At 36.8% G+C, this 72,089-nt stretch overlaps 1 protein-coding gene across 1 annotated transcript; it reads right to left on the bottom strand.

Annotated features, from left to right (window-relative positions):
* Window positions 1-23,162: 23,162 nt before the first annotated feature.
* Window positions 23,163-49,765, bottom strand: LYPLAL1 (lysophospholipase like 1; the record flags this gene model as incomplete). The annotated part of the gene is made up of 5 exons (XM_079697885.1): window positions 23,163-23,381; window positions 24,187-24,302; window positions 33,440-33,609; window positions 45,100-45,199; window positions 49,672-49,765. The coding sequence occupies 5 exons, from the start codon at window positions 49,763-49,765 to the stop codon at window positions 23,163-23,165; spliced, it is 699 nt and encodes a 232-aa protein (XP_079554011.1).
* Window positions 49,766-72,089: the final 22,324 nt, after the last annotated feature.

Here is a 72,089-nt window from a genome sequence, read left to right on the forward strand (position 1 = left end):
CAGGTGAAGATTTGCTCGCTCACCTGCCACTCACCTCCTGCTGTGTGGCCCAGTTCCTAACAGGCCACGAACCAGTACTGGTCTGTAGCCCGGGGGTTGGGGACCCCTTCTTTAAACAACAACTCCTCAATACCCTCTCTCTCATTCCTGGGAAAACCACCTTCCTAATTCCTGTTTCTATGAGTCTGACTAGTCTAGATTCTTCACTTAAGAGGAATCATACAGTATTTACTGTTTGGTGACTGACATTTCCTTAGTATAATGTCCTCAAGGTTCATTCATGTTGTAGCATATATGTCAGAATTTCCTTCCCTTTTAAAGCTGAATAATATTCCATTGTACATATATACCATATTTTATTCATCCATCAAGGGACAATTGGGTTGCTTCACCTTTTTGGGTAATGTGAATAATGCTGCTGTGAACATGAATGTACAAATATCTCTTTGAGAACCTGCTTTCAATTCTTTTGGATATATACCCAGAAGGGAAATTGCTGGATCATAAAGTAATTCTATTTTTCATTTTCTAAGGAACTGTCATACTGTTTTCCATAGCAGCTGCACCATTTTACATTTACACCAAGTGTACACAAAGATTCCAGTTTCTCCACATCCTTGCCAACACTTGCCTTCCTTTTTTTTTCTTTTTTTTTGGTGATAGTAGCCATCCTACTGGCTGTGAGGTGATTGCTCACTGTGGTTTTAATTTGCATTTCTTTAAAGACTAGTGATGTTGAGCATCTTTTCATATACTTTTTGGCCATTTCTATAGCTTCCTTGGAGAAATGTCTACTTAAGTAAGTCCTTTGTCCATTTTTTAATGCTTTTATTATTGTTGTTGAGTTGTAGTTCTTTATATATTCTGGATATTAACCCCTTATCAGATATATAATTTGCAAATATTTTCTCCCATTTCATAGGTTGCCTTTTCACTCTGTTGTGTCCTTCAGTGTACAGAAGTTTTTGATTTTCATATAATCTAGTTCATCTATATTTACTTTTTCTTTTTTTTTTTTTTTCTGGTACACAGGCCTCTCACTGCTGTGGCCTCTCCCGTTGCGGAGCACAGGCTCCAGACGCACAGGCTCAGCGGCCATGGCTCACGGGCCCAGCCGCTCCGCGGTACATGGGATCCTCCTGGGCAGGGGCATGAACCCACGTCCCCTGCATCGGCAGGCGGACTCTCAACCACTGCGCCACCAGGGAAGCCCTATATTTACTTTTTTACCTGTGCTTTTGGTGTCATAGTCAAGAAATCATTGCCAAATGAAATGTCATGGAGCTTTTCTCTATGTTTTCTTCTAAGAATTTTATAGTTTAGCTATTATGTTTAGGTCTTTGATCCATTTTGAGTTAATTTTTGTGTATAATGTAAGATAAGGGTCCAACTTCATGCTATACTGTATTTTGAAAAATTGTGTGTGTGTGTGTGTGTGTGTGTGTGTGAGTGTGCTTAAGTGAACAGTAATCAGGCTATCTGAGCTTGGGCATTACTGTTGAGTTAGCAAAGAATAAAAAATACCACTTTGTTCCAAGTCAGTGTAATAAATATCTCCCTAAAACCTCACAGATTTTAGCTGATATGGGTAATACTTGCTTATATAAAAGAAAAAGTTTTGTTTCTGAAACAAACAATGACAGAGAAGAAATAAAAATTTAGAATTTCAAGAGAAAATTTGTCTCCTGAAAGCTGACAGCCAGTTTCATGGAAATAACTGTGGTAGAAACATACAGAATTTCAATTACGTATATGTGGACAGCTTCTACAGTGTCATGAAAATTCTGTACTAAGTATTCTCTATGTATGTGTTATGGGGAACATCAGAAAAATCTCTATTTCTGAGACAGCTTGGTATTTAGTGAAAATAAGGCAGCTAGTATATGGCACATAGAAATAATTACATATACATATTTATTGGTGATTGTTTGACATAGCCTTTACCCTTATGAGGATATATATGTAGTTGCCCATAGATATTGATGTTCAACAAGTAAGGGAAGCATGCCAAGCTTGTCAAGGAATACCAGATAGTCTGCAAAGAAACTGATGCAGACAAAACATCAGTCTGGTTGTACTTCCCCAGAGAGTGTATTTCCCATCTGTTTAAAAAAATAAAGATCCTTTTTATTTTTATATTTTCTTGCTTTGGTGGTGTTGTTAAGAAAATAAGAAAATAAAGGTTTGAAAATGAACATTTTCCATCAATTACCAGTGACATATGTCCTCTAAAATACCTACATACATACAAATACATGCAAACATATATATATACACATACATGCAATGTATGTAATATATGTAACATATTGCATAAATGTGTTTATTAACATGCATGTTTGTCTGAATATATTTATATATTCAAGTTTCATCTCTTCTTGAAAGAAAACACAAATATTTTTAGTCCAGAGAGAGACTAAATGAAGATGCCATGGGGTTTGATATCTTCATATTCTTGCATTGTTTCAGAGTTAGGACAGTTGCTTACAATCACAGTGTTTGATGTTTTCAATGTTCTCCTCTAATATGTTTCAAACAACCCTTTCTATGTTCTCGTCATCTGGATCTCATCCTCATGCATGCAAGATATTCACCCACGTGGCCTTCCATCTGTACAAAATTGTTAAGGGATCTTAAGGATGATTTACTTAAAATTCCAAGCATTTCAATATACTGGCAAGAGGGACTAATTTAAAAGTAGAATTATATTTCTTTAGAAATGCCTTCTACAAGTTAGCTGTCATTGTTAGTAGTTTTATGAGCTATTTTCAGGGATTTATACAACTAAATTTTGACAAGTAATTTTTTAAAAGGGCCTCTAAAATAACTTCTGAATCAGAACAATGTCCATTTGGGTGAGTGACCAAGTGTGAATCTGGCATAAAGATTGGATTGAGACTTGCCCTGGCATGGTTTCCCCATAGAATTAAGCTTTTCATCCAAAACAGCCTGAGTGAAAACAACTTCGCACCAGCACCCTAAAAAGCTTCTTTGCACCAATTATTGGGGATTTAAAGTGAACAAATGCGTATCTCAGCTGAACATTTAGATAATGTTTCAGGCATTAAAAACCAACTGAGGTAATAGAATAAGGTTAAAGGAGACACAGATGGAGACAGATTATTTCATTTGGGGATTGGAGGTTGTCTGCTAAACTTTAATTGCAATTACACCTAAGATTTTTTAAATGACGTGAGATTCACTTCATACATATTTTGCTTGTATTTTGCTTTTAGACACTATTGAAAACATATGGTCAGGACAATACAATCCTAGTTAAACTAATTTTCTTTTGGCCAATGGATTGACATTGCTAAACCAATCAAATAGCAGCGAGAACCCACTCAGCGGTTATTAAGTGGTCACTTCTTCGGCATCCATTTCCTCTCCTTCCAGCTACTTCTTTCCTAGCAGAATCCAATTTCATTCAGGTATCTGCGCTCCACACAGCGTGTCATGAGAAGGTGATCCTGTCCCCAGCGCTGGGAAATGGACGCTGATTTAAGCAAATCAGGAGAACCCCACTTCTTGCCAGCAACTGGTTTAGAAATGGGCATATGACCCAATCTGGTCAGTAACATGTAAGAGGGAGTCTTCTGGGGACCTGTAGGGAAGTTTTCTCACTCCCAAAAGAGAATCAGAAAAAAAGGTGGTTCTTCTTCTTCCTCTTGATGATGCTACATCTGAATGGAATGCCTGGAACTTCTGAGGCCATCACTCGACCAGAGAGGAGTTGGCCTGAGAGCACAGTCAGCTCTCTTGGGATGGTGGTGCCATGAGATGGAATGAGTCTGTGTCCCTAACAGCCTGGCTGCATGGTGGAGGAGCCTGTGCAACTTCTGGACTTCTTGTTCTGTGAAGTAATACATTTATTTCTTTACTCAGTTTAAAAATATGCTATAGGCTAAATGTTTTTTCTTCCCCCCTCACCCCCATTCCTGGTGCAATCAAACTCATATTTGAAAATCCTAATGCCCTACGTAATGATAATAGGAGGTGGGGTCTGTGGGGGTGATTAGGTCGTGAGGGAGGGGCTCTCATGAATGGGATTAATGACCTTATAAAAGAGACCCTAGAGAGCTCCCTCGCCCTTTCCATCATGTGAGGACATAGTGAGAAGTCGTCACAACCCAGAAGAGGACCTTCACCAGAACCCTGCCATGCTGGCACCTTGATCTTGGACTTCTAGCCTTCAGAACTGTGAGAAATAAATTTCTGTTCTTTATAAGCCACCCAGCCTGTGGTATTTTGTTACAACAGCCCAAATGGACTAAGACAGAGTCTGTGTTTTCTATTTCATGCTGTTCCAAAGCATCCAAACTGATAATATGTCCTTTTAAAATAGACATTAAGCAGTAAGTTATTATTTAGTTAAACATATACTGCTCTCTTCTAAGAAAAGCATATCATGGAGAAAGAGTGATATAATAACATTCCCTCTTTTCTTCTCTAAGGTGTCAAAATCCGAGGATTATTTTTTAATGTCATTCTTTAACCAATTATTTTCATTGCCAAGTCCTATACAATCAAAAAACATTCCTGTGGCAATTTTCCAAAGCCATATTGTACAGCAAAAGTTTCCATTTAAAGTATGAGTTTCTTCCCAAGTGGGACAGACTAAATTTAAGGAAGAGTGGCTGTTCAAAGAGCAGGACTACAAAATTCTCAACATTATAATTGACCAAAATGAACAAAAAGATGCAAAAATAGCATTGCAAATGTTAGTACTTAAAAGTAGGAAGAAGCCCAAATTCATTTCACAAACTCAGAAATATCAGCCAGGAAAAATATAATTTAGGTCAGAGTCAAATATACACCAGAAATGAACAGCCGACTTCTGTTTTTGAAAGAGTAAAGCAGAGTGATAGGAAGTAAGTAAAGGTAATTCTGAAAAGTCTTTTGATCTCCTCTGATCTGGATTTAGATTTCTTCTGATGGAGCACACCACTAGAATGCAAGCTCTTTCAGGGCAGGAATTTCATATCTTAGCATTTACAATAATATCCAGTGAATACTCATTGAATTAATAAATACATATTCTGTCATCTTGGTGGAACTGGGTCCCTGCATTGGAGTGTCAACAAGTTTAGAAAGCACACAAGTGGTTTTCTCTACATATTCACCCAGCAGAAAGACAGAAGAGTTAGTATAAACTTCAAACTATATATATATATATATATATATATATATATATATACATATTGTTAACGAAGTCAGAAAACTTTGGCTAAGTATGACTTTTTTCCTAAGGGATCTGGGGTCATGTAGCATAGTTCTGAAAACTAGTATGGAAGGAGGAGACAGTTGGGAGATTTCTGGGAAAGACTTGTTGCTTGAAAAAAGACAGACAAGTGATGAAGTCTTTCTTGGCTATGCCTTCTCTTCCTTCTTGCACTGAATGCTGCAGTGTGAGGAGGCACCGTTTGGTTCTCTGGCAGCCATTTTGTGACCATAGGATAACAAATGTCAGGAAAAAGGCCAACATGCTGGGGATGACAATGTGAATAAATGGAAAAGTCTGGGTCCTTAATGACAGCATTGGACAGCTATACCAAACCAGAGAGCGCTTCTCCAACTTTTCTTTGTGAGATTTATAACTATTTTTACTGTTTAAGTCATAGTTGATCAGGATTTCTGCAGCTAAAGTCACTCTGTACTGATTACTTTAATTTTTAATACGTTTCAGAAAAGTCAGAAGGTATTCCATTATCATACACTATCTCTCATTCATGTATGAACTCATTCCATATATGCATATATATATGTGTTTATACAACATAAATACATGTAAAGGTATGTCTATTGTATAATTCATATATATGTATACATATAATATAGAATATACATATACATAAATATCATTGTTAATGTGTGTGTATATATATATATATTTATCCCCAGTTCTCTCCACTAAGGGCCTGGGAACAGCAATACCCTAATAGAATGTGTCTATTTAGTGCCCAGATCTTGGTTTCTAAATTTCATGTTTCACTAAATAGGAACCAGGAGTCTGTGGAGAAATGGTTGATTCAGTGGCTTGGGCAAGAAAAGTGCAAGATGCACCTGATACATCTTTGTGAGCTGTAAAATAACACAATGTTCAAAGAATGAAAGGGACCTGTGAAAAGAACATTGAAGCCAACTGAAAAAAGACACTAACTGGCCAATTCTGGGAAAATTTTAGTATTAAAAGGAAATGACAGCAGTATATTACAATCCATTGAATGAAATAGGAAGCCATGAGTTGATTCTGATATAATAAACAGATTAAAATTTTAATGAGGAATATGATACTGCCATAGTCTCAAAGTATGTCCTCACAAAATACCTATTAATTGCCAAAGGGAAAGGAGTAATTTTACAGTGAATAATACTTACGTTACTATCCTTACTGATAAAATGATCAAAATGAACATTTCTAGTACTGGGATATATTGAATCCATGAGCCACTTGATAGGATACAAAGAGGAGTATACACCATCAATTCTATGTTTCTGCACAAGAGGAACTAACCCAAATGTAATTGTGAGGAAACATCAGAATAATTCAGTTTACAAAACTAACTGGCCTAAAAGTTTCAAGAGTATCAAAGTGATAGAAGTCAAGGAAAGAGTGAGGAACGGTTCCAGACCAAAGGCAATTAAACAGACATAACAAATAAATGTGACGTGCGATCTGGTGTGGATTTTTTTGCTATAAAAGATATAATTGAACACTTGGTGAAACTTGAATGAGGGTCTAGTCTAATGAGGATTAAATTGTAGTAATGTATTATTTTGAACTCCTTGATTACTATGGTTGTACTATGGATGTGCAGAATGTCCTTGTCTGTAGAAAATATGCACCAAAATATCCTGGATGATGGGGCATTCTGTTGGCAGCTTACTCTCGAATAGTTCAGGAAAAAAAGTTCTTTGTACAGTACTTGCAATTGACTTTTATATAAATTTTAAATTGTTTTAAAACATACACTGGTCTATCCTACCTTCCTACTTGTTATTAACTAAACCAGAAGACACTAAATTAGTTTTACAAGTTAACTAACACATCATATACAATATTTTAACTTAACAAATTTAAGGGCAGGAGATGAAGCTGAAATAGTAGGTAGGGGCTAGATTGTAAAGGAATTTGCTGTTTAATTTAAAAAAATTAATTTTTTCTGAAGACAGTGGGAAGCCCACCCAGACAGTAAGGTTGTTAGGTAGTAGAGAAGGCCATCCTGGAGAATGAACAGACAAAAGAGACCAGAGGCAGACAGATCCAAAGGTACAATGAGACCAGAACTAAGGCAGAGATGATGGGGATGGTTTAGAGGCGAAAACAGAAAGATGTTTCGCTGATAGAACATCAAAAGGAATTGTTAACTGACATAATGAAAAGATGAGAGATGGAGAAGAGTAGGGTATGACACAAAGACATTGTTATGTGGAGGGAAGGTCATTGAAAACAGACCGCAACAGGAGAAGTAGGTTCTGGAGTGGACAACAAAGCAATAACTCTCCACTTGCTGTGCTGGGCTCTTCACATTTAATCTCATAACAAATCCATTGTACAGGTGAGGGAACAGGAACTTGGAGAGATTAGTTGTTTTGTTTTTTTTTTAACCCAAATCACACTTGGTAAGTGTGAAATTTTTGCAATGTTGTGAATATATGACATGTATCTTGGTTGTCTGACAACCAGGTGGGAAGCTCCAGCAGGAAGTATAAAATGCAGATGTGGAGCAACAAAGAGAGTTTGGGGCCAGAGGTGTAGATAGGAAGCCAGCTTTCTGAAGCCATAAAAGTGGAAGATCACCCAGAGACAGAATAAAGACAAAAATAGAACCAAAAGGAGTCTCCACATTAAGGGACTAACAGTAAAGAAACCATTGAAGGAGATAGATAAATCATAGTCCAGAGATATTAGAAAAACCAGGCTGGAAGAGTTGTTTCCAGAATGAGGGGTTAATCAGCGTGTCACATTCTATAAAGATATCGAGTAAGATAAGGACTGAAGCAGGTTATGGGATTCAGAAATTAGAATTCTGATAGAAATGGTTCATAATCTTTAAAAACTCTTAAATCTGTTCCATTATTTAAAAATTAGGCTGGGCCTACTATTACATTGAGGCAAAGGGAAAGACCACTACATCATTTAGCAAAACAGTACAAATGGAGCCAAAAGGAGCATGAATATAAAATGTCTACAAAGGAAAGGAAATGGCTTTAAATCTAAGTCATTTGAAATTTATGTGAATATTTAGCTATACTTTCTGAACTGCTATGGCAATGTGGCATAGTGAAAAAAGCATCAGAAAGGGAAATTATGTTTTAGCCCTGCTTCTTCAGGACTATGGGTACATCACTGACTGTCTCTGGATCTCAGTTTCCATATGTGTAAAATGATCATCTCTGAATTCCCTCCAGCAGTAAAAATTGTTTGATTATATGGCAGAACTAAGACAATGTTAACCAGATGCCCTAAAGCACACTTGACACTTCACAGGATAATTAAGAAACGTTAAAAAAAAAAAGGATTTCAGCTACTATTTGAAATTGGTATATTTTTCATTTGCCATTTAAAAATCCTGTTTTTAAGTTTAACTAGAGATTTATTGCTCTTGAAGTTAAATTTTTAAAGAGAACCATTTATTTGCCTCTGCCAATTGCATGTCATGAACTTTGGTTTTAACACTTCTCTGTTGTTATATGGTAGAGAAACTGGCTTAATACTTAATGCCTAAGGGAAAGACTTCTGTTTCTCATAGAGACCCGCACCCAAATTTTCAATTGCAATAATTTCATTGGCAAAAGAAAGCATACCAGAAGTGGCCAAAATTAATATGTCAAGTAACTAATATGTCAAGTGTTTCTCTAGTTTCAAGTGGAAAAGCCACCAACTGACTAGAAAAAATTGAGGTGGGAAGAAAGAGAGAAACAGAAAATGAAAACAGAGTGATTTCTTTTTCTAATATTTATTTATTTATATAGGCTGCACTGGGTCTTAGTTGCAGCATGCAGCAACTTTTTTAGTTGTGGCATGCAGGCTTCTTAGTTGCAGCATGCAAACTCTTAGCTGTGGCATGCATGTGGGATCTAGTTTCCCGACCAGGGATTGAACCCAGGTCCCCTGCATTGGGAGCACGTAGTCTCAGCCACTGGACCACCAGGGAAGTCCCCAGAGTGATTTTTAATTAAAGTAATACTCTGCCCTTAAATGTAGGTAGTGAAACACCAAAACAAAACAAAACAAAACAAAACAAGTATGAATTTGTTACAATAACAAAAAATGAAGTAACAAGCTGTTTTGAAATCACCCCTAAAACGAATTTAAAATAGAATGCAAAAGCATCAAACTTTCTCATTTCTTTAAAAAAAAAAGAAAGAAAGAAAGAAAAGAAAGATCCCTGAGGCTCTGCACTAAACTATTGGCAAAAACATAAGTCTCTTATGGGCATTTTGCCCAAAATATGATTTCTTCAAAACAGGATGTCCACTAATCATCATAGACTCATTAATTCTATTCCCAATATAAAAATCACATATGGCTTTTGCAACCAATCCAAGACAAAAAGGCCTAAGTAAAATCACAAAGGTAATGCACATAATAACGTGAGGATAGCATAAAGAAAATGTATTTTAAGATAATACTTTACATTTTTGTAAAAGTCCACTCAATATTTCAAATTAAATTTCACACTCATTTTCTAAAATGCTGAAGTACGAGAAAGGGAAGCATGAAGGCTTTGCAGGATGATGCACAGAATTTGAGGGAAGTCCATGGGAAATGGCAGCAAACACATTAAGAAATTGTATGTCAACTGGGCAATAAATGGTCTTCGAGTGTATTTATTCTTAATGAAAAGAAATTATGTAATGGAGAAGAACAAATCTGACTCCATATTAGATCTGTTTTGTTGCCTGTGCTTAGTCATGTTGGCTCTGCACCTTTTGCAAAACAATCTTGCCTGAAATACACAGGATAGACTATTCTCAGGGCTCTGATCTTTGAGTCCATTCATATAGAGATAAAAAGTTGCAGAACAGAGAATAATATTTGTCTTGTTGCAGGGTTACAGGAACATCCTGACCTGAAAAACACGGACAGCTGCAAGAACAGAGGAATCCTACCCCAAGAAGTCTGCAACAACTAACCATGTCCCTCCCTCACCTTGCCTTTAAAAGTGCTTTGCTGAAACCCTTCAAGAAGCTCGGAGTTTTTTGGGCACGAGCCACCCGTCTCCCTGCATGACCTTGCAAAAACCTTTCTCTGATCCAAACTCCAACCTTTCAGTTTGTTTGGCTGTGTGTCGGGCACACAAACTTGTGTTCAGTAACAATTAGGGGGGCCACTGCAGGCTAAGGAACGGGATCCAGACAACTATCCAATTGGTACCCTATCCATTGCTAACTCTCCTTCAGTGGAAGGACCTCGGTCAACCTCAGCTTCGGGCCCACCCCTTTAGAATAACTGATACTAACATTCATTCTGTATGGGTAGAAGTATCTTTTCTCTTTCAGACAACAGTTACAGAGACACATAACTGCCTTGAGTGTAAAAGGAGCGAAATTCACAATCCCTAAGAGGAGAGACCAGGCAAATCTTTATAAAGTTCTCTGGTTCACCTGGTAGATAGAGAGCATCGTGCAAGGATGCTCCTTAAGGAGGAACAGAACAGCTGGGTTGGCTTATGGCTCAGACCCTCCTGTAGTCTGTTATGCCAACCTTAGATCCATTTGAAGATGGCAGTAAAATGTCTCAGAGCTTTGTCTTATTTTTTTGCAGTGGGTCCTGCCTGCTTTCAGGGAGCTTTGGCCCCCTGGGAAAACTTCCCTGAGACAATTTCCCATGGGAAACCACAGACAGGGCATTGACTGGTACGCAGGCTTTTAGTGTCCTAGGTTTGGTTTACAGTGCTGATGAGGCTGATCCCCTGAAGAATGAGAAACTGACTCCAACAATCTAAATAAATTATTGCATGCTGCGGACATGCCTCCCAAAACTGAAATGTGACTTGCTTACTGCGTGGAGTCACCCTCCCTCTCTGTACCCCTGTGACCCATCCTGTCTCCTTTCACTGACCTCAGCTGGTTTAAGGAGTAAGATGATTAGGGCTAGGTGACATTGCTGTGTTCCCAAAAGGGATGAGAAGCCATAATCTATCAAAGGGGTTAGGGAATGTCGGGAAGAGAAGGGATTCAAACTTTTGTGGCTCTGGTGGATACTGGCACCTGAGTTACCATCCAACTGGGTCCCATTAGTGAGTTTATGCCCAAATTCAACTGCTGGGGTCGGGACAGAGCTCACAGTAAGAAAGGAACGTTAACGTGGCCAGGGAGTGGAGTCCTCTGTGTTAATGCAATGTATTGTTGTTCTGGCTTCCACTGCTGAATGTGTAATTGGTATTTATGTTTTATATGCTTATACTGTAAATGCCCATAAGATCCAAAAGGGATTCTCCTGTTTGGGAAGAGCTGCATGTAGAGAGGTGCTGATGCTTCTGGGGCCCTACATCTTCAATGATCCCTTTGAGCTACAAGTCTCTGTGAGTGATGATGCTGCCAGTTGGAGCTTCTGGCAAAGGGAGGTGGCCTCTACTTGGAGGTCCCCCTTAGGGTTTAGACTCATTGACTCCTTGACAGAGCTACCAGTTTTACTTCTTTTGAAAGCAGCTCTTAGCTCACTGTTGGGCTCTTACTGAAACTGAGTGCCTGACCCCGGGAGCAACTGTGACTCTCTGGCCTGGTATTTCCATTTTGGGATGGATCAATTCAGACTCAATGACTAACAAAGTGAAAAAAGGATCCAGTAATGGAAATGGTACATTCAAGAATGTAGCCACCCTGGCCCCAGAAGCATCTTGGCTCTACATGAAAAAATGGCAGCTATTCCACTCCACCACCTGTAGCAAAGTTGCTCACTCATTGGGGCCCTTGATTCACAGAGGTTCTCCATAATGTCTGGGACTGCTTCACTGATGGTTTGGCTAAGCTGACAGCTGGTGGTGTCCACTGGGCAGCTGCAATTGTTCAGGCTCAGGGCCAACTTATTCAGAACTCAAAGTGGACAGGGTCATTCTGCTCAGTGGGCAAAACCCAAGGTCGTTCTTATAGCTCTGACAAATACGACACCTGATAAATCTCATTATATTTTTACTGACTCTTGGGTTGTTGCCATGGCCTGATTATTTGGACTGTCACTTGGAAAACCACAGACTGTAAGATTCAAGACTATCCCCTTTGGCACTGAAACCAACTGGAATCAAGCTGCTGGTTGAGTCTGCACTGTCAGACTGCCAGTGTTGCTTACTTGAACCATCATCAGACCAGAGTGACACATCAACCATCGTGTTGGGTACAAGGTAAAAGAGCTTCTGTTTTTGATACACAAGCTACCACTGCTGACAAAAGTTGACCCAGTTGTCTGGCAGTGAAGGCAACCACATAGCAGGGGGCATTGCCCATACTTGTTCCTGACACACTGATTACATCTGACCTTTCGCCTCTTCTTGGGGTTATAGGTGGTGCCTCACTACTTATTAACAATTTTTCAGGTTATATGTTGACGTTCCAGTGTGATGTTTACACTGACCACACTACTGTGGGTCATGAAACTCATCTGTGTTATATTTTTGGCTTATATTTCTGGACGATTTTCAGTCTGGCAATGGTGTGCCTTTTGTTGCAAAACAATGGGCTGGTAGTCAGGTATTCGGTAGTCTTTGAACATTCCCTGCAATTCACTGGGATTTGGTATTGTTGAGAATTGGGGGGTTCTTGCCAAAAATTGGCTCAAAAGATGTCTGGCTCTACCTCCTTCACTTTCTTCTGGTCCAGACACCTTGGTAAGGTCAAGGAATACAGCTGTCCTCAGAAAGGGATCATCTCCTCTCAGCTGTTTCCTGGGTAAGGGTCAGAATAAAAGTGTTGGGAGATTATATAAAGTGCTTTTGAAAATTTGTTGTTCCTCCTGACCACTGAGTGTAATGCTTCTTCCTTCCCCTAATGGCAACCCAGGCTGATCTGGTTGGTACACCTTCCGGGAGGTTGCTTAGTCAAAAGCAGGAAGGGGATTTAAACTTACTTCTGGTTTACAAGTATGGATTTAATTGTTTCAATGACATGATCTTGGAGAAACAAGATCATCACTAATTGGCTGAGCGCAGTGTTTGCTGAGTCCCCCTATAGTGGTCCATGTGGCCCAAAGTGGGGGGCATAATGGGTCTCTGTAGGTTTTATAAAAATGCCTTTGCCCTTGTTGTACCCAACCCTTCTGGATGAAAGGTCTGCGCATGAGTAAGGGACAACTAGAAAAAAGATGAAGTTATAGCTACTGGAATAGGACATAAATTATGTGTAAGTGGAGAGATACGAGAGAGCATCTTAGACCCCAGGAACTTATGGGGAAGAGAGGGACATTAATGATTGTTGTCTTTCAGGACCACCCTGGAGCTTTCCTCAAGCTGGAAAACACCCTGGTGAGGTTTCCCACACTGTTACAAAGCACCTTAGATTTAACTGAGTGCCAGGCCTGCCACCTCTCTACAGAGGATTCAAGATTTGATCACCATTCTTCTTAACCTTACTAAGTCTGTGGAAACAGCAAAGGATGGCCTCAGCTCCTGTACCAAACCCTTCCCTCACAAAAGACAAAAACCAACCATCTGTCAGCACGCTCCCCAGATATCTCCTCCATACCCATTCCCATAACTGTCACTTATTCAGTCTGTGGTATGGACAAATGCAACGCAGCTCGTGGTGTGGACAAACAGCACAGGCTGGGGTGACTTCTCCTGGGCATTCTCTGCAAAAACAAGGACTAGACTCAATTGCTGAACTGAACTGGGAGGACTAAGACTTCTCAGCTGGCCAGGAGTCATGCTGGATACACTGTCACCTATGCCTTTGGCTGATGTAGGTCCCATTTGAGGGGGCCTCAGAATTGCAAAGTAGGTATTAACTTGTATCGCTGGAAAACATGGTGACTTTCACGTGTCATAATAGACTTTCAAGTGTTTTAGTTAATATCATAAATAGCTCATGCAGATCTAAGATGACTGGAGATCTCTCCAAAATGAAGCTACCTTGATTATTCGGGAAAGCTTTCTAGAGAGATGACAACCAATTTGTTATTTATGTCAGCCTAAGGGCTGTGACCTTACAATGGGAACCATCCAATTTGAAAAACTGGTAAGAAATTTGCATGTATCTTTAGCTAAAATGATCAGTGATACCCTCTTGTTCCTGGAAGCATTCAGGTCCACCTCAGTTCATGGCCATGGCTGTTGTGGAGGATACCTTGTCCTAGACTGTGTCCTCGCAGGCCAAGGTGGATGGAGTCTGTGCAATTGCTCCTGTAATGCCTGCATTAATGCTTTGGTTCAAGTAGGAAGGTTAATACAGAAACTTAAGGAGAAGGACAGCTGGCCTCCTAAGGCACATCCTTACTAGGCCATGCAATTTGTTCAGCTGGGTGGCACCAGGGCCCTGGGGAGCACAGCTGAGAGCAGGGCTGTAGGTTGACCTCATTCTGGTGCTTGGAGTTCTGTTCATAGTCTTACTGCTGCATGAAACAAATTGAGCTGATTTGGTTGCAGCTAAATGGCAGAATTTAACAAATATGACAGAGATAATACATGCATGGGTCTGCATCTTACCCTCAGTGTAGGAATATGCTGAGGCTACACTCCCTTCAGAAGACTGTACATGTGTATACTCACAGAAACGTATTTCTAAAGGGTAAATTTTAAAGTAGAATCAAAATGTACCTAACAGTACATTTGTTCTCTGTAAATATAATTCTAGCTTTTCATGTATTAAAATTATATACAAAGTCTTGTGAACCAGCGGTCTTTGTGTATCATATAATCTGATTTTTCTTGAAATGTTTACATGGCTTTCTGTTCTCTTATTGTATATCAAGAAATTCTTTATATGATAAAGACGTATTGTTTAAATATGTTCTGGCTAAGTGATATCTGCACTTTTCTTTAACGTATTAAAGGACTTTAAATTCTCAATAGTCAAATTGCCAGTCTGTTTCATATTTTGTTCTCAGTTCATTTTGTTAATTGAAATTCTTAACTTCCTATAAAGAGTACATTTAATTTTCCTACCACTGATGGTGATCTTTCCTATTCAGTCCTTAGTTGAGAAAAACTGCCACCAATAAACATTTACTTCACTTTAAGGATCACAAAACCAATAAAGCTCATTATAAAAATTCAAACAGAAGAAATATATAGTAAAAAGTGAACATCTCCCTTCACTTACATACTAGCTTTATCTCTCCTCTCTTGAAAAATTCCAGTCTCCCCAACATATAAACATATATAATTTACTGTGATACTGATTTATGCTTTCTTCTTGTTGCTATTCTTCCTCTCCCATGTAAGAAAGTATCAAGACTATTTCAACTCTCTTGCCTTAGGAAATGTTTATGTGGGTGAAGTAACAGAACATGAGGAAAATGGCTGAGCTGTTTCCTTAGGAGGACAAAACCTTAAACCCTCGTGTGCCTAGCCTTAGCAATGACTTTTCAGGCTCAAATACTTGGCTTTAAGAGACCACATGCATATGGACAATAGGTGTCTCAAGGTGAGTGAGCACTGGATAATGCAGAGCCTCCCTAAAGATACTACCCTTTGCAAGGGGGCCCAGACTGGCAGGATTTGGAATGAGGTAAAGCAGCAAATGACAACTAAGACTGAATATCCTATCAGCCCAATGGGTAGGGGAGTAGAATTGGATCGAAGATTATCATATAAAATATTTAGATATACCTTTCATGCATAGACCAGTTTGTGGAGAAAGATTTGTAACCATTACACACATACCTCCCTCCATTTCTGGCAAAACTATACAGGTAATACCTTCAATTTCTTTAACTTTAGGTTTTATTAAAGGCTTTTACACATGCTATACAACTTGATCCTCACACAACAATTTCACAAGAGTATACTGTAGCAGAGGCTGAGATTTATCCAAGAATACATAATTATCAAGTGATAGGACAAATATTCACCAAAAAAATCTGGATTCCTTTCTCTTATATTTGGTATGTATATACTCAACACGTATAAGCCTGACACCCTTATCTATGATACGTATATATGTTACTCTTAAGGCAAATTGCAGCCATAAGGGCTTTAAACATGAGTGATACCATGTATATTCAAGCCAGGGCATTTAAAATGTCAAGAAGTTGAAGGTCATTAAAAGCTTAAGATAATTAAAACACTGCACGAACTGAGTCTTCTCTGAGGGGATTTGGACTTTATTAGTTAAAGTCTCAGTCTCTGTCTCTCTTCCTCTCTCCTTCCTACCCTTTCTTTCTCCTTCCCCCCCTCTTCAAATTTACAGTTTATAGCTTCAAATAAAAGGGAATGAAGGGACTTCCACTTATGACCAAGATGGCCAAGATGAAACAGGGACCAGATTTATTTTTGACAGGAAACAACTGAAAAGGTGGGCCACATATACATTTTCAGATATTGGGCACTAGCAGTACAGGAGAGTCATCCCTTAAGAAGGAGAAGCAAATGCAGTGAGCTCTACAAATGCCCAGCTTACTGTGTGAAGAGTTTCAAGGCTACAGCATGCAGACGGAGACCCAGATGTAGCTGAAGGAGGAGACAGAGCTGGGAGTCCAGAAAGTCAAGGAGCTTTGAGTTCATATGACAGAGTATTGGACAGCTGCAAGACTGCCAGAGATCTTCAGAGGGTCCCCCTCAAATCTTCAGCAGAGTACTAACCAACAGATTTGTGTAAGGAAAGTATGAACTACCTAGAAGGAACAGAAGGAATGATCACTGAGGCTCAGAGAGGACTGGGAAAAATTTGAGTTCCCACTAGTCAGAGTGTAAAACCTCACAATCCAGCGAGTATCAGCTAGAGTACTCAAACGTGTGTTGCTTGAATGGTGGGGCAAAGTTAGTCCTGGAGCAAACACTGCTCTAGTACTACTTAAGAAAGCTTAAAAGGAAGTCTGAAAGGATCAAAATACTTCTAAGTACTTTCCAAGTAACTTAACTGCATTCCATGGCAAAGCTCATAAATATTTACAGAAATGCAAACTGATCTAGCACTTAACAATGTAGAATTCACAATGTCTGAAATCCAATAAAAAATCACTAGGCATACAAAGGAAGCAAAAATATTTATCCTTAATAAAAAGAAAAATTAATTGAAACAAAGTCAAAAATGACAGAGATGATAGGCTCAACAAATAAAGATATTAAAACCGCTATTAAAACTATATCCCATATATTCAGGAAGGTGGAGAAAAGACTAAGCATATTAATTATATGAATTCGAGAAATTTAAAAGAAGAACTTCTAGAGATAGGCAATACCTGAGATAAAAAAGATGGGATTAATGACAAATAACTGCAGAAGAGAAGACCAGCGAAATTCATAACAGGAATAGAAACTATCCAAAATAAAATGGAGAGTGAAAACAAATTTAAAAAAAAGAAAAAAATAAGTACCAGTAAGTTGTGAAACAACTTCAAACAGTCTAATATAAGTATAATTGAAATCCTACAAAAAAGGGACAGGAGATAGGCAAACAAATATTTGAAAATGCAATGGCCAAAATGTCTCTAAATTTCATGAAAACTATAAATCCACAGATTAGAAACTCAAGAAATTCCAAGCACAAAGAAACTGGAGAAAACAACACCAAAGCACATCATAATCAAATCGCTTAAAACTAAAAATAGAGAAAATTGTAAAAGCAGCCAGAGGATAAAAGATTAGAACAACAGCAGAAAAAATGCAAACTAGAAGATGACAGCATAAGATCTTTAAAGTAATGAAAGAAAGAAAACCCTGTCAAGTTAGAATTCTATACAGCTCTCAAAAATAAAAACAAAATAGTACTTTTTCAGATAGAAGAATGTTGAAAGAATTTAACAGCAGTAGACATGTCTGTCATAAATGTTAATGTATTTCAGGCAGAAGGAAAATGATACCATATGGAAATCTGAAGCTATATTAAGGAATGAAGAACATTAGAAAAGGAAAGAATATGGGTAAATATAAAAGACTTTAAAAAACTTTAAAAAAATCTCTTTAAAGGATAATTTAGCATTCAGACATAATATAATTAATAAACACGGACTAGATGGATTCTTTCACCTGAAACAACCAGAAAACAAAAACAAAAACAAAACAAACAAACAAAGGCAAAGTACTGGAGATAATGTTTTTCAAAGCAGCATACATCAGGCAATGAAGGACAGTGATCACTGAGAGAAGGAAAGGAAACACGGTGAGCCTTATAATGTCCCTAGCTTACTGCCTTGAGAGAGTTCCCAGACTGCAGAACAGAGAGGAAAAATCCATGCAGAGCCTGGTGGACTCCCTGAGTTGACATGCAGAGCTAAGAGTCTGAGTAGATGATGTTGGCTAGAATTGAGAGGACAGAGTACCAGAGAAGAGTACGTTTCACAGAGACAGAACTCCAGAGCTCTAGAGATGGTCCACCTGGAGTATTCACAGAGTAAACTATCTGGGGCCAGAAAGAACCACCTAAAAAGATTAGCAGGAACTCCCGGGATAAGAAACATGAAAAACTATACCAATATATGTCATAATCAAATTGCTCAATATCAGTGATAAGAGAAACTTTTAAAAACAGCAAGAGTAAAAACACATATCAGATACAGAAGAACATATTATTAACAGGCTAAAGAGAATAATTTTATAGCATTAATAATTATAATAATTAATAATAATAAATTATATTATTAATAATTATACATAATTTTATCCCTTGTGGAAAAAGCATTTGATAAAATTCAACAACCATTCATGATAAAAACTCTTAGAAAACTAGGAATAGAGAGGAGTTTCACTGACTTGATAAAGAACATCTACAAAAAACCCTACAGCTAACATATTTACTGATGAAAGACTGAATGCTTTCCCCCTAAGGCTGGGAACAAGACAAGGATGTCTGCTCTCACTGTTCTCATCCAGCATGGTGCTGGAAGTTCTAGCCAGTGTAATAAGCAACGAAAAGGAAATACAAGGACTTCATTTGGAAAGGAAGAAATAAATTGATTTCAATTTGCAAGTGACATTTTCTTTGTAGGAAATCCCAAGGAATTTACAGAAAACCTCCTAGAATTAGTAACTGAGCTAAACAAGATCATATGATATAAGACACCCACACAAAAAACAACTGTATTTCAATAAGCTAGCAATGTACACAGGGAAACTGTACTTAGTAATACAGTACCATTTATAATTCCTCAAAAAACAAAACACTCAGGTACAAATCTAACAAAACATGTACAGAACTTGTGCATTAAATTCTACAAAAAAATAATGAAAGAAACTACAGGAGACCTAAATAAGTGGAGTAATATATCATTTTCATGAATTGGAAGATTCAATATGGAAAGGATGTCAATTCTTTCTAAACTGTTATACAAATTTAACACAATTCCTTTCAAAATTCCAGCAAGATTTCTTGGGTGGATACAGATAAGTGTATTTTAAAATTTATATGGAAAGGAAAGGAACTAAAATCGCTAATAAAATTTTGAAAAGCAGAATAAATTAGGAAGAATTAACTGTACCTGATTGCAAGAATTATATAACTATAGTAATTAGCGTTATGTGGACAGACACAGAGATCAATGGAACAGAACAGATAAACAAGAAACAGACACACAAGCAACAGACAACTGATTTTCGATAAAGATACAAAAATAATTCAATGGAGGAAGGGTAGTTTTTTCACCAAACAGTGCTGGGCAACTTGGTATCTATAGGCAAAAACATAAAATGAATGTCAACCTAAACCTCACACCTTATACAAAAATTAACTCACAATAGCTGACTAACACCAAAAGCATAATCCATGAAAGAAAAAGTCAGTAAACTGGACTTCATTAAAATTTAGAACTTTTGCATAAAAGAACCTAAGAAGTTGCAAAGACAAGCTACAGGCAGTGAAAAAATATTTGAAAACGATATATCTAACAAAAGACTCACATCTAGAAGATATTAAAAGGAACTTTCAAAACTCAACAGTTAACACAAACAAGAAAGAAAATCCAATTTGATCATGGGCAAAAGACATGAAGAAACATCTACCACGTAGGATACAGAGATGGCAAATAAGCTTATGAAAATAGGCTCAACATCACTAGCCATTAGGGAATGCACATTTTGACCACAATGAGATTTCATTATATACCTATTAGAACAGCTAAAATTAAAAAAAATAGTGATACTACAAAATGCTGATGAGGATGTAGAGAATATTTATCTCTCCTGCCTTGCTGGTAGGAATATAAGATGGCACAGCTACTCTGGAAAAGTCTGGTAGTTTCTTAAACATACACTTATTATACAACCCAGGAATCACTCTCCTGGGTATTTATCCCAGAGAGAAAAAAAATTACGTCTAGACAAAAATCTATACAAGAGTGTTCACAGCAGCTTTATTCGTAATAGCCAAAAAAACTGTGTTTTAATTGGAGAACAGTTTAACAAACTATAATATTGAATACATTCATGCCAGGGCATACTACTCTGCAATAAAAAGAAGTGAACTATTGATGGTTGCAACAATTTGGATGGAGTGAAAAAAGTCAATCTCAAAATGTCACATACTGTATAGTTCTACTTCTATAACATTCTCAAAATGTCCAATTATAGAGATGGAGTACAAATCAGTGGTTGTTATGGGTTAGATGGTGACAGAGGAAGGGATGGATATGACTATAGGCAGCACAATGGGCATCTCTGTGGTGATGGAACAGTTCTGCATATTGATTGTAGTGGTGAATACATGAATCCATGCAGCCATGTGAAAAAATGGCATATAACTATACACACACATTGTACCGATGTCAGTTTCCTGGTTTTGACATTATACTATAGTTACGTAAGATGTAACCACTGGGCGCAGGGTACATGGGACTCCTCTGTACTATCTTTAACACTTCCTGTGAGCTTGTAATTATTTCAAAATTTAAAAAAAATTATAAAAATTATATGCTATAAACCCTACAGTAATCATTAAAATAAAAGTACAAAGTATCATAACTAAGAAGCCAGCAAAAGAACACATAATCCAAGAAAAAAAGGGGGAGTAGAAAGTGAAGAATAAGGGAGCAACGAAGAAGAGATGGAATATAGAGAAAATAAACAGTTAAGATGGTAGCTTGAAATCCAAACATGCCAACAATCACATTAAAATGTTCTAAATAATCAATTAAAAAGCAGGGATGACCATACTGGATAGACAAGGAAGGCCGAACTGTATTCTGCCTGATGGAATTGCTCTTTACAGATAAAGACACAAATAGGTTAAAAGAGAAGTATGGAAAAAGATGCTAGTCTAAAGGGAGCTGGAAGGACTATATCAATATCACACAATGAGTATTTCAGAGCAAAAAAATCTATCAGGGATAGAGATGATCATTTCATAAAGAAGAAGAGGCCAGTTCATCACGGGAACATGACAGTCCTACATGTTTATGCATCTAATAATGGAGCCTCATAGTACATGAAGCAAAAACTGAGGGAATGGCAAAGTGAAACAAATTCAGTTATACTTGGAACTTTCAATATTCCCCTCTCAATAATTTATAAAACAAGCAGGCAGAAAATCAGCAAGGATATAGTAGATTTAAACAAGGATATCAACCAACTTGATCTGACTGATATGTAGAGAACACTCCACCCAACACTAGCATCATACATATTTTTCTAAAGTGCACACAAAACATTTACCAAGATAGACCATATTCTGGGCTATAAAACAAGTCACAATAAATTTAAAAGGTTTCAAGCCATACAAAGTGTGCTCTCTTGACCCACAATGGAATTAACTTAGAAATCAATAGCAAAGATCTCTAGAAAATTCCCAATATACTGAAACAAAATAACACAATTTAAAGTAACCCAAGGGTTAAAGAAGAAATCAAAAGAGAATTTAGAAAGATTTTACCTAAATGAAAACACAAAACGTAAAAAAATCGTGGGATGTTACTAATATAATAGTTGCGGGAAGATTTATAGCACTAAAGGAGTGTATTAGTTGAAGAAAATATAAGAGAAAATCTTAGTGACCTAGAATCTCTTAAGATTGCTTAAATATGACATCAAAAGCACAAAGTATAAATGAAAAATAATGAATAAACTGGACGTCATCAAATTAAAAACTTCTGCTCTTTTGAATTACACTGTAAAGAAAATAAGGCAAGCCACAGACTAAGGAAAAAAAATTGTAAAACATCTGGCTAACAAAGGATTTTTACCCAGCATATATAAAAACAGCTCTTACAATGCAAGCTCTTACAATGCCCTAATAAAAAATGGGCAAAAGATCTGAATAGAGATATCATCAGGGTTTATACAGATCACAAATAAGCATATAAAAATTGCTTAACATCATTAGTTTAGGAAAGTGCAGATTAAAACCACAAAGTGTTACCACTGTGTACCCACTAGAATGGATAAAATTGAAAAGACTGGCCATACTGAGTGCTGACAAGGATCTGAAGAGCAACCGGAACCCTAGGACTGCGGCAGAGCAGCAATCTGGTCTCAAGAAAGGAAGCTCCACTGGGACTAGAAGATCTGGATTCTAGTTTTCACTCTTGAGGCTTTGGGAAAGTTTTCAATCCTTCTATCCCTATTATAAAAATACCAGTAACAACTACTCAAGTCTATTTCATCAAGCTCTTGTGATGATCAGGTGAAGTAATGGGAAACTATTCTATAAATGTGGGGTACTAATGTTATTCTGTCAAAAACTACATGAACATGAATATCTCCAGAAAGGCAATTTAAAGAAAGTGATAACAAAGATAAAATAATATCATGTTAAAACTTTTCCTGGTTTCTCATTGCCTTTATTTAATCTAGTTTAAGTACTTTCTAATATTTCAATATTTACTTACTTACAAGGCCTTCAAATATTTATAAAAATGTATCTGACAAATAATACACAGAGGTTTGCCTAAATTAATGTTAACCATTAATAAGATTATACTACTCTCTATGGTGCTAAGCATTTCAATAACTAATAAGTCAGTAAACTGCTGATATTTTTTAATATTTTAATTATTGTTTATCAAATTAGAATTTGGCGGTAAAAATCACTTTTCATAAAGACATTATTTATATATTAACAAATCAATCTTGACTCATTCAGTCTGGAAGCTTTGTAAGAATCCATGACTTCAGTTTTTCTAGCTCAGCTTTGCTTAACTCATGGTAAACACCTGGAAAACTATGAAACTTTGTGCTCACTCCTAGAGATTTTAACACTGAGTTTGTCTCTTCACCCCAAGAATGAAGAACTAACTCATCTGCGGTACCATGACACTGAAATAATTCAGGAAGGACACCATCACTTTTCTGAAGAGCCTAGAGAAGAGAACATAAAAATGGAGAAGTTTAAGAAATTCATTTAAGAACATTATTCTTAGAAATCAGAGGGGGCAGAAAAACTCCAGTTTAACCAAAGCTTCAACATTTAAAGCGGAAAAGAGGCAGTGGTAGAGCTCTCTCAGGTACATATTGATGGGCCAGGACCAGGAACTTAGCTGGTTGCTGGCACCACTGGAGCTGCAGTTGTACGTGATCTGAATTTACTCCGTAGAGGACTGTCTCAAAAATGGTCAAAGCATTTCCCGAAGAAACCTTGTGTCTTGGGAAGACAAACCTCTTCACATGGAGTGGAAAGAGGGAGGAACACAGAGCTCAGGTACAATCAAGGAAAAAATAGCATTCTTGCTCTCATTTCCATACCTGCTGGTTCTACTTCTGGTAATGAGGCTGCAGCACTATAATATGCCATACTCATAAATTAGGATATTGCTGAAAAATAGGTATCAGCCATGTAACTGATTCTTTGGTTTGATTATGTTCATGACATAATAAGCAAACCTAGTTATAATCATCTATATTTTAATATGTATGCAGGATACATATATAGCATACACATATTTTTTATCCTTTTCTCTTTGACACTTTGCTTAACAATAATCTCTGTACAAGGCACTTCCTAAACATGAATGACCAGATGGAATGTATCAATATAACTAATTTGAATTCCCAGGAATGCTCTGTGAATCAATTGTTATTGTGTAATTATCAATGTTGTTTTAGTTTCAATGTGTGAATGTCTCATTTTTTTTTTTCTGTTTTGTTTTTAAAATCTGGAACTTACCTGGTAAACAGCAGATGTCTTATTCAGAAAACTAGAAAGAGCAAATACTCCTGCCACATCTTGATGATTTCTGTATGCTAAATGCATTGCCATGCACCCTCCCATAGAAAATCCTCCTAAAACAAGCAAAAATTCACTTATCAGAAAAAGCAGAATATATGTAACGATAATTTAGAACAAGATATAGCTATGTCAGTCTTCCATAAATATTTGGAGACCTAAAAGAGATACAATGCTAAAGAGAAATTTAGCCTACTTTAGATCTCATGGAAAAAAACCTGCTATGAGTAAATAACACTGTTCTAATGAGTAAATAACACTGTTCTATCTATGTCAGCACTGGTAAAATAATTTGTTATAAAAGGAGCTAGAATTGAAAAAAGAAACCTTGGTCATCAAGTAAAAATATTATATTTCAAAATGTGAGTCATAGCACAAGTGTTATTTATTTAAACTTCTAGTGTCTACTTACATTTTGTTTATACTTATAGGAATCCTCACACTGCAGCTACAATTAATAACATGCACCTTTCTGTCTTACTTGCCAAGCTATAAGCTCCAAGAGGATTATATTTCTAGAGTTTGCCATATAATAGATGCTCAGTGATCTCTGAATTAGGAAGGATGATCAAAAATTTGGTGAGAAAGATAAAACATCTTTGTATTGTAATATTATTTTGAAAACTGACGTGATAGTATAATTCAAACCTATATGTCCTTTTAAAAAAGAGTTTGGGGAAAAAATATTCATTTGACAAACTTTTATTGTCTTTTATGTGCCAAACACTGTCACTGGAGTGACACTAGTCACCAGAGATATACAGATTAAAATACCTGGACCCTTCTGTTCAAAGGCGAAAACAGACACAACACAGAATATGGAGGTAGGTACCTGACGTGACATAACAGAGAGGATGGCCCAGCTTCAGCTTAGAGACTCGGTGTGATATTCCCCAGCATGACTGAGAGTTAAAAGACATCTCACGATTTAAAAGAAATCCATATGTTACAGATAACAAGGCTGTAGGAACACAGTTTTTATTTTTTGGAGAAATTCAAGAGCTTGAGTTATATTTTTTGCCAAATGTACCTAAGTAACATATTAAATGGGACTAGTATGACTGAGGAATTAAACATTTACTTTAATTTTACCTAGTTAAAATCTGAGCTTAAATACATGTGGCTAGGGGTTATCATATGGGACAATGAAGTTCTAGATAATCTAAGCTGCACCAATGATGGAAAAAAAAGTTTTAAATTTCATAAATGGAGCAAAATGAAATTAATGTTCCATAAAAAAATAATGTGGCTAGAATCATTAAATGTGATCTTTTAATGCGATATTTTTAAAAAAATCATACAAAGATAAAATGTGAATAAAAATAGACCAGTGAGCAAAAACATATTTAAAAATTATTATAAAATCACACCTACTGAGAAAATTTTTACACATTAAATGCACCCACCCCATCACTGCATTTTTATTGACTAGGGTAACTTAATCATTTTATGGGATTTCCGAGCCCCTCGAGGGGGACCAGCCTCACAGCAAGAACAGCAACAAGAACAGCAACACAACTAAGAAAGAAAACACTTTCCCACGTATGAAATGCCATTATGAACAAAGGCATCCTTGAGACATTTAACCTCATGTTCAATTCTCCTAATTTATAATGAAGAAAAATGTACTCGTTGAAAACTCATTATTTTAAGATTCAATCTAAGTTCCTTGTCCATTTATAATCCCGTGAGGTAGCCTGCAATTCCTCACAAGCGATCTTTGACAATACAGTCACCTTTAACGTTGCGGACACTGGTGTGAAAGGGACTTTATGTATTTTTTTCTAATGGAAGAAAATTTAACACAAAAGACTAGTTATTTCAATTCAATTTTCATCTAAGTGTTTAAAATGCAATATAAAATATACTGTTCAATAAGTAAATACCGAAGAGTAAACTCATTGTAGGTAATAGTTATGATGTATATTTATAGTCGCTGGTGAAGCATTAAAATGTCAAGAGTTAACATTTCAACATACATTTAAGATTAACAGGCTGAATAAAACATGTTAAAAAAATAATAACCTAGTTTTTATGAAGTCTTTAAATTAAATAAAACAGTAATAATGTATAAAAACTGTACTGGGAAAACTAAGCTAATCTATCTGAAAACAAAGTCCGGGGGCGAGGGGGTGCGGGGGGGAGGCAGGGAACTTACAATTCAAGTTTACCGTCAATTGAATAGGATTTTAAAAATGGAATAAAATCCACCCTCCAACCAAATTGCAACAAGTTTTCCACTTTATATATAATTATTTTTCAGAATGAACTGTGATAGTCTCAAAAATTTGGGAATATATAAATTATGCCCACCATATTTGTATATTTTCTCTCATATAAAATTGACAGGGTAAACAAAATATTTATCATCTTCTATGGAAAGCTGTTAAAACAGCAGCCCCAAGCCTTAAAAGTTCTGAAAGTTGTTGAAGAAACGTACGTTATTTAAGATATATATATATGTTAAAAGAAAGTAGAAGGATACTATCATTCTCCAGTGTTCCCTCCAAGAGCTTCAAAAGAAACTTATATAATGTCAGGAAAGTCAGCCTGGAAATTGTGGAGCTAGGTTTCATCTTGGTAACTGCAACTATCCCTTCATTTTAATTTTAAATCTTATTATAAAATTAATATATTAATATATGCCCACTGTGTAAAGTATTTCCACCATACAAAAATAAAGAAAATGGGTTATCTAAAATCTCACTACTCACATATAATTTTGACATGTTTTTAAAAATTCATTTTAACAGTTAAACTCACTCTGTATGTACAATTTTATACCTTACTTTCATGTAATACTGATTTGAATGTCTTTAAACAGAATTACAAAATTCCATATTATTTTTTTACTCCTTGAACACATACTAAGTATACTAAGTGTCTTCTAAGTGTATGTATATAGTATATAATGGTTACATAATAGTCAGTTGTATTAATAGACCATTACTCCCTTAACCGCTTTCCTCATGATGGGTATTTAGAGCATCATAATGGGTATGTAGAGCATCCATGTAAATTATTCAGGTGTAATTCCAGAAGCACTTGATTATCCCTGCTTCAAAATTCTGATAATATTATCAGAGAACATGAAAAACTATACCAATAATCTGGTCATTATCATTTGTCAGGTTCTATACATCCTAGATCAAAGTTAAATCTAAATTACGTCAGTTTTCTCTTAACAACAAATTATCACCACCTAGTGGTTAGAAAAAGGAATCTCATTATGGTACAAAGTTCCTGAGTCAATGCATAGGATCTGGGTTCTAGTCCCAACTCTATTTTAGCCAGCAGTCTCTCTGAACTTTAGTTTCTTCTTATCTGAAATGAGAATAATTAATTTCCTACTTTACCTATTACAAGGGTCAAGAAAGATACTGTATATGAAAAAATGTGTATAATTTAAACACATTATAGTGTTAAACTATATTCTTAATAATTTTCTCAGAATACAGAATCTGAATCCAGGTTTTAACAATAGCTATGCTGCCAAATTCAGAAAGTAATTTAAAAGTCACTATTTTATTGCCTGTGTTTCCCCTAATTTTTACCATACCCTCTGTAGAATCATGTGTGGTATTATATAAAAATAAATAAACTTTCTTATACCTGATCTTCTTAATATGCATAGTAAGGATTCACGAATGTCTCCAAGGAACACATTTAAAGCTTTTGCCCAGTTCCTCCTTTCTAACCAAAGTTTATTCTTTCCATTAAGAAAGAAATATATTTCCATTGTTGAAAACAAGAAAACAAAGGATTTTTCTTAGCTAAACTCCCAGTTGACTGCAATGTTCTTAAGTGTAATCTTACTCATCCTTTGTTTCCAAAGTCGTGAAACACTGTAAGTGTTGGTCTTTCATCATTCTACTGGATCTATTGCATTTGCCATCTTCCTATTCCCCCGGACTTCAGACTAGCCAGCCTCCACAGTGTTGTCAGTGTAATCTTTTTAAAATGCTCATCTGATCATGTCATTCTCTGTATATAATTCAATAATCCTAGGAGTTGAAGCGCATATCAAACTAGTAGTTCCCGAGAGATTTTAATGTGCCCCTTGTTTTCTTTCATGAATGTGTTTCCCTATTTGTTTACCAGTCATATTCTCACTCATTCTTTAAAACTCAATTGGAAATTATCTCTTCTAAGAAGCAGTTCCTAGCTCCCCCCAAAATCGACTTGTTCTTTAGAACACTTTACTTCTGTTATCTCCCTCATTATACTGTAAAGCTTTTGATAGTTTTTGGTACTCCAGCACTTAGAAGTTTCATTAACAATTTGGAAATTAAATTTAGTATGAGAAGTTTCATTTTTGACCTAAGCTGTGTAAACTACCTAGAAAAGGTGGTATATCATACTCTATAAAAACATTGTTTTTAAACTAAGTTTAATATAATAAAATATCACTAACCAAAATAAAACTACAGAAAAAGAATGGGCTGCCACCTACTCAAATATAGAGAATAGCTTTGTTTACAAAGCTATATTGGTTAAAATTACAATCTCAGAGAAAAGCGTTCCATGAGGACACAATGTGTGATATTAAATCTGAAATTTTATCACATATTAAACAAAATCAACAAGGATAACAATTTTGTACTATTATCTCTATTTTTTCCTTTTTTTTAAAAAAAATATTTATTTATTTATGTTTGGCTGCACTGGGTCTTCACTGCTGCCTGCGGTCTTTCTCTAGTTGTGGCGAGCGGGGGCTACTCTTCGTTGCGGTGTGCGGGCTTCTCATTGTGGTGGCTTCTCTTGTTGCAGAGCACGGGCTCTAGGTGTGTGGGTAGTTGTGGCTCGTGGGCTCTAGAGCACAGGCTCAGTAGTTGTGGCACACGGGCTTAGTTGCTCCGCGGCATGTGGGATCTTCCCAGACCAGGGCTGGAACCCGTGTCCCCTGCACTGGCAGGCAGATTCTTAACCACTGCTCCACCAGGGAAGTACCTTTCCTTTTTAACCTTCTAATTTTTCTAGTTTTTCCTCTTATAATTAATTTTTTAAAATAACCTATGTTGTTTGTATATGTGTGTCTAGCATCTCAAATGCACTTTGCTTTGACGTCCCATTGGATCCCTCCTTCATTAAAATGTTATAAGTAGCATTTACATCTTACTGAATTTAAAATGTTCTATAATAGACACTTGATGAAAGGATTAAACCAGTAGAAAAATATGAAGCAGTAACTTCTGTTTAAAGAATCTATGAGCAATGAAAAAGAAAGAGGGAAGCACAGCACGTATACTACTGAGGAAAGAAAACAGCTGGTAGGGAAGGAACAATGAGCTCCTGAGTCTCCACAGGGCAGCACTGGTCCAGCACGGCCTTTCTGTTGTCTGGAGAGACCATGCGGAAGGTGGTATAGAGAGTGTTTAATAACAGCAAGAAAATTTCTTCAACATTACCTGCCAGGCACATTTCTAAGTATTTCACATGAATTGACTAATTGAATTATCACACCTCTGTAAGATAAGTACTATTATTATCATCCACACACAGAGGTTAAGGAAACTCATATACTTACAAAATAGTAAATCTAGGATTAGAAACCTTCAGTCTGAGTCCAGAGCCCAAGTTCTTAACCATGTTATACTGCTGTCAGTTGCACTCATGCATTTGCAATTATGATGTTCAGAACTCAGGAAATGCATGTACAAATATCTGAATACATAATGATATTTTGCTTCATGTGCCATGTTTTCAAATAAGTGAGAAGCTCAGTTAGATCAATAGGACAAAAAAAAAAAAAAACAACTACAAGAGAAAATTCCTATAGGACTAGAATGCTATTTCCTCTATGCATCAATAGCTAATCCATGTAAAGAAAAAGGAGGTAGTATAAGTAATGTTTTGTCATAATAAAAGAAGGTCAAGAATCGCATGTATTTTGCCATACTTGTTTAACTCTACAGAAATGTAAGTGAAGATTTATTTTCATTGACTGGTTAAATAACTAACAGTAAAGTAACAAGGACAAACAACGTTGCATCTGCACTTCTGTCATCTCTTTCATATCTCAAGCTAGGAAAGAGGCTTTATAGGAGTTCATAAGCTCATCTCACAAATTCTAAAAAAGCATTTTTTTCTTTCCCAATTTTTTATATTCATAAGTGTATATAACTATCCTATTATATGCATTTTGTAATAAATTTCAAATTTTATAATTTTATAATGTAATAGTTTATAACCTTTCCAAAATGAAATTTTGTTAAAAATTCAGTGGAGCTTTGATAAAACATCGACCACATTACTGATGGCTTTATAAATAAGATCATCTTTTAACAAGGTTCTCTTGGTACTTCAGAAAATAATTAAAACCTTCCATGATATGGTAGAAAGAAACTAAAACAAACTCCAGATGAATCAAATAATTAAATATTTAAAAAATTATAGAAAAGCCAGTAGAACACCTATTTGAATATTTATTCACGTCCTAGAGAAATACCTTCTTAAACTGAGAAATTATTTGGAAAAAAATAGACAATTAAAAATAGCTTTCTTGTGTCAAAACATAAACAGAATTAAAAGGAAAATAACAAATTAAGTGCATATTAATTACCACTTTTGTTTACTTATTTTTAGCAAATATTTTTCAAGACAATATTATTCAGCGAGGTATAATAAGATGGACATTCTAATATAGGTGGGAGAAGTATCAATTGTTACATTTTTTTCATGAAAGGAATCTGACAAGATGTATTAAGAATTTTACAAGCGTTCAGTTAAATGGAAGAACCACGGGCTTTGAAATGAAGTAAACCCAGATTCAAAATTCTTATCAGCTCTCCGACCTTACAACAATCCATAACGTCTTTTCAAAGATGAATAAGATGAAGTAACTGATGGATACAGGGAAGGGCAAGGAGGAGGAATGGGGCAAGAGACAAGCAGACAAGCAATTACAATTCAACGCGATACGTTCTTTAACACATACATTAGAAGTACGATTAGTATATTTTCTACGTTTTTATGTATGAAGATTTTATAATTTTAATTTAAAGCAATTTCTTATAGTACTAATATTGTGTTTTCCCACTGTCATTGCATGACTTCAGGATCTCATTACCCTATAATCATAAATTCAGTAACTGGTTTTCCCATACCCAAATTTTTATCTCTTCACTTACCCCTTCTGCCAGATTAATTTTCCTAAAGCACAGTCCTAACTAACTATATGACTCAAAGACATACTTCAATCATCTCTCCTCAATTACCTATAGAATAAAGGATAAAAGGGAACCAGAAAGTATTTATTGAGAGTGTAAAATGAGCCAACTGTTTTACAAACATCATATCCCAGTAAAATAGTATTTTTATAGTATTATTATTCCCACTTTGCAGATGAGGTAGCAGAAATTCAGTGTAGGCAATTAACTGATGAACCAGCTAGGCAGTGGTGGACTTTAGATTCGACCCATTTTGGTCACTATACCATTATGCTCTTCAGGCTGTTAGTCCAGCTATCAGATCAATAGGCATTTTCCAGTCAGACAACAAACTTTCTGCTAAAGCCATCTAACATCCAGACAGACAAAAACAAGCACTACTTTTTTTTTACTTCTATTTACCATTCATATTACTCTCTATGTTTAGACCTCTACACTATAATAGTTAAAATTTTATTTATTTGCACATCTCAAAATCTCAAATGCTTCTGATACTTTCCTATTAAATTGTTCTCTAATAGCTCCAAATACTTATGACCTCTTTTCATCTGAATTCCTGTGATATTTAACTACTTAAGTCATCAATTTACAGATCAGGTCATGCCACTCATTATAAATGTTTAGCTCTGTGCTAGGCATTGTGATGGGTCCTGAGAAATAAAAATAAATACAGATGATCATTCCCTTTGAAGAGCTGTCAGTTATACTGCTTTAGGGCAATCATCAAGGCTGGCTGGCCTTACAGTTACCATTTTAAGTACCTCATGGGCTCTTCTAGGTTGTAAGCAACTGTGGCATTCCTGTTCTATTTATCGGTGTGTCCTTGAGCATCTAACTTACTGCCAGACACACAGTACTTAGAAACTTAGAAAATATTTGCTAAATCATTGAATGACAGAATCTGTTACACATTCACATAGTTTGAATTCTATCTTGTAACTGTTTCATGATGCCCTAGACTGAATTGGTGCCTCTTCACCATGCTCTTCCCAGTACTCCCATAACGTTCTGTATTTATCTCTATGACACAGATGTTAAACACAGAAACATAGAAATATAGAGTTAAACACTGATGAGGAAACAGAGGCCCAGAAAGGTGATGTCACTGCACTGGAGGGCACACTGCTTTTAACTAACAGAAGTGAATGCTGAAGCCAAGATAGAAAAATGTATTCCATCCATTATATCATATTGCTTCTCAACTCAGTGAATAGCTTAGTACTTCAATAAACACAAAGGAAGTTTATTAATTTGCCCAAATCCTGTCTACACAGGATTTCAATGTACATTTTAATGTTATTTAGAACATGATGAAGATACTTAATTTGCTTTATAATTTCAACATTAAATACAACTCATTATAAATTAAATAGTTATTGGGAAATAACCCTTTAACAAAAATCCATCCTGTATCATTCACATTCTATACAGTTTATCTTATTTTTGTATGTATCATAAAATAGTTTATGCATTTTATGATTGCAGAAAAAGAAAGGGGTGTAAGTAGAATGAAGCTTATATAAAGGCATGCTATATCCTCTTGGGAAGAGAGATTGCTAAAGACATGTTTAACAAAAGTTTATGAATACCTTATTCCTACAATATTAACTCCAAAGAGTATACTTTTCACGAATTTGATGTTATATTTTGACTATGTACTCTCATTTATCTTAATTATGGCGATAGTAGTTTAAACATATAAATTTTAAGCTAATTAAAATAAAATGTTTTAAAAACTGGAATGAATAATCTCTTAATTGAAAATTAAAGTAGAAAGAAAATTTTACCGCCATGGGAGTCTTAAAGTATGTTATTATTAAAAAGAAAATCATTTAAAGTTTCATGAGCTTTTGCTTATAATTCTATTACCCTTAAAATTCTTAATATGTAAAGTTTATCTGAAACTGTGAATAGGTCAAATGATATACAAAGTGCTTCTAAATAATGTTCCAAGTAAAATTCAATGTATAGAATTACACAAAAGTGAAAAAAATATTTAAATTCTAAACATCTAAAGATCTTACCTACTAATATCCTGTTCTTCTTGATACCACTTTTTACTTCACCATCAATCAAATCTGTAAGCACCTGACACATTACATCAATTGATTCAAGGTGTTCTGGGCAGTCATTAGATATTTGAAATCTGTCAAACCATACATTGGAGAATCCTCCTTTCAAAGGAGTATATGGCCTGTTTAAAACCAAAAAAAGAAAAAATTAAAATAGATGTTTTAATTTCTAAAAAATTAGTGTTTTGAATAATTACAATTTCCTCCAAGTTTTAAAAGTTAAATAATTCACATTAAAAATATTCCCATGCTGATTGCCTTAACTGTCCTATACTTACCTTGGTTCTATTAACATTTATTAATGCCAGTTCATCATCTTAGTTTCTCCATCTTTTAAGTTTCATAAATTCTCCAGAAAATCCCCATGAAAAAAGGGTAATTATTTATTGTATGTGCATGTTATTTTTTCCACTCAATTTAAATGATTATTTAAATATTTACAGCTAAATAAATAATGTCTGGCCATGCAAAAAGTCAATGCCTCAAGAGTAGAAAATATGATTTACCAAAATGCTTTTCAAAAGGTGGTTAGTTTGTAGCACATAAGTATGAAGGCTACGTTAGTAATTTAAAGGTTTCTTGATCACATCCAGGTAGATTATCCTTAGGAGTCTTCACAGTATTTTTGTTTTGTTTTGTTTTGTTAATCAAGAGATGGAGCTATTTTATTTTTAAATCTTCTCAGGAACCTTGAAATGAGTTTAATGGGATACAAATAATCTTTGGAAGTGCTTATCATACAGATATTCCACACTGTTTTCTTGGATCTCAAATTGGGTCCCTTGTTGGACTTAAAAACATTTTATATGATAAGATGCCCTGAACTGGGTGTCTTGTTGAACAAGACTGATATTATAAGATGCTTTACATTTAAGTATGAGATGGGGTGGTTACAGTATTAGTGAATCTTGCTCTGGATGCTCTGTTATTTTAAGTATACATGTGTGTATGCACACGTTTGTGTGTATCCCAAGGTATTCCAAATATTCTGTTTTAATCAATTATAATGGGGTCAAGGGGTCCTGTATCAAGTCTTATGTTGGTAAAGGTAAATGAAGAGAATGAAAACACTCTTAGAGCTTCCTGTAGCAAACACAGAAGTTTATGGGGATATATAAGACACACATGGAGAACAACAGTTTTCCAAAGATGAGGAATAGGAAAGTTTAATAAAAGATACAGCTTTGCACTTAGCAAATCTTGCTTTCTCCTCATGTGACTGTGAAAAACAGTTTTATGTTATAAGTAAGAAGACCACAGAAAACACAAACAGTGACAAAAGTATACATTATAATTTGAAAGAAATCTAAACCAGTGATGACCACAGATGCAGGGTTTCTCCTAGACCAACACCTCTACTACTTTGCCCCATCTCAAATTTAGCTATATATTCTCACCCTCCAGAGTCAGTGAAATAAAAGCATAAAATGTACAGCCAGAACAAAAAAATGGAGGGCTGAAAGACACCAGCTGAGATCTGAATGTGCTTCTTTGCATTTTCTTTAGTGAAAAAACCAAGTGGAATCCTGGCAAACCCAAGGAGATAGAACTATTCAATTCTCATTCTCTCAACCACTGTAGCAAAAGGACTCTGCAGTCTGTGCAGATCTGACCATCAGAAACATCCAACTGTTAGGACCAAAGGGTGGCGCTGAAGGGAATAGGAGAACTACACAACTGTTGTTCGGTATTGGTCTTAACACTCTAAAATAAACGGATATCCACTTAAGGAGCCTAAAAGTCAAGAGAAATATTTTGGAAATCTTCTCAGAGAAAGTGAAAGAAATCTGGAAACAAGACAGTTGCTCCGACTCAGATTTAACAAGAACTCATCTTCAGAGAACCTCGTATTTACTAAAATATAATCGTGTTATAAACTTTACTTGGTAACATACTTTCCAAAATTTGAATGTATATTACAAATATCTCTGTAAGTCAGTACATAAAACCCTAACATTTTCTCCTAGTTTATGCACATGCATGAAATCTTGCAAATACAGGCTATTTTGTCTGTGTGTGTATTGTTTTGATGTCTTCCAATTAAGTCCTTTTTATTTTTTTGCTCAACTCTCCATTCCTCCTCTCCTCTCCCACCCCATCGTACATCCTGCCCTTCACACTAGGTAAACTATGTTAATGATCTGGAATGTTTTTCTTTGCACATACATCAAAACATGTTTCTTTACATTATAGTTTTTAGACCATTTGCTTTTCAAAAATGAAATAAGCCTATTTGGTTTTCTTATGTGTGTCATACTTTTCTCCTTTAACAATACCTCATGGAAATCCTTTCATCTGACATAGCTCTTACCCATCCTTTTAAATAGCTATATAATATAATAAAGATGTTCCACAATTTAATCTGCCTTTCACCTACTAATGGGCATTTAATATTTGGTATCCAGGTTTTAGCCACTAAGAACAATTCTGCATCAAACATATTCATGTACATGTTTTTATATACTGGGACTTTTATTCCTATGGAACAGAGTCTGTGAAATAGGACTACTGGATTGAGAGGTATGATTTTTACCTTAATAGATGTTTCAAAGTTGCTTCCACAAAGGCTATAAAAATTCACCTTTCTACAAGAAAGGTCTGAGAACATCCTTTTGCCCAACAGCCCTACCCTAATTACAATAGGTACTAACATACTTTAAAATATTACCATTGAAGGATATCAACTATAGTTTTAAAATCAACTTTACTGAGGTATAGTTTACATATATAAATGCACACATTTTAAATACAAAGTTCAAAGACCTTTGACAATGTATTTCCATTATGATACAGAACATTTCCTTTACTTCAGAAAATTCCATCATGCCCACTTACAAGCAAGTCCCATTCACTTCCGAGGCAACCGCTGACTGATTTCTATCACTATAGATTAGTGCTGTCTTTCCAGAACTCCACATAAAGGAATTACTTATTCATAACGTTGGCTATTTTATTCTATTGGGGTTTTGATTTTTTTTTTATTAGTTTAGAACCACATCTGTGTATTATTGCCATAAATATTTTTCATTTGTATTTCAAGTATTTTTTTCAAATCAATTTCTGTATATTGACATAATGTATTTAAGGTATCTATCTTTTTTTAAAAAGCCAAATAAAAGACTTTAACAATTGATATAATCTGTCCTTTTTTTTGTATTAAACTAAATTTCTGGGTCTTCTTATTTAAGGTATTCTCAATCCATACATTTTTACATATAGAATCCAAGATTTTCTTCTAAGATTTTTTTTTTTTTTTTTTTTTTTTTTTTTGCGGTACGCGGGCTTCTCACTGCTGTGGCCTCTCCCTTTGCGTAGCACAGGCTCCGGACGTGCAGGCTCAGCGGCCATGGCTCACGGGCCTAGCCGCTCCGCGGCATGTGGGATCTTCCCGGACCGGGGCACGAACCTGTGTCCCCTACATCGGCAGGCTGACTCTCAACCACTGCGCCACCAGGGAAGCCCCCTTCTAAGATTTTTGTTTTCATTCTTACATTTAAGTTTTGAATTTTTCTGGAATTTACTTCATACATGAAGTGACCTAAGGGTTCAAATTCATTTTCTCCCAAATGGATAGCCAGTTGTGCCTGCACTACTACAAAAAAACAAAAACTTTTCTCATAAAGGTGAAATTCTACCTTTGCCATATTATAGTTCTGAATTATCTAGTCCGTGTCAACCTAGGTAAATAAGAGAATTAAACACTAATACCTAATACATTTACTATCTATAATGAATGGGCTTCTCTCCAAAGCATCTAGATTAGTACTAGTTCTGTTCTATCCTAGACAAAAATCAAGAAAATGACAAGTCATTTTGTGTGTCCTGTGATTCAGGTGGAAAATTCTGGTTGGGAAAGGCTCTCTTTTGTTCCACTGATCTATTTATCTACTCCTGTGTTAGGATCATATCGACTGTATTTACAGTGGTTTTAGAATATGTTCTGATGTGGAGTCAGGTGGGCCCCCTCTCTCTACCATCATTATCACGTCTTTCAGACTTGTCCTGCCTATTCTCAGATATCTAATCTTCTTTGTCTCTCTAAGAAATTAATCAAATATTTAGTAAATTCTTAAATATTTTCAAATAATTCCCCTTAAAAGTCCTTGTGGGATTTCAGGACTTCCCTGGTGGCGCAGTGGTTAAGAATCTGCCTGCCAATGCAGGGGACATGGGTTCGATCCCTGGTCCGGGAAGATCCCACATGCCGTGGAGCAACTAAGCCCGTGTGCTACAACTACTGAGCCTGCACTCTAGAGGCCATGAGCCACAACTACTGAAGCTCGCATGCCTAGAGCCCGTGCTCTGCAACAAGAGAAGCCACCACAATGAGAAGCCCAAGCACCACAATGAAGAGTAGTCCCCGCTCACCACAATTAAAGAAAGCCTGTGCACAGCAACAAAGACCCAACGCAACCAAAACAAAAAAAAAACAAAAAAAAAAGTCCTTGTGGGATTTAACTAGTATTGCATTATTGCCTGGGAATTAACATTTTATGACATGAATCTGGGAGGTGGGAAGAGTTTTGCAGACTGTGCTCTTCACAGGGTTGGCCACATTCTGGGCCCTACCTAAGGCTTCTCCTGCCTCGTTCCCCAGGCTCTAAGTGGGTACACTGGGTGCAGAGAAGATAAAATCCTGTGCCAGCTCTGTGGGGACCCCCACAGAGCCGAAATTCTCCCTCATTCCTGTAGGCCTTCTGACTTCAGAAGCTGCTTGGCTCAAGAGAGGTAGATAAATTGGAATCAGAACGGGAGAGAAGACAGAAAGCATTCTATCCTCCCACCTCCCAGAGTCCCTTCTCAGGATTAACTTTCTTAAAGTACTCTGAAAATGAAAGCAGGTGCTTTCCATATAGCATTTATGTCACTGTTAGAGAAAAAGAACTCTCAAACTATTGAAATTGTCACTTAAATTACAGTGATCTTCTGAATGAAAACAATATACAACACTCATACTAAAGCCTGAATCAGACTGGTACTTTTTTGACTTGTTTCTACTTCCCTTTTCATTTTCTTCTGTTTCTCTAAGAGTTTATTTGCCTGTCGAAGCACTTAAATAAGGATGATATCATAGGCTAAAATATGAATCATTCTGGGAACTCAGCCATTAATAGAAAAAAAATGACATTCACTTAACTTTTTGTCTTTGACAGTACCCTACTTAATTAGAGATAGATGCTCCATAGAATATAAGTTTTGCTAATATAGTAGCCTTTTGTTCTCTCAGTTCTCTGAGAAAATTAATTCTGTTCAAAGGAGATAATAGGAAAAATGTGATGAGACAAAGAATAATTTTGAACTTTTTTTGTTAATAAAACAATCAAGAATGCATAATTTTCCTAAGATGTTAGAAAAACCTTTCAATAAAGCATGAAAGTAAGATTGTCTTTTAAAGCAGGTAAACAAACTGGCACATATATTATACTCATTCACCTTCTTCCTCAAATAAACCACTTTATTAGCTGGTATAAAACAGCTCAGACATTACCACCATAAATAAATATGTTTAGCAAAGAACATCTGTGTGGCTCTTCAATCAATCAATCAATCAATCAATCAAACCATGATACACTGGTAAAATATTAAACGGGAATGAATGTCCAAGGTCTAAAAATATAAAGAGTTGACATTTCAGCTTGACACCAAATTTTGTTCCCTGTAAGTCATAAAATCGAAAGGTCATCATAACCTTTCAGATAACATCATCGGGTTCCAGGCTTCCTCTCTGTGCTCATTTCACTGCTCTTCCCCCAACATTCACTAGGTTCCAGTCACATTTCCCTCATTTTTCTTCAGGACCACCTCACTACTGATCCAGGGACTTAGCACCTGACATTCCCTCTCCCTGTAATGCTCTTTTCCACAGTGATATCCCCAGTGGCAAGAACAAGTATTTGTTGAACGATGAATGCCAATAATCATTTGTGATTTGGGAATAATTTTTGTCAGCAGAATACCTAACAGGATACCTAAAATTATTTTATTTTGCTCTGAATATCTTTTGAGTTTAATTCTTGTAATATCCATTCTGTGATTTCTAGAAAAAGGTCAAACTTTTCTTTTGTTGATTTTTTTTTAGAAAGAACATGTTTCTAAGAAAATAAGCTTTTACATACTAATAGATATTTAAATGTACCACTTAAAATACTTACCAAAGAAGTATACTATTTCTTCAAAATAGCATTTTTTAATGAGGGTTCCTTGCCAGTGGAGTGTACTTATAGTACAGATCCACTGTTATCAGGAGAGAGATCTCCTAATATCATGCTTCAGGTATGAATCCTAAGTGATGGAGTAAAGATGAACCCATTACTAAACCTAAATCAAGAGTGCCTAACCCTGTTTCAGAATATATGTTTAGTGAAAAATATAAACATGCACTTCATGTGGAAAAACAGTGAATTGAAAAGTAGAGGCACTACTGACTGAATCTTATTACTTTTAGAATTTTTCAAAACACCGAGAAACTATACCATCATATAAATTATTGATGGCTGGGAAGGAGAAAGTAACACTGCCTTTATTCATAGATGATATGATTGTTTACACAAAAATCATAAGGAATCTACTAAATAACTACTAGCAATAAGTGAATTTAGGAAGATAGCAAGATATAAGAACAAGATACAAATATAAAATGTGTTTCTATGTACTTGTAACAATCAAATCAGAGATTTAAATTTAAAAAAAATTCCATTTACAATAACACAAAAAAACATAAAATATTTGTGAAGAAATTTGGCAACAGACCTCTATACTGAAAAGTCTAAACCACTGCAGAGAGAAATGAATAGAGATCTAAATAAACGGTAACACACCATGTGCATGGACTGGAAGACATCAATTTTCTGTAAATAAACCTGCTGTGGATTACATGCAATTCTAATCAAAATCCAAACAGGTGTTTTGTAAAATTGGTAAGTGGATTCTAAAATTTACACACAAATGCAAAGAACCTAGGATGAAAAAGTGTTAAAGAGAACTTACACAATTTGATTTCAAAATTTCCTATAAAGCTATATTAATCAGAAGTTTTATATTGGCATAAAATTCAAAAAATAGACCAATGAAACAGAACAGAGTTCAGGTAAGAATCCATTAAAATATGATCACAAAAACACAAAAGTACTTATAGCAGTGACATACATTATTTTCAAAAACTGGAAATAATCCAAATGTCTATCAACAGTAGAATGGATAAATAAATGTGTGGTATATTCACACATAATATCTACTCAAAAATTTTTATATGAACTACTGATAAGCACATAAACACTATGTTGAGTGAAAGAAGTCAGACACAGAAGGTTAAATTATCCCATTTAGTTGAAATTCAAGAACAGGCGAAACTATACTACAGTGATAGAAATTAGAACAATGGTAATCTATGTGTGGTAGGAATTGATTGGAAGGAGGCACAAGAAAACTTTCTGGGATGGTGGGAACATTCTCTATATTTGAAGTAAACAAGTGCATATATTCATAAAAACTGATTGACCTGTATGCTTAAGATGTTTGCATTTCACTGTAAATTTTACTTTTAAAGAAACGTATTAGGACTTCTGGTCACAGGATTTCATTAAGAGAGTGACAATGCAAACCAGACAGGGACAAGATATTTGAATGCATACATCTAACAACAACAAGCTGTATCTAAAAAAATACAGAGCTTTAACAAATCAGTAAGTAAAGGATAGACAACCAAATAAAAACATGGGCAAACAACATGACTGGGCATTTCTTTTGAGGATATCATCTGGAGATTTGAGCACTGTCTCCTCATCTAAATTAAAATAAGAATACAACCCAGAAACACAGTTCTGGAAAATTTCCTCAAGGATTATCTGTAATTCTTTGGATATTTCTATATCTTGCCCACAAGGATATCATAGACTACTCTAAGTAACTAACATTTATTGAGTGCTTATTTTATGTCAGACTTCGTGCTGAAGAATTTATGTACGTTATACATTCAATTCTCACAACTCTGAGGTAGATACAATTATCTCTACTTTAATGCTCAAGAAATTGGGACACCATTAGGGAGGCAATATACCTTGCTCAAAATCTTACAGCATTAAGTAGAGAAATCAGGATTCAATCACAGGTCTGCCTAATCCAAAAACTGCATTCTTAAATACTGTACCACAATACTTCCATGTATCTTCAATCTGCTATTGAATAATATTACCATCTTGGGTATTTCCCTCACCTATTGGCCTAACAAGTACAGCAAAAAAGACGATGAGCATTACACTACTGGTTCTTTTTTTTTTTAATGATTTTTGTTTAGCTTGGTTTTGAACTTCATATAAACCCAGTTTGCTTTTTATTTTATTTATTTAGAAATTTATTTATTTATTATTTTTACTGTTGGCTGCGTTGGGTCTTTGTTGCTGCACACAGGCTTTCTCTAGCTGCGGCGAGCAGGAGCTACTCTTCATTGCAGTGCACGGGCTTCTCATTGCAGTGGCTTCTCTTGTTGCGGAGCATGGGCTCCAGGCACGTGGGTTTCAGTAGTTGTGGCATGTGGGCTCAGCAGTTGTGGCTCACAGGCTCTAGAGCGCAGTGGTTGTAGTGCACAGGCTTAGTTGCTCTGTGGGATGTGGGATCTTCCTGGACCAGGGCTTGAACCTGTGTCCCCTGCATTGGCAGGTGGACTCTTAACCAGGGAAGCCCCACACTACTAGTTCTTACTCTATCTTTACTAGATAAAATCTGAAGGGTCCCCAAACACAAAAAGTTAATCATTGTAAGTGATTTTAGAGATCTAGTCAAATCTGTTAATTTCCGACATGAAAATTAAGACACAGAACTGACAAATTCTTCATTAATGGCCCTTATAATTTTATTTTAATTAAGAATTAGATGATGTATTTCTAAAAGTCTTCACTTTTCCTCTTTAACTGAAGTACTGGTTTCTCAAAGATTCCACGTTGTATAGTACATACCAGATTTTTCATTCAAACTAATTACAAGGAATAACAAGTGGATTTATTGTTGATTTATTACTATATTTGTCACTTTAGATATGTATTACATATGCTTCACTCTTATTAATATATGATATATTGAAATATAAATGGCATTAAAAATGTCTAACATAAAAGTGACTTCAAATGTATTTCCAAAGCACATACCCATTAACTAAGCTTAAAATTGATCAACAAATTAGTAGTCTGTTCTTATTTTGACATAACTCTATATTTTTCTTTTCAGTCTTCTTTGAGAGGCTGTTAAATTATAAAGTAGGTATCACTGTAAAGGCAACAATTAATTTTGTGATCAAGAAAAAATATTAAAAAAATTTTGAGTGTACAAGAAAAAAAAATCACACATCTATCCCTATCTATTTATCTAACTATCTATCTATCTACTTTTGTTTTTTTTTTTTGGCCGTGCCACGTGGCTTGTGGGATCTTAGTTCCCCAACCAGGGATCAAACAGGGAGCCCTCGGGGCTTCCCTGGTGGCGGAGTGGTTGAGAGTCCGCCTGCCAATGCAGGGGACACGGGTTCGTGCCCTGGTCCGGGAAGATCCCACATGCCGCGGAGCGGCTGGGCCCGTGAACCATGGCTGCTGAGCCTGCACGTCCGGAGCCTGTGCTCCGCAACGGGAGAGGCCACAGCAGTGAGAGGCCCGCGTACCGCAAAAAAAAAAACAAAAAAAAAAACAGGGAGCCCTGGCAGTGACAGCACTGATTCTTAACCACTGGAAAGCCAGGGAATTCCCAATCTACTATTTTTTTAACCTAACCACATTACATTAACAACAGGCTAAGTTAAATAATGCAAATTGTTCAATTTTTGGAAAACAATTTGGAAAAGCTAATTCCCTAAACAAAAAGAAATTGACTTTAAGACCTCTGAGCACTTTCTAGGAATTTTCCTGAAGGAAAATAAGAAATAAGATAAATAGGTATGCATACTGATAAACTGAGGATAAAAACTAAAATGGTCTACGACAGGAAAATGAACAAAAGAATGTAAAATATCATTTTAATAATTTCATATTGATTACATGTTGAAATGATAATATTTTGGATATAAGGGTTAAATAAAATAAGCTATTAAAATTAATTTTACCTGTTTCTTCTTCCTTTTTTTTAATTTGGTGTCAAAAATTTTTAATGTATATATGTAGCTTATAGTATATTCCATTGATAGCATGGTCTAAAATGTCTGTTGATCTGTCCAAATAGCTATTGACTATGAAAACATATAATAAAAAGTTACTATGAATTCAGTAAAAATTTCAATGCTTTTATATTTTATTAAATTACAACAGCACCTACAAATAATGCTTTAGAGCACATGGAGAATTCTGGACTCTCAGAAATATCTGTGGCCTAAGTATGAGGTACACTGGTCTAGATTCATATCATAATTGGTGGTGACGTGATATTCATAAGCGAAAAATAGTAATTCCTAGAATCATGTTTCCAATGATCTTCCATTCAATTTTATCAGCCAATTACATTTATATTTAGCCAAAACTGAACTTATCTTTCCCATTCCCATGGGAAATACCACTGTCTTCCTCCCTCTTAACTTCACTCACCCTAAAAACCAATAGTAAATAATAAGCTCTTCAGACATTTTCAAAGACCTTCAATTTACAGCACAAAAATAACCCACTGGCCATTAGGTCTTTTATCTTCACTATCAAAATACTAAACTGCTCCAAAATTATATTAAAATAATAACTTTTTTTGAATCTTAAAACAAAATTACCATTTTATTGTTCTACCTTTATCAATTCTATCAACTCAGATAAGTAAATTTTTAACAGTAGATATGAAAAGGTCCTTGAAGTTCTGTTTCTATCAATACTTCTCCTTAATACTAAGTTTACAGAAAAATACATCAAAGCATTTGCCTAAGTACACAGTGTGCTAATAAGAACAAATCAAGAACAGATTATGGGAAGTCAGTTGGGTTGCATAGTTCAGCACAATATTTCACTTACACACACAAAAAAACTTGTAAGTCCCAGTTTAAAAGACCATGTAGATGTTAATTTAATAATCATAAAAAAGCAGTTCGACTTCAAAACTATACCAGTCTTATGATTGTGCATTTTGTTAAACACATCTACAGGTTGTATAAATATGGATTAAGTAGTTGATTCCATGTTCCTGTTCTGGTTTACTGATTCAAAAAGCTTAAAATTATTTCTAAAACCTTCTATGTGTAGAAAGAATGCCACAAACCCCTTTTTCCAGAGATTATGAACTCTGGTTTAACTGAATTATGAGAAAGATTATCCTTGTTTGAGTTATTAGTTTCTTTAGGGGGTGAATGAAGGGGAAAAGAGTTTGAAAGATGAGCAATCTGCAGGGCCACTGAAAGCAGAGTCCTGTAAACTATGCCTGGGACAAAGTTTAAGTTAAGAGCTTCAGGGAATGCTTTTCAAAGAATAAATTACTCACCTAGCAAAACTTGGTCTAACAAAGTAATTGCTAAAAAAAAAAAAAAAAAAGTTCTGGAAAAAAGAACCCCAATTTAAAATATTTTAAATACAGAATTAAGCTGAAAAACCATCTAGCTGGTACATTTATAAATATTTTATGCCACAGAGTTATACTGAGTAATGATTTAAATTACTACATACCTGGGAGGAGCTGTTGGATAAATAACTTTTATGTGTTGGAATGTTAAATCTTGATTTAAAACTTGCTCGATCCATGTTCTCAATCCTTGTCCAGAATCACCTGATGAATCACAAAATCTAGATTAAGTTAAAACAGTTTGACAATACAGTGTATTTAAAAGCAGTCTATAAATTTCATGTCACACAGAGGCTAGAACACAGAATTAAAAAATCTTCATAAATAAAAATAACTGTATAGAAACCGATTTATTAATGGGAAATAACTGATCAGCCATCAATAGTTAGAAATAATTTTGATTATTTTACTCCTGACTTCACTTTAAAGACCTGTTTGAGTTTTAAGTTTCCTCATTTGTTTAAAGGATGTAATAGGAACAAATAAATCAATTGATTTTTCTAAAAAAGAAATCCTTTCCATATCTGATTTTAAACACTGTCATTTATTATTTTTTTTACTCTTAAAAACAGTAAATTCCTAAAGTGCTTATAAAAGTTTGTAACTGTAACAACGTAAAACAATTTTCTTGGTTAAAAAACCAAATTTCTTCAAAAGGGGTATTCAGCATACTTTTATTTTTTACTTGAAGAAATGAGAATTTAATTTTGGCAATATGTTTACATAATCTAAAATAATGACTGTACATCCCATGGCTGAAAAACAACCAAGCCTCATGCAAGAATTAATATATGTGTATTTCCATTAAAAAATGGAAGGAACTATAGGTTCATTTTATGTGGTCCTAAAGAGAAAATTTTCAAGTTAACAACTCTAATTTTTAATCAATCAATTCATTAAGGCAGCAATTAAAAAAATATCTACTGAATACCTACTAATGTGTCAGACACTGCGCTTACTGCTAGAGAGGCAGTGATGGGAAGGTGATGGGGAGAAAGAATTCCTATACTCATGGAGTGTATAGTTTATTGTGAGAAACAGACATTAGTCAATTAATCATATAAATAAATGTGAAAGACAAATGTAGCCACTGGAAAGGTAAGACACTTCGTACTTCAAGGGTTTATTAGATTCAGAATTGACCCAGTTAAGGATTCAGGGATAACTTCGCTAGAATATAAACTCCACAAGGCAAGGTTCATTTTGTGTTTCAGCCAGTGGGTTACTTGTTCATCTGATGCCTACGACAGTGCTGACACAAACTAGGCATCCAGTAGATAGTTGTTGAATGGTTTGAACTGCGATCTACAGGATGGTAAAAACTGAAGCGCACAGGGAAAAGCATCTCAGACAGGATATGGCAAATGCTGAAATGCTGTACAGGAAGCACTTTGGCACTGAAGAAGTGAAAAGCAGAAAATGAGGGGAAAAGCAGTGAATGCAGGATGGATCCTAACATCCCGACAAAGCCTGAGAGCATGGAGAAGCCATGAAGGTTTTGGGGGGGCAGAAACGGGGCATGCTTCTAAGGATTACTCTCGAAGCTATGTGAAGACAGACCTGAAGGAGGACAAAGATAGATGTGGAAGGATAGTTCGGAGGCTACTGTTCAGATGACAGATGCTTAGACTACAGTGATCGCAGTGGAGTATACAGAAATAGATACTAGAGATATTTAGGAGATAAAATTAAAAGAAACTGGCAACAGATTAGTTATGAGGGGTCAATTATGAAGGGTTTCTAGGGTGACGGCGAGGTTTTTGGCCAGAGCTATATACACCAAGACAGGAAACACAGGAGGCAGCAGGTCTATACATGCTGAGTGTGAGGTACCCCTTTGTAATGCATTCTAGATCCTACACGAAGGGTTGAGCAACCTACAACCAGCAGGAGGGCAAAATACAGGTTCTTAAGAGCTGAGAGTGTAGAACAGTGCTTTGCACAGTGGCCATGTAACAGACATTTCTTGAATGAATAGATTAATGCATGAATGACTATTAGGCAGTTGGATAACCAGGTCTAGAGCTCAAAGGAGATCTAAAATGGAGACACATATTTGTGTCGCATGAACGGAGATAAAAATAGAATCTGTGGGCTTGTATGGAATTTAGCCTGAGGAGAAAAATGTAGAGGGAGAAGAGAAGAGGACCTAGGACCGAATTTTGAGGAAGCCCAACATTAATGGCCAGGGAGAGGAGAATGAGTGTGCAACATCCATATACAGGTAGAAAGAACCAGGAGAGTGTTTCAAGAAGAAAGGCGAATGCTGCTGACAGTTCAAATAAAATGATGACTGAAAAATGTCCATTACATTTAGCAACACAGAGATTACTGGTGAATTTAGTAAGAACCAACTCAGTCAATTTGCTGAGACTTACTATACGGGGAGAAAGCAAGTCATGCATGATTTGGGCCTGTGTGAACCTTAGAGCTCAGTGTGGGATACAGACATTAAATTAGGTAATTACAAATACGGTGAATGTCACTGAAAGAAGAACCACAGTGTCCTAATGGAGCATATAATAGTGAATTTATCTAATCTGAGAAGCTGAGCAAAGCTAATTAAGCTATCATTTGTTTTCATCATCCTGAAAGAAGGTATTTTTTCGGTACTTTAGTAGTTGAAACACTCAAATTAAGTTGGCTAGATATAACTTCTATTCCTATATGATGTTCTATGGCTGCCACTGCGTAGAAGAGAACCTCAAGTTTTCACGATTTTTTAAAAAAACAAAATCTGCCTCTAAACACTTTTTCAACCTTGAAAAGCAAAACTAAATGCTACAAAACAACATGCATCCATCCATTCATAAAGTCTGCTCTTTAAAAAGCCAGCACCTTATTCCAAGAGTATGGTAAAACTGTTAAAATCGGTTTGCCCACATTTGTATTAACCAGAAACCAAACATATCCTATAACATAACCACATATATTATTGTCTAATGTAAAATCATATTCCCGATAAGTTGGAGATCAAAATACACAGGAACTGCAATATACTTGCATAACTGGCAGGATTCTTTGGATAAACTCTTTGTTCAAAGCACAGAGCGAAAAAATATATACATACAACTCTGGCTTTCAGAGACATATGGTTACAAATTTTAAAATGTCAGTAATTTGAAATTGAAAAGAGTGAGGATAGTAACTTTAAGCAAAGCTGTCCAGGGAAAAAAGAAGAAAAGTCTCAGACTTTTTATGAAATTATTTACTTATTAAAAGGACTATGGTATTGGGGAATTTCTGGGTGCTTATAAACACCCTTGGAGCCCCAAATAATATAAGTATTAGTCTCCGAGTTATAAGCATTGCTGTCATCTTAGACCCCTCATCTTCTAAGTATATTTCATTAGTCAAGTCTTTCCCTTCAAACATCTTTGGCCTTTTTCTTCCCTATTTCCAAAATGATACATCCTAGTTCAGAGTTTTTTCAACTTACCTCTCCAGAGCACTGATTCTGGAGTCAGAGATCTGGGTTCAAATCCCAATTCCACCACCACTCACAGTAATAGCCAAGTGACCATGGACAAACTATTCAATCTACCCAGACTCATTTTAAAAATGAGAATATTTCCTACAACTGCCCATTTCCAGGTTTCCACCCTGTACCTTACAATCCTCTCCACTATCCAATCACTGTCCTCTTTAAGCCTACATAAGTCCCAGTTTAAAGACCACTTCCTCTGGCAAACCTAACAAGCTCTTCATTTTCCAAAAGCCTTAATAATGCCTATCCAAAGTTTTTTTCCTTATAATTCACTTGGCAGTAAATCATGCACCATCTTGTGATCTCCACTGCTGAGTCAAACTAAACGAATTGTTTTTAAATTTAGGTAGGCCCCCTGAGGACACAGGCTGCAATTCATTTCTTTAAAAAAACACTTCCCAAGAACTTACCCTGGGCCGCACTAGGGATGCAAAGGTTCAAACAAGGGTCCTTACTCTTGAGGAAGAAGTGAAGTGGGGAAGTCAGAAGTAACTACAGGTAAGTGTAAGAAACGCTATACAGAATTAAACACGTCACTAAAGGCAGGCGGTGGAAGGAGAATACCTGCCCCTGGGACTCAGAGTTGACTCTGTGCTTTATCTTGGGGTCTGAAAGACAAGGGGGGGGGGGTGGGGGTGGGAAAGGAGAAGGAATGGGAGGCAGGAAAGAGTGAAGGGGAAAAGGCACTCCAGCCCTGGCATGGTCCCTCACAGAAAGGAGATAAATAATCCACTGCGGTTGAAAATTCCAAACACTAGTAGCCGACTCTGAAAAGTACTAGATAATGTTCTTTGTTTCTAGCAAAAGACTTACCTTTCTAACTTGCTCTGTTTAAATTTGGGGGAGAGACATGGGGCGGGGGAATGTGTGGCAATGGTTGCAATGGAGAGAATGTAAACAGAGGGCTGGCCGAATGACGGGACACAAAGGCCAGAACAGCGGGCCAGCCAGTGACTGCAAGACAGGCAAAAGGAAGACAAGGGGGGTGGGGGGAGGACGGCCCGGGACAGGTTACCAGACCTGTGTGTCCACAGCCGCGGGGCTACCGAGGGGAGAGTCACCCTCTCCGAGTCCACCGCGCCCTACTGGGGCCAGCGCTTCCCCCGCTAGGGCAACACTGGGGAAACCGAGTGTGTGTGTGGGGGCATTTCCCATGCTGCAGTAACCGGGACGAAAAACTGTAGTCCACCTGAGCCGTGCAGGAAGATCAGAGAGGCGCTGTGCCTCCCAGCCGGCGACACCATGCAGCGATGCAGGCGAACTGAACCCGACGTAGCCGCCATGACTGCCGCCACGACTAGAGATTCACAAGCCCCGCCCTTACGCTCTCCCGCGGGCCCGCGCACGTAGGCTGGCAGGGGGCGCGCCTCGAGACGCGTATGCGCAGTCAGGCTGCGCAGTCCTGCCTCCGGTTCAAGTCTGAGGCAGTTTAGGCTGTACTGAGGCTTTGGTTTTGCCAAGACTGGCACCATACAGGTGACCCCTTCGGTAAGGCACGGATATACTTCTTTGCTGTAGGATTTTCAACTGCAGTTCGAAAACTCAGGATTGCTTTTGATTTGGAGAAATATTGGTGTTATGATGTTTAAAATTTAACATAACCATATTTTACCTTATCCTGTGAGACTTACACAGGATGTTTGTAGCATTTTATATACAGGATAAGACAGCCATGTAATAATAAGTCTTCGTGTAGTTTATAAAAATAGTTTGCTTAGGAAAATCTGATTGAAAGTGGTACCATTTCATACCTATTAGAGGGCCTTTTTTTTTTTTTTTTTTTTGTGGTACGCGGGCCTCTCACTGTTGTGGCCTCTCCCGTTGCGGAGCACAGGCTCCGGATGCGCAGGCTCAGAGGCCATGGCTCATGGGCCCAGCCGCTCCGCGGCATGTGGGATCTTCCCGGACTGGGGCACAAACCCGTGTCCCCTGCATCGGCAGGCGGACTCTCAACCACTGCGCCACCAGGGAAGCCCCCATTTTTTTTTAATTTAATTTTATTTATTTTTTATACCACAGGGTCTTATTAGTAATCCACATATTAGTGGATTTATGTCAATCCCAATCTCCCAATTCATACCCCCTGCCCCACTTTCCCCCCCTTGGTGTCCATAGTTTGTTCTCTACCTCTCTGTCTCTATTTCTGAAGGTAGCCATTATTGAAAAAACAACATAAGTGTTCGTGGAGAAGTTGGGACACTTGTAGATTGCTGAGGAGAATGTAAAATGGTGCAGCAGCTGTGGAAAAGTTTGGCGGTTCCTTAAAAAGTTAAACAGAATTACCATATGATTTAGCAATGCACCTTCTAGGTATACATACAAAAGAAATGGAAGCACAGCCTCAGATACTTGCATACCAGTGTTGATAGCAGCATTATTCACAACAGCTAAAAGGTGGAAACAACCGAAGTGTCCATGGATGGGTGGATGGAAAAGAAAATGTGGTATACCCATACATTGGAATATTATTCAGCCTTAAAAAGGAATGAAATTCTGATACAACACAGATGAACCTTGAAAATAAACTGGACATAAAAGACAAATATTTTATGATCCCACCTATACGTGGTCTCTAGAATAGACAGATTCTTAAAGACAGAGTAGAGTAGAATAGTGGTTACCAAGGGCTTTAAGCCAGGACGGGGGGCTGGGGGGAGATGATGGGAAGTTGTTGTTTAATGGGTACAGAGTTTCTGTTTGGGATGATGAAAAATTTCTGGAAATGGTGATGGTTATACAACATTGTGAATGTGCTTAGTGCCACTGAAACTATACACTTAAAAATGGTTAAAATGGTAAATTTTGTGTTATGTATACTTTATCACAATTTTTAAAGTACCAAAAAAAAAAAAAAAAAGGAATTGCTTGCTATATCAAGGCCTAATCATAGACATCTTTTAATACTGAGGGCTTCAGTCCCAGCAGGTGGCTCACTCCTCTTGTAAAGTTCAACAAACAACCCAGTGGAACTTTAAGAGCCATTAAACACCAGCCTTCCATTCATTGTAGTCTGCTCCATATTTAAGCAATTGCAACATATCTTTTATTTGTTCAAGGTAATTATGCTACTCCCAGGTGACTAAACTGCTTATCTTCAGATGCCAAGATAAGCTCTATGCTATCAGTGTTATACCAATGCTGTCCCTGGGAATGGCCCTACATGCCATTAGTTAACCAGATCAAAAAGTAACTCTTGTTTTCTTTCACAAGCCTCTAGATCTTCAGCAGAGAGGACTGAGAATGAAGTCATTAATGAGGACAGGCTGGGATGGGCAGAGCTCTGATAGCCAATTCTCAAAAATTGCTTCTAGATTAGGATTGACCTATATACGCTACCATGAGTAAAATAGATAGCTAGTGGGAATCTGCTGTAAAGCACAGGAAGCTCAGCTTGGTGCTCTGTGATGACCTAGATGGGTGGGATGGAGGGGTGGGCTGGGAGGGAGGTCCAAGAGGGAGGGGATATATGTATACATATAGGTGATTCACTTCATTGTACAGCAGAAACTAACACAGCATTGTAAAGCAGCTATACTCCAAGTAAAAAAAAAAAAATTACTTCTGTCTCTAGATCTGCCTTCCCCACTTGAATTCTTGATAACTTTCAAGAGCCAGGTGAGAAGAGGGCAGTGCTATAGGAGGAGTGACCACTGGAGATATGCCAGGTAAGGCTTTGAGTTCTACTCTTAGAACTCCATTTACTGCCAGAAAAACTTTCTGTGCACTACCCCATGCTTTTGAAATGGCAAAAATATCAGAAACATAATTATTATGATTATTATATGCTATATGAATCTAATGATCTAATATGATCTAATATGCTGTTAGAATATATGCTAATAATAGTAAAATAGTAATAGTAAAAAAGAGTAAAACATTGGGACATAACTAGGTATCATAAGTAAATTCCCATAAAACTGAGACAGGCTGGAACCTGGGACCCTTTGCTGCAGTACTTGCACCTGGACAGATGTCTCCTACAAAATACAAAGAAACTATAAGGGACTAAATTAAACTGCATGTATGAGCAGTTGGGTCAAATAATGAACAACAAGATACAAAAAGACCAAAAACCCAATTGCCACTTCTGAAGAGCCAGGAGCAAAATCAGGGGACTGCACATGCCCCCTGCACACAGCACCACCAGAGGGGTAGGCAAACCATCTAAGGCACCCCTCCGGCCTGACCCTTGGACACATCCCTCCCCTCACCCCACATAAGGAACTAGCTCTCCCCCGCCTCCAGGGAGCAAGCAAGGGGACCTGTTGCTTGTTCTTGCTCCCGGCGGCTGCAGCAGGGGCCCCAGTAAAGCCTTGCCTGAATGTCTTGTCTGGTCTCTTATCAATTCCTATTGATTAAGGAGGCCAAGAACCCTGGTGGGTAAGAAAACTGTGCAGTATTACTATCTGTTTTTGCCAGTGAGGCTCAGAGGGGTAAAGAACTTGGCTCAAGTTCATACTGCCAGTCATTTATAGAGCCTTGATTTGTATATTGGTTCTATCTGACGCCAAAGTCCAGTCACACACATTTACACAGTAGCTCACAAAAATTAGGGTATGTCCCAACTCTTCTATTTTAGGAAAAAAAAATGCTTCTGGGATTTAGATTGTAACCCTTTAGAGTCTCTATCTATTAGGAGTCCTGTGTTTCTTCAGATTATCCCCAAGTCTCCTGGTTTTAATTCCTGGTTTGCTCCTCCACCTTGAATGAGCACCAGTTCACCTTGAATGAGCATCACTTTGAGCAGGTAGATAAGCAGTACCTGAATGCTGGGATTCTGAGTTTCCTCTAGAACTTGAGCCTCCCCACATTTAAGATCATTATTGGTATAAGCCAGATTCTTATAAACCTAATCAAAATACTCTTTTATTTCCAGTGATTTCAATGCTTAGCTATTGTTGCTATTCCTTTCATCTTTATTCATAGAACAAACAGAAGGTTTTAGATTACTGTATTTAGAAATGCCATCTGGTAGGAAACTATTGAACAAAAATGTTTTGTTCCTTTCATGTAACTTTGTTTTGTAACTTTCATGTTCCTTTCATGCATTACTTTGCATGTAATTAAGTCCCAGGATGGTTGTTTGCTTCTTTTCTGGTGGATCTTTTGCCATTTTGAACTTGGGGGAAGAGTTATCCCTGGAAGATTTTTCTTCATACATTCTTTTACTCTTTGCGTATCTCTTAATTTTTTTTTGTTTTTAACTCGTTTCCTTTCAGCCAATCTATATGCCCATTATTGATGCACTCCCTTTTGGTAACTTCAGTGTTTAACCTCAGGAAAACAAGTAAATAAAATAAAAGCAAAAAACAAACAAACAAAAACCCTCCCTTTTTGCAATGTTTCAATATCTATTGGGATCTGAAGATAAATAGTAAGGTGAGAGTTTAGTTTGCTGTGACACTATGTGTTTAGAAATCCTTTAGGACACACTTATTGGCTTCAGAATGATTGTAAGATAAGCCATTTAGAGTAGTATATTTGGTACTTTCAAATGATCACAGTTAATTGGAATCACTTTAGTCATCAGACAATACACAGTTTATGCATTTGTTGTTTTCCTCATTCTTGAGCATCAAATCTTACCCTCTTTGCGTTGGTTGGTTTTTATCTGTTGCATTATTCAAAGAGAGAAACACATATACATTAACAGTACGTACACATTGGACAAAATATCTCAGTGTTAGGTAATACTTAAAATTTTATAAACTAACAAAGTAAGTTCCTTTATACTTTCCCCTTATCCATTTATGAAAGAAAAACTAGAAAATACTTAAAGGTCCTGAATTCTTATTAAACAATAAGAATGAACTTTTTAGAAATGAATGGCTATATGAGATTAGTATAGCCATTTCCTCAGTTCTAGGGACCTTAAGTTTTTTCAGTTCAGTCCTTCTAAATGCAGGTGTGGGGAATCCTCCTTTTATAATCCACTACTCCTACTAGATATGCATGGCAGACATGGGGCCATTTCACAGCAGATGGGTCACCTGGGGTATTGTGAGCTAGGCTGAGGCAGCATGGGGGGCTGACACATGAGTTACTCAGATACGGACTAAATACAATCTTGGAGCGTGGGCACTTGTCACTCCTGCTGGACTATTCACAGTCAGAGTGATTCACACCAAAGCAGTGTACAGGACTTGGTTGAGGACGGTGGAAGTTTCTGCCTCAGATGTAGGCTCGGTGGTCAGTGTATGTGACTGGAAACTGCAACAATGTTGTTTGCATTGTGACATGATTCTTCTTTAGGAAAGGGATCACCTCCCTTTGGAGCACTTCCCATGACCAGTTCTCATATTCCTAAGCTATTGATACTTTCTGGAAACGCTTCCTAGTCCACTTCCTCTATGTCCTCACATCCCTCATGGGAATCCCTGCATTGATTTTCGGAATGTCTATGTACCCTAGCATCCATTCTTTGCCTTCTATAACAGATCTTGATGGCTCTTCAAATTCAGAGCAAGAGGTACTAGCAATGCCTAACCAGATCTTGTTCCCTTGAGGGCAGGGAAGTCTCAATCTTCAAACCATCCCATAGGCTGAGGGGAAGATGATGCATTCCGTACACATATTAAAAAAAAGAAAAGAAAAGAAAAGCAAAAAGAGTAACTTCCCTCTTAATACAGTCTGAACATCTATGTCCTGCTACGTTCATTTAAGAGCAGATGAAATATATATGTAATCATAACAGCATAATGGCACAGTAGCATGCAGTGAGCAGAATATTGAAATGATGTTCCGGCTTCAGGAGTAACAAGCTATGTAACATTAAACAGACCATTAGTCTCTTTGAATCAGTTTATCCAACTGTGAAATCAGGGAGTAGGGCTTGATAAGCTCTCAAGTTCTATGATTCTGAGATCATGAAGGAGTTTAAATTTGTGACACATGCCACTTTTATAAGTATACCTCTGACATTTAATTATGCTTGGCTCAAAACTCTTAATTGTACTGCACAAACTTTTATTTAATAGTATCAGAAATATCAGCAAATACAATTCTCCTCCTTTCTTGTGTGGCTGATTTTAGTACCTTTACTGTCTCTTTCTACTCTCTTCCTGATGATTTCTAAAGCCAGGAAAAAAAGAATTTAAAAAGATCTTTTAAGAAGACAATCAGATCATATGAATCAATCTTTGCAATTTAGAAAGTAAGTGCAATTTATTCTGAAGTGGACTATTTTCTGCCTATCTATCTGTCTATATTATTGACCAATGGAAAATATTTTATGTAAAGGTATGACAATGGATTTTCTATTGTCATCTCTGTATTTAATTAAGAAAATACAGAAACTGTAAAATTCTCCTTAATTCATATCCTAAAGGCAAATACCATTCCTTTGTCTAATTATACTTTCAGAGAATTTTTTATAAAATGCTGGCAAAATATAAGTCTTTAGGAGAAAATTTTCTTTGTATAGGTTAAAAATGGATGCAAGTGAATATATTCAAAATAACTGAAAGCAGGGTCTTGAAGAGATATTTGCACTCCTATGTTTATAGCAGTACTATTCAAAATAGTCAAGAGATGGAAGCAGCCCAAATGTCCATCAGGAGATGAGTGGATAGAGTAAGGTATATGATACAATGGAATATTATTCAGCCTTAAAAAGGAAGGAAATTCTGTCACATGCTACAGCATGAGGGAAACTTGAGGACATTATGGTGAGTGAAATAAGCCATTCACAAGAGGACACATACTGTATGATTCTACATATACGAGGTGTCTAGAGTAGTCAAATTCATAGAAACAGAAAGTAGGATGGTGGTTACCAGGGGCTGAGGCAAGACGGAAAAGAAGAGTTGCTGTTTAATGAGTATAGGATTTCAGATAGAGCTTCAGATTTAAAAGATGAGACAGTTCTGGAGATCTGTTTCACAACAATGTGACTAAGCACTTCTGAATGGTACAGTTAAAAATGGTTAATATGATAAATTCCATGTTATGTGCTACTATCACAATAGATAAATAGATGCAAGGGATAAAACAGGAGTTTAAGGCAGTGATAATTCAGAATGTTAATTTGGCACTCATCACATGTTTTCATTTGTATACACTTGTTTCATTTGCCTTCACAGCTTAAGAGAATAAAAGAATATAAGTGAAAAGAAGTGTTTTTATTAAACAGTGTTGAAAATCTACAAACCCACACACAATTCCCACCTGGTTTGTGTTGTATGGTGGAAGGTGCAGTGGCTTTGAGGTATGAAACCTAGGTTTAAATACTTTTCCTACTATCCCTGTGATCTACTAAACTGTAGTTTCCTTAAGTGCAAGACCTATTTTACTTGCAGGACCTATTTTACTTATTTTTGTATCTTCCTGAGATGCCTAGAATGGAATCGTAAATATTACTTGTTGGAATTGACTTATGCTTTTAATTGAGTTATATTTTGAAGGAAAAGCCTGAAGGAAGAGTGAAACTCTACACCCCTTCAGACATCTACCTGTCATTGGTCGTGTTGGCAGTAGCCAGGAAGAGCCAGAGAGGTGGACAGGCCAAAACTTGGAGGAAATCAGACAAGGGCAGAGCCAGGATCACAATATTAGGACTGGTTCTGGCTTCACTTGGGAAGCAGAATTTTTTGAAAATCAGAGAGCGCATTGGCAAGAGATCGTGTAGTGGGAATAAAACAAAACTAGGACGTAACCCTGAATGAGAAGAAGAAATAGGTCCTAAGGACAAGGAATGAGCCATAATCCAGGAAGGCTGGTTGCTTAAAATGTGGCATATGTGTTTGGAGCACACATGTCAGCCAGCCCACAAAGATAAGATTTTGTCCTTGTAAGGCCAACTGGCCCGAGGCAGGGGAACGCAATCAGATTCACAGGTTGCATCAGACCGAAACTCTCCGGACCACCCAGTTCCAGAAACTGACCTGGAGACTTTCCGGACCACCCAGTTCCAGGAACTGACCTGGGGACCTTCCACCCGGCCCAGCCTTCCCGCCTTTCGAGGGGCAGGACTAACGGTCCCAAGACTGATGCAACCGGCACCAGATATTGCCACGATACCCGAAGAGACCACCAAATAAGGAATACTCTGCTCCCTCCCAGATTCACCACACCCCTTTCCCTTCTTCCCCTATAAAATCTTGCCCAACCCTCGCCCGGGTGCGACTTCTCTGGCTCCTTTCTCTCGGACCAGTGAACCTCGCCCGGGAGCGCCCCCTAATAAAGCTCACTTGAAGCTTTCGTCTGTTTTGCGGTGCCGTCTGTTAAGATCCGACCTTGCAGTCCTGTGATAAGTCTATTAAATTGTTGGTGGTGTTGGGTAGGGGCTGGTCATGGTCTTCTTAAGATTCAGCTTAAAGTTATGGGCCATTTCAAGTGAAAGGGAGACACACACACACACACACACACACACCCCAGTGCACTTTGGGGGTTTTCTGAATCCACCAAAGGACTCCCTAGAAATATATGGACCTCAGGTGTGACTACCTTGCTCCATGCTTTTATAGTTTTGAAAGCAACAACATATAAGATTAATGGTGACAAGATCATTCCGATTCCCAGCAAGCAAAGCTTATGAGAAGCCCCGTGCTTTATATCTTCAGCTAAACCAAAGCAGCACTCTCCACCTGGTGCTAGCTACCGTATCATCCAGCTTAATTGGTAGGAGAAAAATAATTAACTTCTATAGAGATTATCTCCAGAATTTTTCTGTTATATATGCCCTATCACTAAAAAGTTTTTAGCACATCTCTTGTATATGTATTTACTTATAAGTTATATGAATGCATTATTTAGTAATACATTCTATGTACACAAAACATAAAGTAGACATTTAAAAGCTTGGGATAAAAATAAGATGTAAACAAGTTTTAATATCTTCTTTCCACATTCCAAAGGACTGTATTGTACACTCTTGAGGTCAAGTTACCCTACTTAGAAAACACTTTTCTTGAAGATGATACTTTCAGATCTGAGCATGACAAGAACAAGGAAATGAGGTCATTTTTATGGGAATGCCTCACTTTAAGAAAGCGTGATATACACATCAAAGTCTATATATACAAGACAAATTAAATATGGCATAATTTATATTTCATTGAGTATATTTCGTTGACCTTTCTGAAGGCAGATTGGATTTTTTCCATCTTTGCAGTCCCAGTGCCTAGACAATAAAAGGATTCTTCACAGTCCTTTTTTTAGGTGCTTTTACATCTGATATAAAAGTTGATTTTACAAAGCAATTTTCAATTTTTAGGTGCTTTTACATCTGATATAAAAGTTGATTTTACAAAGCAATTTTCAAAACACTCTTCAGGAACATACCTCTTTATTTTTCCTGTTTATTTCTGGAGACAGCCAATCTGTTCTACTCTTTTCATGATGTTGAACAGCAAGAGTTCTCCCCATGTGCTGTGCCACCCTGGGCCCCTTTGCCTTTGCCCATTCTGATCTCTCAGCCAGGCATAGCTCTTCCCTCCTTTACTAACCTATTCCTTCTTCAAATCTCAAATCTATCTTCTCTTCCTTTGTCTAGTCTTTATTGAGCCCAAATGCCCCTCTTACCTGTTCCTCCAGCACGCGTGGCCATTACAAACACTGCATATGCACGTTTGACCATTTACTTTTCTGTCTTTCCCACTTCCCTACTCTGGCCCTAAAAAACAATACCAACAAAAGTAAAGAGCTTCCATTTAATGTTGCCACCGTGCTACAAACTTTACAATGATTCTCTCACTTGAAGGCAGGCTGCAGGTGTGTATTTGTGTGTGTATGTGTGCACATGTGTGGAGAACGAATTGTCATTTACTTTTTTCTCCCATACTCCCCACTAGTTTATATTTATGCGGTTGTTATAGAATGTGTAATAGCCAAAGGGCGTTCAAAAAATATCATTCACTACATTTGTGTCAATAGTAAAAGTACAAGAGAGAAATAAGCAATCTATTCAATAATTTACATTTTTAAAACACTCACTAAACATTAGCTTTTGGAAATTCCACTGGCAAAAACCTCAACTTCTTGCTTCAATTTGTACCAGTGATGGTCTTTGAAAAACTGTTTATCTGAGTAGTTTATTTCTTTCTTCTAACAATTTGTATGTTCTTCTTACCAGCATTGAAGTCTAAATGGAAAAACATTAACAATATTTTGTTTATGAAGACAAGTGGGTTGACTCTAATAAAAATATTGATTCATGTCTTGCGTCTCAGTGAGAAATGCCACCCACGAAGTCTGCTGGCACTTGCTTCCAATAGTATAATTTAGCGAAAGCCAGAAAAAGTACATACCGTCACTTGCAAAAGTGTGAATTATTTATTTTTCTTAACAAAAAAATAGAAAGTGCATCAGTGTTCAATGTTAGCTGAAAACAATTTAAAAGCAGATTTTTACCTAGACTATGTAATAAGACATCAAAAAGGCTTGTCATATCTTAACATAGACTGTAAGAATGTACATGCCTTTCTATAGAGCATAAACACAAAATTTAGTCTTAGAAAAGTTTAAAACATTAAAAGATAAATAATAACCAGCTTTCATTAAGTTAGTTTATTTTTTGTTTTTAAAAAAGAAAGATTCGCATATGCTATATAGATTTAAATCTTCCTCTTTCCCACAAAAAGTATCCTATTTGTGTAGGTTTTTTACACTGTGCAGGTGGAGTTGATAGACAAACAAGTGTGCTTAATGGTTATTAAAATCATCACATATACTAACAATTCCCATCACTTGCCTCTCTTGTCAGAGAATAGTTCTGTTCAGTCACGTGGTTAACATCTGGAAACCACTTGGGGTAATAGCTACCACCAATTTGTTGCTTATTCAGGGAGAACATACTAGAATGGGAGTAGAGAAGGTAAATTCCATGTTTTCTTCAGTACACACACACACAGACTCAAGTCTCATCATTGTCTTTAAGCCATTCATTAGACCAATGAAAAGACTGAACTATCAATAAATATGTTCCTTGTCTTAAAACAAACTTCCAGAAAACATAAAAATGCACTGCAAATGAAATCTCTTGATTATTTCATTTTGACCCATGGCTCTGGTCATAAACACAAGGTACATGCAGTTTTTCCTACAAATTGTGCATTGTGTAAAGCACCAAGTTTCCCTCATCACATCATTCAGGGGCTTGTTCATTTCTGAATAAGGAAAAGAAGAGAAGAAAAATAGAATGTGTGGTGTTAAAAGTTCAGTCAGACTCTTTGTACTCAACAGCAACCATTTCTTAACTGTGTTCCACACATCTCTAAGGCATTTTCAGTAGGGACAATCCAAGAAGCTTCTCTAGGGATTTCATTTAAAAGATCATGTAAGTTAAAAAAAGAAAATAAAAGGCATGCAAATACTGTAAAGAAAAAAGAAACAACTATTTCTTTTTTTTCCTTTTCTGTAGTGGTCCATATCACAGGTTAGAAAAAAGGTTGTTCTTTATATTCAAAGGTTATGCTAATCATGCCAATTATTTTGGGATCTGAAGCTTAATATGAAGTCCTTTGAAGAGTGAACTTTAATTTGTGGCTATGGCTGTTGTTCTCCGAGATTGTCACTGTTTATAATTATTTCCTTCCTTGACCTGTGGTTGACTAAATCCTTTCCTCAGAAGATGTCACCACATGCCACATGGCTATAGTCCAAGCTGTTCTGCTGAAGTGTCTTGCCCACCTCCCACATTGTTTGAAAAAAGTGCTTTATTGCATCCCTAAGAGTGTTTTTGTCATGCCTCGCTGTTTTGCTGTTGATTCACTTAAGCTCACTTAAGCCTTTTGCTTATTTTGTGCCTAGTCCAGTGAAGTTGTATTGTGATGGTCATCATTTGAATTCAAGTGGAGGAAAAAAATCTCATAGTAAGTGATATAAAATCAGTGATTTCTCACATATCCATATGTCTCATGTTAATTTAAAGTTTTCTGGTGTTCACCACTTCCCCAATGTGAACATTCCGAGTCTTAGAATAACATATATATAGATATTCACACCTATCTATCTATTTAAAATAATCCTCTCTTCCGGAGTGAAATTATTTAGCCAAGTTAGGCAAAATGTCAATAGCACCAGTAGATTGCCAGCTATATCCGGTGCACTAAAACAAAGATAACTGACAAGTCTATATTCTTAAAGAACTCATGGTTCCTCTCTATAGCTCAGAGTATAGCAGCAGGGTGATGAGAAAAAAACACATTTTAAAGCCATCTGCTTAATAGTTAGAAGCTACTACCATGAACCAAAATCCTTCTTGTTTTTACCATTTCAGTGTATGTAATGGTAAACTGAGTAGTAACTCAGTAGTAGTAACACTGAGATTAATAATAGTGATTGGGGAATAGACTTGTTCCTGGAAACCATCTGCCATTTGCAGAATTTGCATTTGTTTGTGAGGAAAATACTCCAGTGATGCATTTTATTAAATTATGGAACATAAAAATGATAATATGTCTCTGCTCATGTAACGGTTGTCTTCGGTTGTGTCCTATAAAATATATTCAAATACTTTGGGGAATTTGGGAAAAGTCACTTTTCAGTGGCTTCTTCATATAATTCCACATTTTAAAAACTGTAATCAGAGTTCCCTCATTTCTCCTATCACTTATTGATCGGCACATGACTTAGACTGCCTAAATGGTATTTCTCCCAAATATTAGGCATGCTTTTTAGTTTTCTCAACTAGTATTTACGTTTTTGTCTTTATTTACTACTGCAGTAAGTATTATCTGATGCTGTGAGTATTAGATTATGTATTGTTTGACTCCATTGACGACATTTATTCAACCAAATGGCAGAATATTCAAAATGCACCATGCTAAATACTGTTGGTGACTGAAAGATACATCAGACTTTGGTCCTACCCTTAGGAGTTTACATTTTGTAGGGAGACAAGAGGTATACATATCTATAATGTAAGATACATACTAGTAACTTCTATAAGAAGGTTACAGGTACAATTTTAATAAGTTCAGAGGAAAGAGAATATATTTCTAGCTATGGAAAATCAGGGAAGGCATGTATAGAATAGACAATCACAGTTCTTTAAATATAATCAGAAATTCCCAGCCACTGGACTCTAACAACACCTAGAAGCCTTAGGAGAGGGTCGTGAGCTGCTCTGTCTCCTCTCTTCACTGAAGTTCAATGTTTCTCTGTGGGGAAGGAATGTACCCTAACAGTATATGCTCTTGGTTCTCTTTCCTTGCTTACGTTGTTCTGGCTCCATCAGGTTGACTCCTAGCCCCTGAATGAAGGGATTTCTCCTCATGATCAGTTTGGGCCATCTTGCTATAATTGTGAAATTCTCATGACTTAGTAGGCCTATGTGACTTGGACATGGTAAACCTGCACTAGATGTTTGCAGATTGAGTGCTGAATGAATGGCGAGTAAGTGAGAATGAGTGAATGGCCATCAGATAGGAAACATAGCAGCCCAAAAAAATCAGCTGGATCCTGATTTCAGTATTGAATGTAAATTACATGAGAACACTTAGCCTCACTCTGAATTCTGTTGTAGTTGTTCGATAAATGTTTGTTGAGCATGGTATTCCTCAAAATCCTCAAAGTGTGCATTCACATTACAGTATTTGTATTGTTAGGGAAAGCTCAGTCTCCTTGTAAAAGGGATAATCCTGTTTCGCTACTGGATAAATAGATCATTAGGCAGTGTTTCCAACAGCTTTTCTGGAAATGACTGCTTTGAGGTTCAAAAAGGAGCAAAAAGTGATTAGATTTTATAAATGTTATGCCACTTCTTATTACATACAGTATTCAATAAAAAGAAAATCCCACAAGACCCGTTTGTCCCACAAGTCTAATACCATAAAGTTTCATTCTTACAGCATCTGCATTTTGGCATTTGTTTGTCAAAAATGGGGTTGAGGTAAAAGTATTATTTTCGCCAGTTTATGTGATGGCATAAAGCAGCATTTTTCATTTTTCAACACTTATTAGCTCAGCTCCCCAGCTGTGTAGCACCACGCCCTGGTATGAAATTGAGAGGGAGAACTCTGACAAGTTTATATTGGCCTAAATTTATAACTTTTCTTTTGGATGGGGGAAGGGTTGTTTTTTTTTTTTTAAAGGATACTATAATTGTGTGATTTTTGTGTCACAGAACTTCTATAACATGGAATAATAGCTTATGAAAATGATTATATCATGTTTGGCTCTCCTAAACAAATATTAACAGCTATGTAATTAGAGAAAAAGTGAAGCAGGAAGTTAATTAATTAGTTAATGAACTGATTGACCCATTTAATCTAGGTGTTTTTATATGCTGCAAAATATATATAGCCCAGTGCCTTGCATGACAAATATGCTAAAAATTGTGAGCCAGTAGTGAAAAATATGTTCAAACTCTACTTAAATAGTTGGATTTTGCTGTAATTATTTGTATAATCACTTCAAATCTTTATTTCCCTTATTTTCTGGAGAAAAATTTCAAAAAAAAAACTTTAAATTGATTTCACAGAAGGTTTGGTATGGCCAGCAGGAAACGGGTTAAAACAATTACTGTAGCATGATGTAGCACATTAAAATGAAATGATTGACGACAAGCTAAAAATTTTAAGATAAACAAACTTAATCCTTGGCTTTTTCTTTCCTGCTCTCACACACACCCTAACACATGACGAGCAAGGCGGAGATTCTTAAAGCATTTTTAAGATCCGTCTTGAGTGAGACAGTACAAGTAAACTCAGATAAAGCTTTTTATATTTATGTTGTGTGAAAGGCTTAAAAATCAACATAAAATAAGGCTTTCATCTATGAAGTAGTGCTTTACATTGGGAGGTAGAGTAGAAGAACCTTTACACATCCTATACAAGGCTTGAAAAATATGCTTAAATTCTCCCAGCCACAGCTGTTGGTGGTGGCGACAGGGAGATTCATGCATCAAGACTTGGTTAATGCCCAGGCTGGCACTGACAACAAATAAGCACCTTCATGTGTAGTCAGAGTAAACCAGTAGCAGCTTTAATTGGCGTTATAGCTTTGTTTGCACATGTAAAATGCAAAATAACAGTAGGAAATCTTCTAAAATAATCTAAAAAATCCAGAACCATCTTCAATTAGGGGAGTCCTTTTGATCCTAATCATAATCTTATTCTAGATGGAAAGCCAGGACACTGGGCATTTCAATTTCAGCAAGTATTTATAAAAGTGATATTAATTTTTATGCCAAGTGGAAAGACTTCTATAGAAATAAATGAGACATCTTTAAGAAAGGTCACTGAAGCCCACATTCCATCATTTAACCATGGTTTCCTTGAAGTACAAGGAAACTGCAACAGCAGGCAAATGAAGATGGGATGTCACCACTGACATGGAGAAACCCATTTTGGAGCAGAGCGAACTGCATCTGGAAAGAGGAAGAGATGGTTTCAGAGATGTCACCTGGTACTTTGAGCAACAGAAGAAAATAGGAAGCATCTCTCAAGTAAAAACCACATGAGCCAAAGTTATACACTGTCTTCTCAACCAGCCTGTATGTGTAGACCATATTTTAACTTGGGAAGACACAAAGGACAAGCTAGCTTTTAGAAACATATCTCAGATCCAAGTTGATTCTTCTCTTTAAATAGAGGAGTGACGTGGTCATATATGTAACAAGCTAGCTCTGGCAACATAGAAATAACTTAAGGGACAATATATTGGGTAGATTGAAAGAGGCTATAGGGAGGGGCTCATTAGAAGTCTTTTTCAATAGACTAGAGAGAGACAAGGATTACCTGAATTTAGGTAGTGGTTTTGAGGATGGAGGTGGGGGCAGATTGGGAAGTTAGAATGGGTTAGGACTGGGTTACCCACTGGACTTGGAGATGAAAGAAAAAGTCTAAAATGACTGTTTCCAAGTGTTCTGGTGAAGTTATTAACAAAGATAAAGAATATAGAAGAAGGAGCAAGTATAGAGTAAAGATAGTGAGTCCGGCTTTTCCCAGGTTATTTGAGGTATCAGCAGAAGTTGGTGACTGTTGGAAATATGGGTCTAATGCTTAGATTGAGGGTGGAAGTAAATTTTGTGAGTCATCAGTATCTAGGAATCAGATAAAACCATAGGAATTGAAGAAATCACTTTTAGAGAAAATTAGTAGTAGGAGGGAAGAGAAACTAAGAATAATTTTTCTCTAAAAGACCCACATTGGGCTTCCCTGGTGGCACAGTGGTTGAGAGTCTGCCTGCTAATGCAGGGAACACGGGTTCGAGCCCTGCTCTGGGAGGATCCCATGTGCTGCGGAGCGGCTGGGCCCGTGAGCCACAACTACTGAGCCTGTGCGCGTCTGGAGCCTGTGCTCTGCAGCAGGAGAGGCCGCGATAGTGAGAGGCCCACGCACCGTGATGAAGAGTGGCCCCTGCTTGCCACAACTAGAGAAAGCCCTCACACAGAAACAAAGACCCAACACAGCAAAAATAAATAAATTAATAAATTCCTACCCCCAACATCTTCCAGAAAAAATAATAAATAAATAAATAAAATAAAATAAAATAAAAGACCCGCATTTAAAGGCTAGGCCAAAGAAGAGAAATCAGTGAAAACCACTCAGGAGGAATCATGAAGGTAGAAGGAAATATGGAGGAATGTCATGAAAGCAAAGAAGACAATTATTTTGAGACAGTTATTTAGGTAAATACCCGTGGGTGCTATATGAGAATGAAATGAGGCCATTGGATTTGGTAGGTAGGAGGGAGGTGACCAGCAACTTTTTTTTTTTCAGTTTTATTGAGATAGAATTGACATACAGCACTGTATAAGTTTAAGGTGTACAGAATAATGACATATATATTGTAAAATGATTATCACAATAAGTTTAGTTAACATATATCATCTCACAGAGATATAGAAAGAAATTTTTTTTTCCTTGTGGTGAGAACTTTTAGGATTTAACTCCCTTTGCAACTTTCAAATATACCACGTGGCAATGTTAACTATAGTCATAATGTTGTATATTACATCCCCAGTACTCATTTATCTTATAACTGAAAGTTGGTCACCTCAAATCTGATCTCTTTTTCTATGAGTTCATTTGTTTTTAGATTCCACATATAAGAGGGATTATACAGTGCTTGTCTTTCTCTGTCTGACTTACTTCACTTAGCCTCATGCCTTGAAAGTCCATCCATGTTGTCTCAAATGGCAGGCTTTCCTTCTTTTTTGTGGTTGAATAGTATTTTAATGTACATATGTACATTTTGGAGAGCATTTTCTGTGGAGCAGTGAGGCTAGGCATCCAGTTGCTGTGACTCAGTTTGGGAATCTGGAGTAAAAAAGTGAGCGCAGCAAGTGTAGTCTTTAAAAAGTTTACTTGTAAAGTCAAGAAGGAGACAGCTGAGAAAAGGGGTATTTTAAAATATGGGGGTGATTTGAGCATATTATAAATTGACAAGAGAATGCAGGAGAGGGAGAACTGGAACAATGGCTTGAACAAGAACTCAAAGATGGGAGGGGAAGGAAGCAAGAGGCTGGCAGAGTAGAGATGCTCTTCCTCTAAGACTAGAAAAGAACATAGGCAAGTCTGAGTGTGGGGATAGTGAAACCGAACACGACTGTATGTAGTAATGGATATTTTCTAGGAACGAAAGGAGTAGGAAAAAGATTAAGGACTTAAGAAAATCTATAAAGGCTTAAAGGAAAAGGAAGCTGGGTAAGATTGGGAAAGAATTGTTAAGTAACCATGAATCCATATAGAAAATTTAAAGGAGCTGGTCTATGTCGTCATCAAATTTGTACCAGTAGGTACTGAAAAGACACTGAAGAAGTGAACAATTTAATAATCTTGGAGTTGGCAAGGCAGAGGGTCAAGGTGAGATGGGACTACTGATTGAATTGATGAGAATGTAATAATGTATAGGGTAAGTGGGGACAGCATTAAGCTAAGGAAGGGCAGGTAGACCAGAAAAATAATGAGAGGATAAAGCCTGCAGGTCCCCAACAAGGTCTCTGAGCCAATTTCGTGAGAATGAGGGACTGAGAGAGATAGAAGGACAGGAAGCTACATATAATAAAGGACTTTGAGAGTTAATTATTTTAAAGGTGGAGTATTACTATGTAGAGTATAGTAGCGTGAGAAGACTCCCTGAAGAAGTAGACTGAGCAGGATCTTCAAGAATCGGTAGGGTTTAAATGGTGGGGAAGAGGGAGGACATTCTGTGCCCAGCATTAAAGAAGAACTGGGGACAGGGTGAAAGAGTCATCATGAGGCCTAGAGAATGGGGAGGTCCAGCTGGAAAGGAAGCAGTGGGAACACTGCTGTCCTGGAGTTTACAAGAACAAGCCAGATCGACAGATACATTGAATTACATTATAGTGGGGTTTGAAAACCCATTATGGGATTAGCACTGAATCTAGTGGACAATTGGGAACCATAACAAAATATTAAGAAGGGGAATGCCATGAAGAGAGTGATATTTTAGGCACATTTAGCTCGATGGAGACTGTGGAAGGGATTCCAGAGGGGAGGAGTGCATGCCCAAGAGTGTCCTCTAGAAGGCTCAGGTGATAGGAGCTGGAACCATGACAAGAATGGAGGAAGCTTCTGTTAAGAGGTGAAAGGAGGAAATTCCCTGGTGGTGGGGTGGATAGGACTCAGCACTTTCACTGCCGAGGGTTTGATCCCTGGTCAGGGAACTAAGATCCCGCAAGCATCACAGAACGGCCAAGAAAAAAAGAAAAAGGTGAAAGGGTTTGATGACAAATTAGATGCAGGGAACATACAGAAGGAAGAGCTGAAATGGTCCTCAAGTTCTTGGGCTAGTACACCAGAAAATAACCCTACAGCTGAGGATATGGGGAAACTGAAAAGGAGGGGCTGTGTGGGGATGGGGAGGGGCGGGCATGTGTACACAGGAGAGTTTTCCACTTGAGAAGATCCGCGCCAGTGCTTCTTGTTTGTGCTGTGAAAAAATAAGGTTCTTATGAAGCCACCAAATGTCAAAGGCTCGTAAGCATAGTTATCATCATGTTATTTGCTTTATTAAAACTGACGTGTGACAGAGCAGTGCACTGTTGAGAGATGGCAGTAGCAAGCATCAGCCTGGCATGAAGGAGTCAGAAGTTGGGTGTCTCCTTTCATCACTTGGAGCAAAGACTTCTGGTGAACTGGCTCTGTTAATGGTGGCTGTGTTCCAATTAAAAAACCTTTAAGGGAGGATTATATGAAAAAGACTGTTTAATCACACCTTGAGTTTTTTCAGTCACAGCTGCACATGGATAGCGGGCACCATGCTGGGAGCACTACCTTTGAGTGAAAAGCATACAAATTTTTACAGGCTTTTTTTTTTCCTATGAAGTTAAAATTTGGGGTCTCTTCTATGTTAGTTACACTTTGGATAATAATCTAGCACAAAATAGTCAAAAGTGCGTAAATGAGCCCAGTTAAAATAGGTTATAAAAAATCATCTTTGATGGTCCCCAGTTATTTAGGTTGTGGAAAAATGTGGATTAATGAATATTTTAAATAAAGTTTACTATATAATAAGTTTAAAACTGGGCTAGATAGATCACTAGTAACCAAGAGTAATGAAAATATTTCTGGAAATGGTTGTTTGATGGCAGAAATATGACAGTATTTTCTTATATTTTTGGAATTCATTTTTTTCTAAAATATTTCCTTTAAGGTTTTTTTTAATAGACTGTGTCTTTTAATAACATACTACTTTATAATTGCATGGAAGTATGCTACACAAGAGAAAAAAGTCCCCCAACTATAAGTAGATTTTGTTCTCATTATTGGACCATCAAAAGTGAAAATAAATGTTGCCAGTAATGACTTCTGTTTTCTCCATGTAGAGTGTGATTAATAGAATTTTCTCCCCACATAGAGTGTGATTTATAGAAGTTTTAATTTAGTTCTAGAGTCAGAATCTCTGATTCTTCAGTGAATTCTAAACCCATTGAAAGACCTTTTCTAATTCTTTATAGAATAAGCGAATAAGTGGTATATTAGTTCCCTAGGGCCATTGTAAGAAATTACCACAAACTGAATTGCTTAAAAAGGCAAAAGTTTTTTCTCTTACAGTTCTGAAGACCTGAAGTCTGAAATCAAAGTGTCAGCAGGGTTATCCTCCCTCCTAAGCCTCTAGGGAATCATTCTTCCTTGATTCTTCCAGCCTCTGGTAGCTCCAAACCATCCTTGGTGTTTCTTGGCTTGCACTGAGGCTCTTCAATCTCTGCCTCTGTCTTCACATGGCCTTTGTTTCTGTTTCTTTGTCTCTGTGTTTGGGTGTCTTCTGTGCCCAAGTATCTGTCTCCTTTCTTTCATAAGGACCCTGGTCATTGGATTTAGTGGGTACCCGAAATCCAGGAGGATTTTATCTCAAGATCCTTAACTAGTTACATGTGTAAAGACCCTATTTCCAAGTAAAGTAATATTCTGACGTTTTGGATAGATGTTAATTTTGGGGGGATAATATTCAATCCACTATAAGTGGTAATAATAATGTCTCAGGCTTGCATCATTTCACATCTTAAAAGTGGTCAGCCAGAGCAGCTGTAGAGGAGAAGGTCTGCTAGGATGAGTAGCCAAAAATGTGGAGGCCTCAGGATATAGCACAGGAAGTGATCTGGCAATGGAGCCATCCCTTGGGCCTTGCATGTTCCATGATAGAATTATTGGATGGACCCACAGCAAGATCTTTGACCTTGTGTTAAGTCTTCTAAGGTCTCCTGACTCTTCCATACATGGGCACATAAACAGCAGCTTTTACTCTGATAGCTAAACCTAATTCACTACATACTAGACTAGACCAAAGGAGGGGAAAATAAGAGAGAGGAGCAAACTAGTCTAGTTATCTATGCAAGGCTATCATTTGTTTCTTAACAAATATTGTTGACAGCCCCTTACACTTGTATAAAATGTGTTTTCTCATTGAGACTCAATGCATGTCAGTGAAGTAGGCGGGTGATGCAGGATTCACAGACTTGTGAAAGAACACATTGCTTATCAGTGAGTTTAGCAGGTGTTTTGCTCTGGCTAGGAGGTCCCTAAAGCAGAAACAGTGCAGGTGTGCTGGCCACTGGTCCAGTGCTATTAATTATAATGTACACCTTATGCACTAGTGGTCATGAAATAGGGATTCTGGGGCTGGAATCTCAGTTCCCCCATTTATCTCTCTGAGGCTCAGATATTATACATGCAGAATGAAAAGAATAAGAAGAACTCCTTTGTAGGCTTGTGGTAAAGATTCCATCAGTTTATACAAGTAAAGTATTTAGAACAGTGCCTGACACATAGCAAGTATTTAATAATGTTCAGTTACTGTTACTACTCTACACAAGGTACTTTAGTTGAACAAATGTGTATATAATCCTCATCCTCAGGGAGATTATTGTTATTAATACAAACATACTTGCATGGTGCTTATAGTTTGTAGGACTCCTCTTAAAATCATTTCAAAGCCCCTTCAATTTAGTCAGTATGGTTGTAGGCTAGAAAAATGGACTTGCGTGAATTAGGTGATTTGTTCAGTACAGCGAGTTAATGGCAGAGCTGTGCCCCCAAGTCTAGGTTATATGATCTATTGGCCACACCTTAAATATTAAAGGGAGGGAAAAAAGTTTGTGGATATTCAATAACTCTATTCCAGACTTCAGTGATATGGAAAATTGAACTGAGAAGCATCCTGTGTAATGGAAAATATACTGGTTTAAAAGTTAGAAAACTTGCATTTTAGCTTCTTCTCTGCCATTTGAGCTGGAAAAGGATATTCATGCTTTTTCAAAGTATCCTGACTATTCATGAGATGAATCCTCACTCCCAAAGTCCATGTGGTGTATTTCAAGGGGTAGAGCTTTGAGTTGTAACATGCGAATCCCTTCTTCATTTGCTGAGTTTGTGTTTTCTGGAAAACAAGAGTCTAGCTTATGAAGCAGATGTGTTTGTATAACATGTTAGTTGCCATGAGTTTGGGAGATGTTCCCATGCACTGTTGTTGATGCATCAGGGATGGAGCTCTTAAGTGTCGATGCTACGAAAATGTAATGTGATTGGACTTGGACAGGTGCCTGAACCAGACTACCCATCGAATGTATTTTGCTGTCAAACAGGTCAAACAAATTCAGTTGAAGGGCTTTGAACTTTCTTGATAGTGAATAACTCACATTTCATTTTAAATGTGTGATGAGTTACACTGAAATATTCCTGCTGAAAGCTACTTTTGGTGCATATTTTTTGAAAGATCTGTTCCTTTTGTCAATTTTATAATTAGCATTTGCTTTGAAAAGATATCCTACCTTGTTGAGGGAAAGAAAATCCTTTTTTCTTTTTTTATTAACCTTACCATGGGACTTTAATTAGTGTTCAAGGTCATCCCTCAGAAGATTGATCTACTTTATGTTTTTTCCTGAGTTTGTTCACCAGATCTAGTGACCAGGATCTGTCATATTCCCATGACTCTTTGCCCTATGAGATACTCTTCCATATGACTTGCAGGAAATTCTCCCATAAGAGACTAGCATTATGCCTGGCATGTAGCAGACATTCAGAATGTACTTGATGACTTGAACTGTGTGTCCGTCTCACTAACACAGGTAGGTCTGGATCTTAGTTCCCTTTTAAACTGACCTCTTCCCCTGACTACTGAGATAAAGTTCCTAGTTTCTTATTGGGAACAAGCAGAGCATCAGGAAGCTGCATCAGAAAGACGTATCTGCCATTATCCCTC

The sequence above is a fragment of the Hyperoodon ampullatus genome (assembly GCF_949752795.1).
Source record: "Hyperoodon ampullatus genome assembly, chromosome: 2".
In the NCBI taxonomy this organism is placed as follows: Eukaryota; Metazoa; Chordata; class Mammalia; order Artiodactyla; family Ziphiidae; genus Hyperoodon; species Hyperoodon ampullatus.